This window comes from Juglans microcarpa x Juglans regia, chromosome 4S, assembly GCF_004785595.1.
Source record: "Juglans microcarpa x Juglans regia isolate MS1-56 chromosome 4S, Jm3101_v1.0, whole genome shotgun sequence".
Taxonomy (NCBI): domain Eukaryota; kingdom Viridiplantae; phylum Streptophyta; class Magnoliopsida; order Fagales; family Juglandaceae; genus Juglans; species Juglans microcarpa x Juglans regia.
In genome coordinates, this window is record NC_054601.1 from 5,599,105 (window position 1) to 5,653,351 (window position 54,247).

The following is a 54,247-nucleotide window of genomic DNA, read 5'->3' on the forward strand; positions in this document are numbered from 1 at the left end:
AGGTTCAACATCATTTGCATCAATGCAGCGCACAATTAAAAAGGTGGAGTGTAGCTACTGGGTCCAGTATAAGGAAGAAAATCAAGGATAAAACAACATTGTTGTCTTTTTGGTATGAGAATGGTGATGCTCATGGTGTGGAGGAAATGCAGCAGGCTCAAACAGACCTAGATACTCTTTTAGAACAAGAAGAGATAGCATGGAAACAGCGAGCAAAGCAGCATTGGTTAAAGGATGGGGATGGCAACACCATGTACTTTCATCAATGTGTTAACCAAAGAAGGAATGTTAACCATATAGGCTATGTGAAGGATGATTTTTCATATACCACTCAGACTGATATCAGTAAGGCTTTCATTGAACACTTCATATTTGTCTATGAAACTGCCAATCCTACAGGTATTGAGGACATTCTTCAGGATTTTAATATAAGGATTCCATCAGTTTCTCAAGGTGAATTGGAGAAAGCTTATACAGCTAATGAGGTCAAGAAAACACTTTTTCAAATAGATCCTTTAAATCCCCTTAGCCTGATGGTTTTTTAGCATGCTTATATCAAAAATATTGGCACATTGTTAGAGATCAGGTTAGTACAACTGTTATTAACCTTCTTGATGGGCAATGGTCATGGGAGAATATTAATGCTACAATTTTATGTATGATACCAAAGAAGAAAAACTATGTGAAGGTGGTAGATTATAGACTAATCAGTTTGTGTAATGTGTTATACAAGTTATGTTCTAAAGTGCTTGCAAACAGGCTGAAATCGATATTGCCTCATGTTTCTATATCAAAGTGCTTTTGTTGCTAATAGACTTGTATCAGATAATATATTAGTAGCTTACGAGACACTTCATTCTATGTCAACTAAGCTGAAAGGAAGGAAGGGTTACATGGTTTTGAAGTTGGATATGAGTAAGGCATGTGATAGAATGAAATGACCATTTACTGAAGCTGTTTTACTGAATATGGGTTTTCCTAGTAAATGGATAAGTGCAGTTATGATGTGCCTAAAATTTATTTCATACTTTGTGTTAGTAAATGGGATGCCAAGTAAGAAGTTTTTCCCTTCTAGAGAGAGGACTTCGACAATGGGATCCTATTTCTCCTTGTATATTCATCATTTGTGCTGAAGTTCTTAGTTATGCTTTGACCACTGTTAGACATCATGGTGATCTACATGGAGTTCCTAATGGAATATATGGTTTTAGAATGAATCATCTATTCTTTGTAGATGATAGTTTGATATTTTGTAGAGTTTCAATGAATGAACGGTGGTGTTTGCATACAATGTTAACTAAATATGAGTTGGCATTGGAACAAAAGCTAAATAAAGATAAGACATTACTTTTCTTTAGTAAGAATACTAGAGCAGAGGCAAAAAATTACTTGAACAGTGTTATTGGTGTGCCATCAGTTAAATGTTATGAGAAGTATTTGGGGTTGTCTGTCATGATAGGGAGGGGTAAAACACGATCCTTTAACTACATATTGGACAGAGTATGGCAAAGAGTGAGTAATTGGAAACTAAATTTTTTGTCACAAGCAGGTAATGAGGTGCTTATAAAAGTTGTTGTTCAAGCCATCCCTACATATTGTATGTCTGTGTTTTAAATCTAAAGAGGTATGTTGCAAGGCATAACTAAGATGATCAAGAATTGTTGGTGGAGTCATAAACAATAGGGTAAGAACATTCATTGTATAAATTGGTCAGTTTTAAGTAAGACAAAGGGGTTGGAGGTTTGGATTTTAGAGATTTAGAATGTTTTTATTAGACCCTCCTAACTGAACATGGATGAAGATTACTTCAGAATTCGACTTCCTTGTTGCAAAAGTTATGTAGATGAAGTATTATAGACATAAAGATTTCCTACAATCTAGTTTGGGATGTCAACCTTCATATGCTTGGAGATCAATTCCGAGGGCTAAGAGCTTATTACAAGAAGGGTTGACCTAGAAAATTGGTAATGGAAGATCAATGTTTATATGGAAGGAAAGATGGGTTCCTAAATCTTGGAGTTTTAAAATTTAGACTCCTCCTACTTAGTTGCTCATCTTAACAAAAGTTCATAAATTGATAGATATTGATAACTAGAGGTGGAATGAGACTATGGTAAAAGGTATTTTTATGCAAATGATGTTGAAACTATATTAAAGATCCCTCTGGGTATGATGTGTATAGAAGATAAGCAGATATGACAGTACACACAATCTAGATTTTTCTTTGTGAATAGTGCTTATCACTTACAGAAGATGATTAATGATAGAAGTACTGGTAAATCTTCCAACAACTCGAGTTGAGGCATGTTTTGGAAACAACTATGGAATCTACCTATTTCAAAGGCATTTCAAGTCTTTATTTGGAAAGCATGTTATAATAGTTTACCAACAAGAGCCAATTTAATGAAAAATATGGTGCTTACATCTAATCTGTGTTTAATATGTGGTTTGTATGCTGAAGATGTGACTCATGTCTTGTGGAATTGTGAGGCAGTAAGGGATGTTTGGAGTCTTGGTTGCATTAAGATACAGAATATGAGTACTTGGGGTTCGGATTTTCTATCCTTTATGAAACATATGTATGAGATTTTAGATCAACAAGAGTTTGCTAAAATGGCCATGATCTTGAGGAAGCTATGCCTTAGAAGAAATGTTGTAATATATGAGCAATCTTTCTTTCATCCTATAAGTCTTGTTTGACAATCTAGGGAGTAGTTACAATAGTATTAGAGAGCCAAGATAGAGACAACAATTGTAGACAAGCTGCACACCAAGGTTAGTTACCACTTGACAAGTCATGGGTTAAGGCAAATTGAGATGTTGCGATTGATAAAGTACATTATTGGGTAGGTATTGGGGTGGTAGTAAGAGATTTAAATGGGAAGATCTTGGCAGTCTTGCATGAACCTACTGTCTTTGGTGCTGACTCTACCTCAGTAGAGGCTATAGCTACATTGAGTGCATGTGTGTTGTGTTGTGAGATGGGATTTTATCAAGTGATGCTAGAAGGAGATGTTAAGTTAGTGGTTGATGCAATAAAGAAATCTCAGGAGAAATTCACCAAGTTTGGGCACATTGCGGAAGAAATCAAGCAAGTCCTAAATGGGTTAGATGACTGACAAATTTTCTATGTAAAGAGGGATTTTAATTAAATTGCTCGTGTATTTGCTAAGGATGTTTACTTTATCTGGCTAAGTGTGTAAATTTGGAGTCTGTGCCATAGTGTATTAGAGGATTTGTATTGTCTAATTTGGTATTAAGTTAATGAAAGTGGATGTGCTTTTATTAAAAAAAAAAAAAAAAAACTCCTCCTATGTCAACGGTAGGAAAATAAGAGAAATGATAATTATAGTCGTAATTACATAAGCGTTACATAATAACTTAAAAAAAATAATAAATATGTGATTTATATAAAAAAAATTAATATTTTAATAATAATTATCATATTTTTCAAAATGACTATATAACATTTCACACTGTAAAACTATATATAAGATTAGAAGGGAGTAATTCACGTTCGACGACAGAGAGAGAAATAAAAAACAAAAGGGTCAAAACATATTCACGTCACTGTCGGGGCCCTGGGGACAGTAGCATGAGCACTCGTGATGTAGACTGATAGGAAATTCACTTGTTCGTACCACAGTACAATCATATCCATGTCTGTCTGCCTTGTCTTGGTTAGATGTACGCCACGCGTCTGCATGTCTCGCTCTTACCCTGATACGGAAGTTCAAATTCTTTTAGTTATTTTTAATTTCCACATTTTTAGCAACTAAAGTAGACCGTTGAGTTAGTTTTTACGGTGTTAGTGTTTAATATGAGAAATTTTAAAGTTAAGATAAGTATTTATTTTTTAAAAAATATAAAAGATCTTGACCAGGATAACTATTATATATATTTAAAAAAAATATTTACAACTATAAATTATACAATCGTTATGTAATCATTTTGAAAAAAATAATAAAATTTAAAATTTAGATAATAAAAATTAATTTTTTAATAATAAATCTCACTATTTTTTAAAACGATTATACGATATTTATACACTTCATAGTTATATGTAGAATTATTATTTTTCTTTAAGTAATATTAGATACAATAATAAGTTGTATAAATACCATACATTTCTTTTGAAAAATAGTAAGTCATCATTAAAAAATTATGTGATACTTTAGCACTCTATGATTATAAATATAATTTCTTAATAGTCGTTTTGTTTTCACTGCTTTATCTATTCAACTCGTTTTTTAGATTGATAAATGTCTCTTGCTCATGGATCTTGAAAGCCAAACATATTTGGTTTTCAATGTATCGATCTATTGATAGATGGATAAAGAAAAATCGTTTCAGCATAAAAAATAATAAAAACTAAATTAAACTTATAATACTGAATTCAAAATTATAGCCAAACATTACCCATGGGTTCTACTTCGATTCAAAAGCAATCTTGATCAGGATGCCTATTAGATACTTCTTTTAGAGTATAAATGATTTGATGTTGTTATCCTACAGATCATAAAATGATTTTGCTGCATCTTTATCTCATAGTCTACTGTATTATTTTGATATGAAAAATTATATTAAGAAGATTACAAGGAAAAAAAATGTAGTGTGTAATGTGTAGAGATGATAAATAGTAAAACTATTTTGATATTGTATTGCATATCAACCTTAGTTCAATTTTTATTTTTTTTAAAATTAAAACTACTAAATAATGATAAAATAAAAATATAATATAGAACAGTTTTTATTTGAAAATTACTTTATAATTACTCTCGCAAAGGATCGGATCATCGGAGTGAGGAGATTACCGAGAATGCCCCCCTACGTTTTCCATCCAGCGCGAGTGGAAGGCTGCGAATTACGGATGACGTGTACAACTGCCGCATAGAAAGAGGGCCCGCTCTAAATGGGCTTTACTTGATCACCACGGGTTTCCGTTGGGGAATGAACATTCTTGTCTCAACGTAGCAGAGACAGAGAAAAAAGAGAGCGAAAAAGAAAGAGAGAGAAGCCGAGAGAGAGAGAGAGAGAGTCCGTGTTCCTCTTACCATCCCTTTCTCGTACCCCTCATACCACAACATCCAAACGCGCTCTTGTATGTATAATTTGTTTTTAGTCAATCATTTTGGCTTTTTAATTTTTTAATTTCGATTTTTAAGGCATGCTTGTTAATGCAATGCACGTTCCTGAACAGTAATTTTTTTTTTTTTTTTCAAATTTTCTATTTGCGGGAGTGTCTTTTACGGTTGCGGCAATTGTTTGATTAGGTTATTCATGGGAGGCTTTGTTGTTAGATTGTTGTTTTTTGGGAGGGTGTTTGCTTGTTTTGTGCTTGATCTTTGAATTGCATTACGAGTTTGATCGTTGTGGGTTTTCAAAGGTGGTGTTTGATCTAGCTTGCTGATTTTTCTGGGAGATGATTCTGTGATTCAGGATCAGACGATGACTACGCGAAATGCGGAATCGTCTCAGGTATGATATCGTTTCCATTTTTGAGGTAAACGTATTGAATTTCTTGCATGGACGAGGAGTTTGGTGGTATAAATTTATTTTCGTTTTGTGGTATAGGGAGATGGCGGCATTCCTCCTCCCCCTCCTCCACCGCCCGGTCCGCCTGATCATCTGTTTTCTCGTGGTGTCAATACGGTACTTGGAATTTTTATTTTTCTGCCCCTTTTTTCAATCGCGGACGTTGTCATTTAATGTTGCTTTTCGATATTTATGCTGCGCTAGACCATTTTTGTATGATGCTTGTTTTGTACTTGACCGATGTGAGCATATTGGTAACGTGTAATTACCATTCATAATTTAGCGTGCTCATAATCCATGACTATGCGCCTTTGCCCTTTTGGTGCTAGATAGTTCTTTGCTTGTCCTTGTAATGTGTACGTTTAAAAATTCATATGGGTTTTGATCGAAAATTTTGCACCAACATTTACTTGAGAGAAATATACCGAAGAAAGAGATTTCATGTTTTGTTTCTAGTGCGTCAAAGATAGCATTGTCTTTGTTCCGAAACGAAGAACCAAAAAATTGAGTAGTGAAGGCATAGAAATTATAGCCTTTTTATTGTTTGACATTGGAATGATTATCCATGGACCACTTTAATTAAAGACTTCGAGACATTTTTGCTCATCATGGTTAACTGAGATGCAAGAGGATGAACATATTTCTTTTGTTTTTTCATAAAATTTAAGGTTGGTGTTTAAAGTTTCTCCTGGTTCATCCAACTTTACTTTCATAACAATGGTTTATCTGACCCTAAAATGTGTTCTGAAGTATAATTGTCTTGCAGGTTTTCAAGAGTGGGACACTTTTTATATCATCCAAAGGTCTGTCCTACTTCATTGGTTTACATATATACATATACTCAATTAAAAAGTAGCATGGCATGGACTGTAAACACCTTAGGTGGTATTATACTGAATTTTTCTAAGGTTTCATGACTAACGTTGCTTTTTTCTTCCTCAGAACCTTACGATTTTTTCCAAGTCTGCCATTTTCTTCCTCTTTCTCTCTCTCTCTCTGGGTTTTTTTTTTTTCTTTTTTTTGGGGGGGGGGGGGGGGGAGTTAAGCACAACTTCTTTTTTAAAATGCACTCATTTGTGTGGATTTTTGAATTGAGAATGGTTCATCGTGTTGCCTATATTGCCGAACATAGGAAGTATACAAGACAGACATGTATCTAGAAGATTTTCGTTATTTAAATAGGATGGCTTTTTCTTACTTATCCAGTTGTTTGTGTTTATTTAACTAAAGAAGAGGTGATTTTTTCTTTGCTGAGGATAAGGTTTGCTGCTTCTAAAACAGGGTACTACTGGAATAAAATATCAAGTTTCCTGCAAATTGCAGTTCTCTGTCTCATGTTATTTCAGTGCTGATCTACCTTAAGTGTACATATTGGTTTTATTTTTACTTTTCTTAATCCCCCTAGTATGTCATAATTTTCACTGCTCTTGCTCATCTCAATTCAATTATTTCTCTCTCTCTCTCTCTACACATGTTTCATCAACTCGTATACATATGACTACAATGTTCTAACGTAAAATTATCTTTGTTGGAAGTATTTTGTGCTTGTCTGGAGTTATAATTATATATATGTTTTTAATGTAGGAATTGGATGGACGTCCTGGAAAAAAAGGTGGTTTATTTTGACACGCACTTCCCTGGTTTTCTTCAGAAGCGATCCAGTAAGTAGTTGTTTGGTTTTCTATACTCTGCAATCTTTGTGAATTCTGTTAAGCAGTTATCTTAAGAATGGAAATAATTGAATTAAGAAGTGCCACAGGGTGGCATCAGTTTTTCATTTTTACTTTTTTCTAGCATCCATGATCTAGCACTTATATACCATGATGGTCATTTAGTTTCACCCTTTTCACTTAAACCAGAAGTATCTTGTTTCAAATTTCATCTCCTTTCCATTCACGAGCTTGTGGTGGTTAGAATGTTTTTATTGAAGCATTAATTAGAAGTAGCTGTGTCTACTTGAAGCAGCTCCTTGAGCTACTGGCTATGGAGCTTGTAGATTGTCCTCACATGTGATCTTTTGTTTGATGAATGAGTGGGACTTTTTTATTGTGTTGGAAGGAATACAGTCAAATTCTACTTGAAAGCAACAACTTGTTGGCAGAGACAGATGAGCACCTTTTGCATAGTTACAATATACTACCCTTTTCTCTCCTTGGTATTCCGTGTTTCTGTGGTTCCGCTGTCTTTTCGACTAGTTATCTAATTTGACACTTATTGGTTAGACACCGCTGGAAATCTTCTTTCTGTTCTTTGTGGGCATAGAATTTTTGGTTTTGCTACTTTTTGGAGTATGGGTCTTTTTCCATGCACTTCATGGCAATGATTTAAATACCCATTTTGTTGTAGGATGACAAATGCAAAATAACTGCTTAACATTTTTCAACTTCAAAAGACCACCGATGAACAAATGTTTGATAATTTGACATATTTATGAAATCAAGGAAAGCAGTAACTTAATTAAATGGACCTACATATGCTTATGTACATTTTTATATGTTTGTATGTATGTATGTATGTATGGGGTGTGAGTTTGTACTTCATTAGTTTTTGGAAGGTTTCAAGTTCTATTGTTTTATTTTTTTCAGAGCACTGTTCCTCAAAAGGGGAGTGAAGTGAATTTGACCCTTGGTGGGATTGACCTCAACAATTCAGGCAGGTTAGTTTTATTTATTTATTTTTTATTTTTCAAATTTCCAGTTTTGTGTCTATTCAGTTTTCTGGCTCCCTTCTCACGGTTTTACCCATCTTGGAAATGAAAAACTTCACTCACATTTGCATACTTTATTTCAACAATTTATAGTGTGGAGGTCAAAGCAGATAAAAAACTCCTGACTGTGCTCTTTCCTGATGGACGTGACGGACGAGCATTCACACTTAAGGTGCTCCCCCCGGTGTTCTCTTGTATTTAGCTTCTCACTAAAAGGCTTCTCTTGCTTCAATGATTTGCTGTTTCTTAATTTTTCTTTGTCTATATCACCTTTTCTTTGCTCGACTTTTGTATCAAACTGCTCAACAACTGGGCCCAATTATGTCTTATCTAAACCATGACATCATCATCATCTCACTTTCATTCTAAAACCAACACACCCATAGATTTTATTGGCTTTTCTATCTATCGAATTTAAGTATGAAGCCATATGGTTGACATTTTAAACAAGATACTATGTTTGATATCATCTTGCTAAAGTAGGAAATTGGAAGCTGTTCCCCCCCCCAAATGGTGCCAGTTTATGAAATATATTTTCTACTTTTCCTAAGGATTTGATCTCCATGGGTCAAATCCACATGCTTGATGCAGAGTTTATATAGAACTCTTATTTGCTGATATGATACATGAAATATTTAGTAGGCATAAACTTTCTATACCATTTACATGATAATTTATTTTTTGATAAGTATTTACATGATAAACCAGGCAGCACATAAGTATTTACAGGAAACTCGCCTTGGATGGTTGCCTATATTGGACTGATACTTAATTTAATATGACCAAGATTCAATTTGAAATGATGCTAACTCATTTACCGGAAGGAACACGCTATGCACAAATTTCTCTAATCTGTTAACCACTGAGTGGGCATAAGCAAACTAATGGTAGGGGCCTAGGAAAATGTGGCACAAGGCTATACGTATTTGTGCAAGTATGCAATTTTTTATTTTTTGAATAAAAAAATTTAAGCATTATTACTTTTTGGATAAAAAAAATTGAACATGTCATATTTTGAGTATGAAAAAAGTTCGATTTCAGTTAAGTGGAAGGAAGATCTGTGATTAAAGGGATGGGTTTTATGGGTTAAAAATTTGTGAGTTATGCAGTGGAGGTTAACATATACAGTAAGACGAAGAAAGAGAAGAAAAAGAGATAGGGGTAAAAGCTGGAATCTCACTAAGACGTCCTAGGGTGTTTCATTATTTCTGTACTTATTAATGGAAGCATTTTGTAAGTTGAGTGCAAACTTTGCATAACTCTTCGAGTGTATCTAAAGGCCATTATTAAATGAAGAACCATGAGGCTCAGAATCAAGATTCAGAATGAAGAATTTGGGATTCATTTTTCAACAAGTATCGCCAAAAAATAAGCTCCTTATCATGTGGAACCTTTGGTGAAAACTGCATTTGGCAACGCAAAATTTCATGAATGCCATTTTCCTCAAGGGAAGCCTATCTTGCCAAAACTAGAGATACAGAAGGAAACACGAATTGTGCATCTTAGTGATAGCTTGGGGCATTTTGGATCATTTATTTGAGTGTGGAAAAAAGATGGAGAATAATTTTAGGACCAAGTCCAAAACCGCAGGGCAAAAGCAAGAATAGGGAGGGCTTATCTGGACTTTTTAACTGATGTTTTTCTCTGCTCTTGATGTATGCCTGACTTATGGCTTTTATATTGGTATTGCAGGCTGAAACCATGGAGGATTTATATGAGTGGAAGGCTGCACTTGAGAAAGCCTTGGTGCAAGCACCAAGTGCTGCTCATGTGATGGGGCAAAATGGTATCTTCAGGAATGATCAGAATGATTCAGTTGATAATTCTGTGGACCAGTGTATGCTCTTATTGTTGTCATGTTTTACATCTACTGTTAATTTGTTTAAATTGAAAAAAAAAAGTAGCTTCTGAATGAGAGTTATCAAAATCTACTCACTACCTTTGCTTCCATCGAGTCCAATCGTCTATGTGGTCTCAAATGTTTAGGTTGAGAATTTAATATTTGACAACATGATAAGAAGAGCTAAATATAGGAAAGATCTGGTTTAAACATATGGTTTCAAGTTGAAAATCTTTGGGCGGCAGATTAGATCTGCTGTAACTACTATTACAGAAAATACCTTACTTCTATGGTATGTTATTGATTCTTTCAGTATTTTCTCATCCTATTAGTTCTTTATTTGATTCTGCTTTGTCCTTGTCTTGGTAGTGTTTATCTATGGTTGATTTATTGAGCATGAGGTTCTCAAAAACATTTTATATCTGTATCTGGGACATTACTTCTTGTATCAACAGGGCATAGCTTTTGAACTTGGAACTTGGATATGTTGCTTGCTTCTCTTTGCTTACCAGTTTCTTAACAGATTTGATAGTTTCTTTATTTCTTTTTAGTGAAGGATAGACAACCTGCCAAATCTACAGTTATTGGAAGGCCAGTTTTGCTTGCTTTGGAAGATGTTGATGGAGCCCATCGTTTTTGGAAAAAGCCCTTAGGTTTATAGAAGAGTATGGTGGGTCTTGCTTTTTTCGTAATTGTTTAATATCTTATTTTTTTGGTACTTTAAAACGTGAATTTAGTGAAGTGAATTACTTTCTAGTGAATGTTCTATCTTCTGAATACTATAAATTGTGTTCTTGATTCTTCTAGTAGGATTTTTTTTTTTCTTTTTAAAATCTTGTGTTGGAGAGAATTTGTAGTGTGCATGCATCATCAGAGGCACCTTAATTGGTGAGTATTTTGCTGCCCCAGTGCTTATGGATATGCTAGTAGCTGATTTTAGTACTTTGGGAAGATTATAACCAATTGGAAGCTTTCACCATTCATTCCATACCTATCCACCTCCTTGACCCTAGTTTTGTATTCAAATTCCCCTGATGTTCTTACCCCCCTTTCTGTTTGTAGATTGTAGTTTTATCCAGAAAAAAAATCTGATTTTAATACTTATGTTGTAGTTTATAATGTATGTTCTTGCGATGTAGGATAGATATTAGTCATTCCAAATCTACTTATTCTTAATGGATGATGGAATACTATGATAAAAGAGGGAATAATTATATGTACGCAACGAGTGAATATTCTCATTTGTTTCTGGGCAGTATATTGATAAGTATTTCATGTTGGGATTTTATGAAACACAAATTTAGACGTCAAATATAGATGAGTTTCAAAGGCCTATTGCAGGCTGATTGGTGGGCTATGGAATCATTGATACATTTTCTAATATTCCATTATATACTACTTATAAAAAAAAAATATTACATTATATACTAGAACCTGTTACTGTATTCTTGTTTCACTACATATATTTAGCTTGTAAATAATTTCTTGTCTTTGTTTACCTATCGGCATCTTTGTGCAGGAATCATGCATATATGATTTGATTTTAGAAGGGTAGAGTAATTTATTTTCCACTTTGAGCCGGCAATGGCTTGCAACATCTAATAAGGATTGCAGCATATTATATTTTCACCTGCTACATTTAGTGTCACTAGTTTCTTAAAGTTAAAGATCTTTTGGGTCTTTTGTTAATTTAGCACATGTAAGTCTGCAGGACCTTTCTTTAGACATATATTTTTGTTTGTTACTTTGTTTATATGAATCTTATCAAAGAAATATCAGGAGTCAAAGTAGAAGGGATCTTGCGTCAAGCTGCGTACGTTGATGATGTTGAACATCGAGTTTGGGAATATGAACAAGGTGGGTTGTCACATATACGTGTTCTTGACTCACTTTTGTCATACGTTCACGACTAATATAAACGAGTAGAATGTGATTTTTGGTCAACATGTCTTGTGGACAAAGTTTTCTTCCAAATTGGGTTGGAGGAAAGGCAAATTCCTTTCCTCCAACCCAGTCTACTAAATTATTATGTGTCTTTTGAGCCTGTGAGAGGCACCTGTTTTTTTTAGTAGAATTAATGGCGTTGGTCCACGATTAAATCCTTCTCCTTACATTTAAAAATCCCTCTCCCAGTGTTCTCCTTGCTTTTCTAATAGGATGCATAATGTACATGCCATGCTGGTGAATTGGCAATTGTCTACCCAAGCAATGCTGGAATATAATTATAGTAACTAAGGATCTCTGTCTCAACATAAACTATTTTCTAAAAATATTTGCAACAGTTTGCAATGTTGGGTGCTCCTGAAAAATATTTGTCAACAGAAAATATTTATATGGTCAACCAAAAACACTCAAAATGGGAGAATGACTTGTACTCCGTAGTTAACAAAGACAGCACCCTCCATTTTCCCCCTCTTTTATGTCCCATTGTCACAAAAAAGCACCAATTCTGGTCATCAATGGGTTAATGCAGCCCTCCCAACCATTTGCCTGAGAGCCATAGCCTCACTAGTGATGAATCTTGCCAAGAAGTGATCAATATTAACAGCTCTGACTAGTGATGAATCTTGCCAAGAAGTGATCAATATTAACAGCTCTGACTGAATTGTTTTGGATTCTAAAACAAAATCCAAATTGACCCTCCCAGTCCTCAATATCCTACCTTAGTTTTTTTCAGGGGATCCCATACCTGAATCTAGTAGTTCTCCCAGAAAACATCAAGTTTACAGATTCAACTCAATGCATCAACTCCTCTGCATCTTTACCACCGGCACTTTACTCTCTTCACCCTGCCTCCTACCAGATCTCTTTAACTGCGATCATCTCCTAAACATGGGCCTGTTCAGATTAAATGTTGAGACTTTTGTGGGGAATTTATGGAGGTGAATGTGTCTTGAAATTTAGTGCGTATGGCCCTTTGTGTGTAGAGACCTGGACTTCTGAAATATGTTGCTCATGGTAATGGTTGGAATGTGGATCTGTTTTGGTATTGCTGCATCATGGGTATGATCATGGGGGTATTGGTATTGCCACAACCTATTTTGGGGGTAGGGGAGGGGTTCAAGAAGCCGTTAGTTTTAGGTGCTTTTGAATTTCTGGGTTTTTACATTAATTGTTTAAGTGAAACAAAAACATGTAGCTTGATTTTCAAGGTTTCAACCAAACAACTGAGAACAAATTTTTTCCTTGAAGAATTGTCTATTTACATTGCAACAACTGAAGCCAACTTTTCTAATTTTTTATCTTCTTCTTTTTTTTTTTTTTTAATTCATGCTTATTGAAAATGATCACTTCAATGAATATAAGGACAGTTTTATTAAAAATAAAAACTGAAATTTTTATGAACAATAAAAAAGAGAAAAAATAGTAAAATAAAAATTCTCTTTGCCTCCAGAGTACAATTTAGGAAACCAAAGCTGCATGGTAGTTTTGCATTAGAGATTCTTTTTTTCTATTTGGTTCAATGTTATTTCATCTATGAATGGTTTATTGCTTTAATTTAGGAAAATTTGAGTTTTCACCAGAGGAGGATCCACATGTCGTTGCCGATTGTGTCAAGGTATCTCTTTATAGTCATAGCAGGATTTGTTCATGTAGGGCACGGCACACATTAGAAGCTAAACTATTTTTATTTATTGTCTTCCATGCACTTATCCAGTATGTCCTCCGGGAGTTGCCATCATCTCCAGTTCCCGCATCTTGCTGCACTGCACTATTAGAAGCATTTCGTAAGTCTGTTAAATTGTTTGGTAATATCCTTTTTTTTTTTTTTGCTTTGTTATAATTCATAATAAATATTGTGCCATCAGGGAAAATATTATTTAAAATGAATTTAGTGCATAATTAAATCATTAGCATAAAAAAGGGGAGGTGGTGAGGACAGCTCCCCTCTTGACAGTACAATTTCTTCCTTTCTTATCACTTTAGGGGCACATAGTCAGTGTTGCTTTAAAAAGAAGAGTTTGAAAATGGGATGAGAAACTATCTTTTGTGCAGGATCTGCTTATTTAAACAACATTGTGTTTGTTATCCAGGAAAGTTTCATGCAACATTGTGTTTGTCACATTACATTTGGGTGTTCTACCATGTGTTTGGTATTATCATTAAACTTATGTTTTTTCTTACCTATAATCTTTGGACTACTTTACAATGAGTAGGAACTGATCGTGGTGTTAGAGTCAATGCTATGCGTGGAGCAATATGTGAAACATTTCCAGAGCCTAATCGCCGCTTATTGCAGAGGTAGTTGCTACATTTCTTTTATTGTTATTTCTATATTATTCATAATTATATTAAGGTATCCTTGTCTATATTTTATTAGACAGATCTCATTTTGGTATTCATAATTTAAATATGCTATATAGGTATATGTTTCTTGTTTCCAAACAGAAAGGCTTGTTTTTTTTTTTTAATTAAAAGTTTATTTGTCTTTTTCAGTTTCAATGTTCATTGTGATTAGGATTCTTAAGAAATTCGCACACGCACACACACAATTATGCAGACATGCACACTGTCACATATTGATATAATTTTATTTGTAACATTTTCCTCTTCTTTTCTCTTTCCTCCATTCAACAAGTATGCACTCAATAGCTTTACCTTTTGCATTTTTTGGCACATAGTTGCATTTTCTATATTTTGATTTGTTTATTTTGCACCCATTCAGAGTACTTGTGATGATGCTAACTGTGGCTTCTCACAAAGCTGAGAATCGAATGAGCACTTCAGCTGTTGCTGCTTGCATGGCACCCTTGCTTCTACGTCCCCTTTTGGCTGGAGACTGTGAAATTCAAAATGATTTTGATGTTGGCGGCGATGGTTCTGTGCAACTTCTGCAAGCAGCTGCTGCAGCTAACCATGCTCAAGCCATTGTTATAACTCTATTAGAGGAGTATGATAACATATTCGGGGTAATTTCTAGTATCTTTCTCGTTAGCAATTGCCTCTATGGTTTCCTATAGTTACTTTCTCACAGACTTAACACACCTACCCACCCATTCATATCTTGTGTTAGTAATGCTATATGGCTTTTCTTTCATTAACAGTTTTTGACTTATGAATTGTCCTAATTTTCTATGAATTCCATCGACGCTCTTTTTCTTGCTTATAGTCCTTTTAAATGTTATTTGAGATTGTTAAAAAATCCATATGAACTCTTTTCAAAAAAGGATCAGTGAAAAAGGACACCCTGTTACCAAACACATCAACTTTGATAGAAATCTTTAATTTTTCTCTTCTTTTTCCCATTTTTAAACTAGTTTGGATATGCCACCAATGAAGGTGAACTTTCTTCTCCTCTTTTTGAACTGCAGAGTATGAATCTTCTCTTGTTCTTTCTTCGTACTTTTAACCTGACAGAGTTTGATCCCAGTACTAGCAAATAGGGGAAGAGCTATGATTTTTTCTTTGGGGGAGACAGACTGATGGAACAAGACACTCACCTTCTATGATATTCATCCTCATGAAAATGGCCAAACGCGAAAGATTCACTAACAAAAGTCATCATATGGAACACAAGTACACTGCTTATTATTTGCTAGAAACCAACTTGACAAAAAAATGAGAAATAAAATAAATTCCATGACAATGATCATTAATTATATGCACCTATGTATGAGACTATATATATGTCATTTATGATCATGGAATTATCTAACTTGTTTGATTTAAAAATTTAAGCTCTTATTTAAAAAAAGAAAAAAGAAAAAGAGAGATGGAAGAAATAAAAAATAATCCATAGACCACAATAGTAAAGCTCCATAAGACAAAATATATTTGATATTCTTAAAAGTTCTAATTTTGTTTGGGCAAAAGGTTCATTTGACTTCAGATCTTTCTTTCAGCTGTCTCTTCTCTTGCTCATCTTTCTTCTTATCTTTGATTTTGGGAATTTTCTTCTTATTTTGTATATTTATTTTGTCTGTGAAGAATGAAAAACTTTTGGAGGGGTCTCTTAGAAAGTGTTATAAGGTGCAAAGACTAAAATGTTTTGCTTAGGGAAAAAAAAGCTGTGAATTTTTGGCACGAGAGGGGGGGGGGGGGGGGGGGGGGGGGGGGGGGGGGGGTGCGGGGGTGGTGGAGAGAACACTGGAAAGTGACATTCAGATTTTTTGGGGAGCCTTGCCTTGCTCGGTCCCCCTATCTCCAACCTTGCTAGTATAAGTTCCAAATGGCATTTTGCAGTGCAATAAAATAGGTAGTGAAAGGCCAGATTGGCTGTCTCAAATCAGATGGCGACCTCATTGGGAATTCATTTTTTATTTTTTCTTTGTGCTTTTGAGCTCCATGAATTAGTAGTGTGTGTGCAGGAAGAGTCCATGTCTCCTGAAATATACACTGACTCAGAAGAGAGTGGAAGTGGGAGTGAAGAGGCAACTGATGATGATGAGTCCTATGGAGATGATGAACATGGTGATGCAACACAGGAGTCTGATGCGGATGATGATCTTGAAAATGTCTCAAATGAATCCTGCAGCGAGAGTGGTGACTCTGGAGACGAATATTTCTGTGATGCTAAGGCTTGTCTCTATACTTTCTTACACGAGCATCTACATATATTTGTACACTCTGATGATGGTGCTTTGCACTTCTAGGTTGGATTAAATGGTGCTTTTGCATTTCTACATATATGCAACCTTCGAGCTGATGTCTTATGCTACATGTTTCGTTTGTGTTTCCCATTTTGGGTTCCTTTGGAACACCCGTTACTGTTTACTGTATTATCAGTTCTCATGTCTTCAAGTTCTCCCTTGAAGTTGTATCCAAACCTTGGGATTGAATTCATACTATAACAGATACTCATCCTTTTCTAGAGTTTAGATTCTTTCATCCAGAGTTTCTTAATCATAATTCCTGCCATTTTATAGATCAATAATGGTTCTATTTTGGAAATTTCAGTGTCAGTGTGCATCCAGGAAATAGATCTCCCGGTGCAGATTTCTCTTTTTCCTTATAGACTTCTTTACATTCTTTTTTTTTTTTTATATGTCTACAATTTTAGCACAAAGTTTAAAACTTCTTTGAGGAACTTATTTTCATTATTTGAAACAAACCTTTGTGCTAGTTACATCTCATAATGTCATTGCTAATCTTACTTCTTTCTAAACCAAAAACAAAAAAAAAAAAAAGAATCTCGCATCTATCTTGCTTATTCATTCAAGTTTATGATTTCATTGCAAATTTGCAAGAACTTCTACTAAGTGCAACGGTTGTTGCCATTTCTTTTCCTTACATAAATTATTGTCCTTCCAATTTCTAGTCATGTATCCATGAGCTGTCATATTATATGGTTCATCTGGTTATGTTCTAGACATCCTTATTTTGATTGGTACTAACTAAGGTGCTGGGTTCTGATGGTTTGAAGTTATACTGACCAGTTCAAAACTGCAGGATTCTGGTGCTTCAAATTCGGGCTCCAAGTCCCCTGACGCAGGTGGTGTTTCTGGAGCCAGTCAGAAGTTGTCATCAACTTCATTTGAAGCTTCACTGCCTCAACATTTTGTTCCCAAAATCGGGAGTCATTCGAACCAAAGCAATAATGGTTCAAAAATGCAGGCTATTGAATCTGCTGAACTACTAGGAGATGTTTCTAAAGAACCAATTTTGGTTCCTCCTCGTACTTGTCCTGTTCCAACATCATGCTTTAAAGTACCTACAGCCATATCTAATGTACCTGAACATAGTGCTAGGCATCAATCAATGTGGAGACGTACCTCTGTGAGTATATGTTTTATGAATTCATGACGTGCGCACTAGCTCTAGGTCTTAATTTCTTAACCATGTTTCTCTATTTACATTTTTTAAAATTTATTAAGTATAGCTTTTCGAAGAGAGGCTTTGAATCTTGACATTCATTAATTATGAATTGCTCAGCATTTTGCCTATGTTCCAAACCTTGTAGTTGTAGTAATTGAGTGTTTTTATTATTTTCTTCTTCCTTTTTTCTTTTGGCTTGCATGCAGGGAAGGAAGAACCTTTCCATGGAGTCCATTGATTATTCTGTAGAAGATGAGTAAGTGATGCATCTATCATCTGCGTACAGAAATTTTTTCTTATGTGAATTTTCATAATATATTTCTATAGTGCTTCTTTCATTGTATTATCATTGGTGCCTTGTGCTATATGCTTGACACTTTAATTGCAGGTGAAGTTAAATTGTTTTTAGCACTTAGATAAACATTTGTTTGAGACACTATTCTTGGCAGGTTAAATACAAGGTCTTTGATTCGTGTGTGCCTGCACATGTGCAAATGCATGTGTTGTGCGTGCGTGTGTGCGTGCGTGTGAGAGAGAGAGAGAGAGAGACTAGGTATAGTGCTCGCTCATCTCATACGAATGCACAAGGACCCACATGTTAGACCAAGTTCAATATGGGGGTAAGTGTGCTCATAGTGTCTAAAAATTACATGAATGAAAGAGAGAAGTATTTAAGCTTCTTAATGATGAGGTTAAGGAAGAAAGAGAATTCTCTTCTTCATATTAGCATAGAACTCTCTTCTTATAGGTTTCCTCTGAAAGCTTTTCCCTCTCTTTCTTCCTCAAACTTATGATTAACATGCTATCAGATCACTGATCCTAGGTTAGTGTTGTTATATTTTTATTTTCTTCTTCTATCCACTCTTAAACAGAAGTAAAATATTCTATGATAGCATTGTGAATTAAGGCCTCCCAATAGGATCATAGTTCATGGGTTTTTTCCAAATCAATATCGAGAAATTGTGGTTTTCCAAATGATTTTTTCTTTCTTTTTTAGGAAGTAGAAAAGGAAAGATAACTACCTTGTTTCTTAGAGAATCAACATATATTGAATGCGTCTTGGTATCAAAGGCACAATATATTTTACTTGTATGCTTGTTGCTCCAGAGATGAAACAAATGGAAATGAAAAAGATTTAAAATCCTGAACTATAAATCTAAGGTTGTGGCCATTGCCTTTGTCATTAGGATTAAGTGCTTATGACCTATATTTTTTAATCTTGAATCATTAACAGGAATTTTTTATTCAATATAGGAACTTCTTCTGTTGTTTTTTTTTTTTTCAAGTCATGTGGCTCAATCTCCAACTGTTCAACACATCTAATTTCCCTTTTCCGTTTGTGTAGAGTTGAAATCCAGAGGCTTGAAGCCTCTAAAACTGAATTGCAAAACAGAATTGCAGAAGAGGTAGAGACTTCAAAATTTTCCCTTTTAAGGTATCATTCTATGAAATGTATGGGGAGTTATCATGCAAATCAATTTTTCTCTTTGCAGGCTAAAGGAAACACAGTTCTGCAAGCAAGTCTGGAAAGAAGAAAGAAGGCCTTGCACGAGCGTCGTCTAGCTCTAGAGCAAGATGTACATTCAATATTAGAGATACTTTAGTTTCTTTTCCTTTTTTATGTTTTTTTCCTAGAAGAACATATGTATTCTGTTACATGCGATCTAAATGTTCTGAATGCATTTTTTTTCTTTTTGCTCTTTTTGCCTGTTGGTTTTAATTGAATATCATTACATAAGTAGATGGTCTCAATAAATTATTTGGTAGCTACCGATCTTGATGCAGAAGGCCTAATTGTGACAGTGTTAATTGTACCTTTAGGTCGCAAGACTTCAGGAACTGTTGCAAAAGGAAAGAGACCTGAGGGCAACTCTTGAAGCCGGAACTCAGACTTATCATGGGCGTTTACCTGGTTTAACCACTATTGATGAAAAGGTTTGTCTACCTCACATCCAACTGGTATTCTATAGATAGTTTTGATCAATTTTTAACTTGCACTTCTGCCAAAGACAAAGGCAGAGCTTGAGGAAATTGCTCAGGCAGAGGCAGATATTAACAATTTGAAGCAGCATGTTGATGACCTTGAAGCACAGCTTAATCAACATCGTGAACAAAACTATGGTTCTATGCATGCTTTGTATCAACCGCAACAAACTCCAAATCATCAAGTAAAACTGTAAGATTTTCTTTTACATAATGGTTGAATATCTTTTTGTGTTGCCTTCTGCTTGATGGTTGTTAAATAATGTTACCAAATTTTTTGTGACGCATTCAATACTTAGAAAATTATGTGACTTTACACTAGAGTTTTGTTTTAACAGTTTACGCACCCACATGTCTTCCCAGAAACTTTTGTTTGGGTGGGGGACGGTCATGATCAATCTTTATCCCATAGATGTATACCCAATATGGATTAAATCACAGACTTCCAGATCTAAAAAGAGGGAAGACATGACTAACCTACAAGACACCATACTGAATGATGTGATTAATATGTATGGTGCCCTTATTAATGTATGGATCATTATACACCAAGTGATGATATACAGTCTTTACATGAGGGAATGATTTCTGCAGATTAATATCAAGATTATTTTTTGTTTAGATGAAAACCATAAAAAAGCTATAAGAACATAATGTGTTAATATTTTGTAATGAATAAGCATTTACAGTACAAGTTTGGGCCAAGTACTATTTTTGGGGAAATTTCATTTTGCACCTTTGAACTACCACCAATTTTTCGAAGTGCACCCCAAATTAACAAAAACCTCAATTTGCACCCTAAACTACCACAGTTTTTAATTTGCACCCTTCATGTTCTAAAATGTCAATGCTTAAAACTTAAAAATTAATTTTAAAAAATCTTTTTTCAAAAAAATTAGTATTTATCTTTTTTTATCACTAATATTTATTTTGTTATTTATTATTATTGTTGTCTTATTATTTTTTTATTTTTTTATTTTATCATTATATTATTTATTATTATTTCTGGATTATTATATATTATTATTTTTTAATATTTTATTTTTAATATTTTTATTTTTGTAATGGGGGCATTTTAGACAATTTACTCGAAAAATCTAGTGTTCACTGTGCAGTGCAAATTTTTAAAAAAACGTGGTAGTTTGCACTTTGCTCACTCATATATGTACACAAGGCCTACGTATAAAAAAAAAAAATATATGTACACAAGGCCTGAGAATGCTTTGAAGAAGATAAAATGGGAGAAGTGTAGTTAGCCTTTGGTAATGTGCTTTTTTTTTTCAGTTCCTCATTATTTTTATTCATTTTAAAATTTGGTACAGAAAAGATAAACAGAAGGATACTGATGGCGCACCAACTGTACTTGTTGAAGGGTCAAGAAATAAGGTAAATCAATTTAGCATTTGAGATAATTCCTTGAGAAATAGTCTCAGTTTCGTATATGTAAATAATTCAGGTCAATGATAGAATCTGAGTTATAGATGGATCTGACTAATGAAGAATCTACAAATTTCTCTCTTATATTCAATCGCCCAACAAATAATGGTCATGTGAGTATAATGAGATCCATTGACAGTCTTACAAAAGAATTTACCAGTAGGTCCCTCTTAGTAGATCAAGCGTCACTCTACTACCCAATGAATGTGAATTTCATCTTTTGATGATGCTGGCTGGCTTGTTGGTCATCCGATTTTACTGGACTCGATTAGTGTTAAAGAATCATTTTCATTTTTGAGGAGTTGTTCTTGCAAATGTATCCCCAAGTACTTTTTTTTCATTTGTGAAGGGATGGCTTGTTTGGTTTGACACAAATATCGGTGAACAGATGACAAGGCAGGCTTCAGTAGTGAAAAGTTAATAGATTTCAAATATACTTTAGAATTTTTATAACAATACCACCATTATAAGAAATACTTTATTTGAGCTCACCCATCTGTTTTCAGATTATTTATCAACTTCAGCTTTGACAGATTGCTTTTTCCTAGGACTACCTTATATATATATATATGGGGTTTGAACTTTGAGATTTCAGTTGTCCTCATCACTCGTTAGAGATGAAAAATAAAAGAAGCTTTCATATGTCAGTGGATTGTCTATTTTGGAAAACTTGGTAATTATTTTTAAGGTCGAGGTGAGGCCAGGGTTTGCCATTTTGTTCGGATGCCATAACCAGTGCAGAGTAAGGAACGATGAAGCATAGCACCTCAGTGATTCTCCTCATTTTAAACATAAGCTAACACCTTCTCAAGAGAGGATAGAGGCTCTTTTTACTAAATCCGAACTTGAACATGAATCATACTCTGAATTTAAGCCAGCAAGGAATTGATAGATGTGTGCCTTTTCCATTATTTTTTGGAGTCTCGCTGCATCTGCTCCATAATTAGTCTGACAGATTTGCTAGCAGTTTAATTTCTGCCACAAACCACGAAGTCCATGGATGTCAGTTGCCACAAATAATTCACCCCAGGTTTTCCATAATTTGGCATTCAATTCACATACCTTTGCTACGTTCCCTACTTTTGACCAAGTATGAGCTGATCCCAAATCTCCTTTGATGATGGTGATGGGTATTCATGGTTTTTTAAGGACATTAGGATAATTTATTCCAAGTTATTAATAATAATGACAATATGACTTACTTATGTTGTTCTGTTGCTGTGGTGGTGGTTGTTGTGATGTTGATGCTGATGCTAACTTCTTTAGAAAATGTACATGGAGCGTTATTACATGTATGATAGCTTTCGAAATTATATGGAATACGAGCTTCTTAAATTTCTACTCAGACTCATGAGAGTCTACTTGATTATGCTTTTCAATTGCCAAACTGGTTAGTCAGCATCATATTCTGTTCTAGCAGGACAAGACTTGATGTACTGATGATAATACCTTTTACCTATGCGCACAGCAGGAAGCAAATCCAACAACTGCTGCACTCTCCAAGTTGACAATGAGGCTTAACTTTCTGAAGGAACGGCGTAGCCAGATAGCAAATGAACTCCATGTTATGGATAAAGGCCAAGGATCAGGTCAACTTGTCCAAAACCTGGACAAGAATCAAGGATTTGAAGTTCAATCTGTCCAAAATCCAGACATTGGTGAAGGATTGGACTATTGTACATTACCTGCCAACCCTCACAGAAAGGTGGGAACTGAAGGCCAATCAATTCAGAAAGGTTCAGAAAATCAGAAGGCCAATCTTTTCTTCCACCCAAGGACAAATTCTAGATGATACCAGGTCTTATACCATCACTCGGTGATTGTTTTGTGCATTTCATGTTGCTTTTGTAGTCTAACAATCTGATTCATGGAAGTTGTTGGATAGAATTGACACAAGGTTGAGTTTGATACCAATATCAAGCTCGAGTCTCTACACCCCCAAGCCTAATGATGTACAGGTCATCCACTTCCATGACGTAAGCTTATATGTAATCATGATTCCTGATTTTTGCTGGATCAAAGACAAAGCATGGGTTTTCTTTTAATGAATCACATCTGTAATCTTGTTGTATCGGTAAATTGAATATCTAATCTTATTGGAGTTGCTTGGTGTAAATGGGCTAAACCTGGGGGAGAAAATCCCAGGTTCAAGCCTCCCATTTTGAAGGGGTTTTCTTTTCATTGGATGGGGGGATGGATAGATTAAGTTAACAATGACTTGTGTGTATGGGAGGTGGTGTATTTAACTGTATATATGATTTGCATTTTCTTTCTCTTTCTTCTCTACAATAAAATTATTATTATCAAATTATTTTAAAAATTCATCCTAAACTGTATGGACTGAATCGATATTTATGCATATATTAAAAACCAATATTAAGTAAATGAAACATGGCCTTTTCGCCATAAATTTAGGCCTTTAAGATCAATCTGATTTCAGGTGAAGTTCCATTTTTCTTTCTTATTTTTTTTTTCTTTTCCTTCCAAGTCTTAGAAATAAATGATATTTGCAGGTATAGAGTAGGCTAGTAAATCTGGAATCTACATTAAAAAAAAATCAATTTTTAAGACCATCTAGCAGTAGCATTACTCTTTTATGTTATGGTCATTATAATTTCCACACGATGGGTCCTCCCCAAAGTATCCGGTCAATGAGTGAATTCCTCTGCTACGATAAAAAAAATATATTAAAAACAACATTCAACAAAAAGTTATTCAATTTCATAGTATTCTGAAGTGACCAAAATTGCAAATCAGCATCTTCGTCCTCAACCTATAGAACTCTTTAAGAATCTTCCTGACTTGCTCAAGGGTAACAAACAGTACAACAGTGAAAGGTCCCTGCCTAGAAACAGTTGGTATAAACCCTTTGTACAGAGCGATGGGCCCTCAGCCCTTATAGTCTTTAGAGCGCAGTCAAGGGCCCCATTGTAAGGTGGGGTCCCCCTGGCTCCACCTTCATGTTCATCACCCGAGTCTTGATCACGCCCACCGGGTTCAACGCCACCATCGCAACAAACCCCGTCGTGAAACTAGCAGTCACATGGGTTTCGAGCTCATCTTTCATCAATTGCCTCTCCAAGATCATCTCCTTGAACCGGTCGTATGACGCCAGCTGCAACACAGCCACTATCATAGTGCGGGGCCACGCCACAGGCTGGCCACACCCTCCTTCTTCGATATGCACATGATCGCGTCCACCATGCCTGCATAGTTGTGTCTTTGAGCCACTAGGAGCTGCCCGTCAACTTGCATTCAGACCATGGCCATGTCTGCTGAGTCCCCAACGGTAGTGTCAATAGCGTCAGCGATCAAATTGGCTTTGCACACCAATGGAAATGGACCAACCCACATGTGTTTGAGAACAATGTACAGGCCCATGCGAGTGGTGGAATAGAGTGTTTGACAGAATAGTGGCAGAGACCCTAGAAAATAGGGCGGGAACGCCTTCAGTCTAGAAAATCCTTTCGCCGACAAAGATGGGTCCACCCAGGCGAAGTAAGGGGTCTGGTTGTAGTGGGACATGGAGGGTGGTGGCGCCTACGATGGCTGAGGGATGGTGAAAAACGAATGTCGAGCTGAGATTGTGAACTGACTGTGGGTTTGGAGCCTGAACTTTCTTACCCTAAAGTTGCATGCGAACTTTGATCAGATCCAGAGGGTGAGTGGAACAACCATTGACAATGGAAGCAATACCACCTTAGACAAAACCTTTGAGACCCATCTCTTTTCGGATAATGGTATGAAGGTTATAATTCAATTACGGGATTCTCTACTCTTGGTGGTGGAGACCCAACCATGTAGAGAAATAGGGAGGAAGGGGAAGAGTATATTTGACTAAGACTAGTTGGGGTTAGAGTTCATCTCACTGGAAACTAGGAGATGGGAATGGAGGCCGAAGGCGACAGATGAGGAGTGAGGGACGCAAAGTCTCTGAGACATTTACTTGCTAAGGTGAATTGATCGATGAAAAGAAAGTGTTTTGTGGTTTGGAGGCTAGAGAGGCTAAAATATTCATCATTCCAATTTCCATCATCTTATGATATGACATTAGGTGATTGAAAATTATTTATTATATTTTACTCGTGAACCTATCATCTAATGTCCTATCATTTTGATGGGAGTTGGGATGATTAATAGATTTTCTCAAAATTTATAGTGGTTTTTTCTAAGGTTCGGGGAGAACATAGAGGCGAATGAGAGGAAAAGATAAGCACTACCCAAGCTGGGTCTTGGAACTTAAGTATGACGCGGTTGATGATCGGGTCCTTCTGGATGGAGTGTCCACTTCAGTGGTCATGCAACTGCAAAGAAAGGACTTGAGTTTGATATTGAGGGCCATTAAGGCATAGCTCCGAGCCTAACAAACTATCTCATGTAAAAGGGGTTCGACCCATAACTCAAATAGATGATTGATGTAAGGATTCTATAATTGGTGAGATTTGGCCACTTGGAGCCTAACTACTCACCCAAAGGCCCATTGGGTTTTTAGCCCTGTATTCCTTCCAAGCTCCCCAAATGAGATAATGGGCTTGTGCCACGTGTTGACCCAGAGAATCAACCCTCCCAATAACTGACAACCCAAAGACTCCACCTGTCTAATGAATTGTTACTAAACCAATATTAGAAAATGTTCGTTTTCTACTGTTTATAGCTCAATCTAAATTCTCAAGTCTAATGAATTGTTACTAAGCCGAAATGATTCAAATTTCAAACTATTTTTACAACGTAAACAGCTCGAGTCTCTCCAAAAATTTTGAAGACAAGGAAAAAAAAATATATATATATATATATATATATATATCTCTCTCTTTAGTCGAGCAATGCCAACCCAGAGACGCTGTATATATGCATTGTGGCAAATGCATAGCCCTTTCATAAGAGAGTTCCACTCCATGCACTCGAATATGAAATCAAAGAGAATCTACAAAATATAAATATCAAAACATCCATCAATGGATATGGCCAAACCATTCCTCGTGGAACCAATCATTGCCATTGATGTTTACGTTTGATCCCTAAAACCAATTTAGTACCGTTTAAAGCTAATCTCCCTTCTTTCTATATCTCTCTGTCCCATCCATTCCTCTATCCTGATCAATCTCCTTAACCTTAAAAAGACATTAAACAAAATTTAAAAGCGAGATCAGAAAACTTCAAAACCACTCACTCCTGTCTTTCCCTCTGTGATCGGTGGTGACGTGAAATTTCAAAGCTTGATCCCAAATGTGTTGCTAACTTGATTGATGTTGGAGGTCCAGAAATGAAGGTGCAATGAGACAGTTGATGTTGTTGTGGCCTAGGGTGCAAAGTACATGCATGGTCCTTGTGGGTGGAAATCACACTGCCGCTAGGTTTTGCACTCACTAAGTTCTTCATTCTTCTTCTTTTTCTTCTTCGCTCTCCCCCTATCTCTCCAACCTCTAAGTCTCTTCTAGCATCTACCATCTTCTTTAATTTCTTTCTTTTCTTATTTTTGGCTTTCCTTACTATAGATCTTTTTCCCGCCCCTCGCCGCTTCTATAAATGCCCCATCACCAATTCGCGCTTCTCACAACCCCATAGCCAAGCTAGTTCATGTACGTAGTTTGCTATAAACAAGAATTTGTGAATATGGGCATCAACATTGCTCGTGGTTTCTGCACCAAACACTACAATAAATACAAGCACTTTCCTAGAGGTAGGCTTGGATTGTACCATTTTGACGCTCCATATTTGATAATCAGGTATCCCGACTCCTCCAAGGTTTTGAAGCTTCTCGTCTACTCCATGCTTTTAGCATTGCTCGTTGTTTCTTTCCCATTGATAAGATACACCATTAGAGGATTCTCAGCCTCTTCGCCAGCCATTATTTTGGATGCTAAAGTTATTGTTGATCTAGTCAATCCCGAAGTTTTGCCATTGATCTTTCGTGATTTGACGAATGAAAGCCTCCTGGAAGTGGGAGAGAAAGTTGTTTTCCTAAGCAATGGGGAGGAGGAAACCATATACAGCTCGCTTCAGATTTTAAGGGAAATGAAATGGACCTCATCTTCGTCACGGATTTGAAGCGACATAACTCAATTCTAAGCAAAACGTTTGACTTTGCCTGGGCATCTAACTTCCTTACCACCGCAGATTTCATTGACCATACTCTCAAGATTGATGACATTATCACCATTGAACTCGGTAAAAATCCATCGGTTCCATTCTCCAGATCATCCTACTATAAAATCGTCTACCTTAGGTGGTTGGACTCGACTGTCATCGTCATGAAGAAAACCAGTCTTGCTATTGCCAAGAAGGCAACACTCAAGAACCTCGAAGACGTGCTCCTTGAGTCACCATGAGTGGCTTCAGGCAAATCAAGCCACTATTTAAAACGAACCTAATACTTTCCCGATTTAATGGGTGATAGCCTGAAGGGCTACCCATGACGTGTGTTCATAGACCTTGACGGAGAAGGAAGGTGGCAGCGAAACCAACTGATTCGAGAGGCATTGCCCGACTAGGAATAAAGACTTCAAGATGTACAAGACAGAGATAGTGACAGAGGAGTCTTCAGGGAAGGAGGTAACACGGGTTGGGATGTTGGGGTGGTTGAAGAGAATGTGATGGAAGAGGAGTACGTGGTGATGAAGGCGGAGGTGGTGGAAGAGATGGTGAAGAGCAAGGTGATAAAATTGGAGGACAATATTTTCTTGGAATGCAAACCGTAGGGGAACGAAGTTCATGGAGGCTAGATAGGGAATAATAACAATTAAAGGAGCTAAAGGGCTTATGGGGAGTGCTTTGCATTGTACTAACGACTAAGGGATGAAGGTGTTGAAGTGCACTAGTGGTGGGGTTGACGATCGACAGGAATCAAGATAACAAACATCTTCTGAGAATAATTGATTGTGTGTTTTGCATTGCAATACTAAATGTTACAGATATGCATATATATGTTGTCGCTGGAAATTTGGTTGGATTCTTCTTAATTTCCTTCAATTTCTTAGTTCGATCTCTAGCTTAGTTCTTGTTCATTGTTGGGGGGAGTAGTCATGATCAGGAAGTTTTCCAATGTTCTTGATTACATTTAATTGCTATGAAGTGCATGGTTGTTAATCCTATATATGGTTATGTATTGTTGTTGTGCATGCATGCATGTGTTTTGAATATGCTCGTGAATGAATAACAATACACAAGATGATATACATGATGAATGTTTGGGAGGAAGAAGATAATCCATCTAATATCTTTATCTGAATTTAAATAAAATGGATGGAAGGAACGCAGATAAATAAATTAAGTATTGCGCTCATATTTATTGGTGAAATTCATGAGTTTTTTTAATAACATTAAATACTTAATAAATACTTTATGGTCACACCTTAATCACTTATTTAAAAGTTAATGATGAACCTCTCCTTCCATCATAAGGATACACAATCTATGAAATCTTCAATCTACATATGAAACCTTGGACTGTCCATCTTATGACACCAGTAAAAGAGCAGAGCTTAAACTTGCATTATCAAACTTCGCATAAGTCTAGGGCTTGGGCCGTCGTTTGCATATTATTCCAAGAGAATCTGTCTGTACAGTCTCGGGCCTCGGCTCCAGTTGTGCTGGGCCGAGTTTATCCGTTGAATTAATTCATAAATAAAGTATAATAAATAATTTTATAATAATTAAATATTATATAATAAAATGAATGATAATTCAAATAATGATGAGTAACATTACGATATCCAAATATAAAATAAAAACTAGCTTACATCGTTGTTCATAGACAAGTATGAAAAAGTCTCGGAATTGATATGATCATACTAGATGTTCTCCATCAATAATATCAAGTCTTATAAATGCTTCGGTCTCATTTAGATATAGAAACGGTTTCATCTCATCTTATTATTATATTTTCTTTAATTTCTTCATAAAATATAATAAATAATTTAACTTTTTTAAATACTAAAATAATAATAATATTAAAAAATAGTATATTAATAATATTTTATTTAATTTTTATTTAAAATCATCTCATCTCATCTTACTATCTAATTGAGACCTTTATCGATAACAAAAAAAAATACATATGAACCTCTAACGTATAAAAAAAATGAGATTAATTTAATTACCCGTCACGCTTGATCATAGATATTGTAATTAAAATGTTAAAAATGCTGCAAATATGATTTCTCAAATTCAGCCTCGGCGTAGTTATGATTTTGGACGCAAATTAGAGGGAAAGAAATGAACGAATAGTAAAGAAAAAGAAACAAGCATTATGGTCAAAAGTGGTCATGAAGGTCGCACACGCAAGCAGCTATGTAAATTAAAACCAAACACCTACGCAAACGAGAATTGAGAAAATGCAGAGAAAAATAAATTATGCAGCCACCGACCTTGACTCACGCTCACACGATCAACAAAATCCTCCTCGTGCTTTCTCATTAGCTAATGATGCTTTAGTCCAGTCATTTTTTTCCACCTAAATTTCTCCAACAACATCATTACCCATTTCTTTTTTTCAAGCATCTATTTACATTAGAAGATATTTTATTTTATTTTATTTTATTTTTATTTTTATTTTATACGTTTTATGAATACCCTAAAAGAATTCTTTTCGTTTTATTTTTTAATTAAAGAGAGAAAGAAGGATAGAAAAAGAAAATGACAATGAGCCATCCTAATTAATGAAATGATATATTAGAGTGTGTAAGCCTCGTGCACTCTTTAAAAAAAATAATAAATAAAAAATTTATATAAAAAATTAAATTTTTAATAATTTATTTTAAAAAAAATATGCAACACTTAGTAGAAATTATAATTGTATCTACTATCTGACATTAATCGTCTTATTAGACTTGTTCTGTCCCACCTAATCAAGTACGTACAGACCGTCCGATCCCATATAGACGTCCCCACTGACCCCACAATCAATCACATCAGGCAAGCAGGAGGAATGGAATCAATCCATGGAGCCGGTTTAGCTCCCGGTTTGAACTGGGTCCGTCGTCAAGTTGGACCGAATATTTAATGACCGAAGAATTCAGTGATTCACGCCTCTCCAGAGCATGAAAACAATAGATATTCCTTTCCCCGATCGTTAAAAATTACAATAGAAGTGTTTTAATAAAATAAAAATTAATAATATTATTAAATAATTAGTTCAGCTTATTTTCTAGGTCAGATAACCTTGTTATTATTATTTTTTAAAATTTTTATAGAAAATATATTAAATATTTTATTTTTTTTTAAATTTTTAAATAATAATAATATTAAAAAATAATATTATAATCATGTGAATCGAATTTTTCTTACCTTTTTCTCGTGTCCGATTTCCGAATCAACCGTTTCTCCTCACTCTCACTCTCACTTCCCTCGTCTGAAATTTCCTTGTCCAAGAATTTGACACTGACATTCTCTTTCTTGCCTATACGTTTTAGTTTTCGAAATCCCCACCGTCTTTCGGCTCCGATAGGTTGATATCCTGCATGCTTAACCTCCGGCGTCGTAGGCCACAACACAGCCGTGACCGGCGAATCTATATGTGCGGTGGCGGTTTTGGGGTTTCTTTGATTTGGTTTTTCTGGATGCGTGTTGGGTGCGGGGTAAATGCGTGATACCGGGTTTTTGTTAGGGTTTCCGAGCCTGGTGCTTGTTGCGTGCGTGCTTGCTCCGGTGATCGGGTTCGTAATTCGGCGAAAATGGCGGCTCGCCGTGGCGAGAAAGGAGGAGATCAAGCGGTTGTTAGTACTGGCCGCCGAAGAAGCCGCAAGAGCTGAGCTCGAGGTGTCGTCCGGGTACGGTGTAGGTGCCCTTGCCGCATGTGAGGTTCCGATTTCGACGAGTTATCATGAATGCGCCGTGTGTTATTCCCCTACCACTACTCGTTGTGCCCGATGCAAGGTCGTCCGATACTGGTACGAGTTTATTTCTCTTTGATGATCTTTTTGATTGGTATGGTAGTTTGGTTTCAGAATCGGTATAATTGTTCAATTTGGGGATAATTCTTCGGAATTGGTATAATTATCTTACACATTATCATGTTACTATATGTTCTAAAACTTTAAGAGCAACTGTCTGTTATCTTATGAAATTGCGTACTGGCCCCGAACCCGCATTTGGACTATGAATGGCACATGTTAGGAAGAACAGGGAGGTGATCTTCTATGAGCTCCATGAGGCTGTGACAGAGCAACACGTGCTCATTGCAATCACTGCTGAATATTATGGCTGCCGGTTTCAAAATTTTGACAGCGTATGGAATGTACTCTTTGTGACTGGAAGAGTTCGGTACCGTGAACTCCAATGAGTATATCCTTCTATATAAATTGAAGGTTGGCACCTTTTTTTAAATAGATGGTATCGTGCTAGTGGAGAAAAGAACATCCAGTACATTCTAATTGGACTATGTGTTCTTTGCGACAACATCATAGAGAACTATTGTTTCCCCACCATGTATCATGTGTTGACTTAGTTATAAAAAGAGTGTAGACCACCTCGTTTTGGTCAAGTAAAGTTTTAATTGCTTGCTATTTTCTGTTTATGCACTCAAAATATGTTAAACTGGTTTCTTGTATACTTCATGTGTACTTGGGCATTGCCTATTTACGTGGATCAATAAAACTTCTTACTTATTAAAAAAAAAAAAAATGTTAAACTGGTATACTTCAAGTTAGTGACATAAGAATTTGAATTTTGTAGCTCCGGCAAATGCCAGATAATCCACTGGAGACAAGGTCACAAGGAGGGATGTTATCCTCCTGGTACCACTCAGCGGATTATTGATGTGGGAAGCAAGGTGACAGTTCAAGATGACCATAAAACTAGTGGTAGCAGTTTTGAGACTGAAGGTAGGTTTTGCGCAAATCCAAGCGAAAGATTTCCTGGGGAACCTGTTTATTCCAGTCCTGGCTTGTCTCCTGATTCTCCATCTGAGAAGATTGATGATAAGAAATCTGAGTTCCTGCAAGATAGTAAAGGAACTAGTTCTGATTCTGAAACATCAAGTATGTCATTTTCAGGACTTTCTACTTCCACTAGCAGTGGCAAAGTATCTGATGATGTTTCCGAGGGTGAGAGCACAGACTCAAATGAGTCCCAGGGATCAGATGTACATCTGCCTGTTAATAATCCCCTCGACATTCATGACACCATTTCTAGTGTTAAGCACATAAATCAAAGCCAGGCATTGTCGCCAAAGTTTGCTAGTTTAGTCTATTCTGTAGATAGCCTTACCAAAGCTAATAAATTAAATCAGACCAAACCCAATCGTAGAGATGGAGAAAGTGTTTGTGCTTCAACTAGTTCTTTGGGTTTGGGAAGTAATTGCATGCTCAAGGATTCAATTGCTGAACCCCGTACGGTGTCAGCTGGTTTCTGGGGGACAACTCTTGACTCCATTGGGTCCAAAATTGATACCTCTGATAATTATGTTTTGTCAAATTCTCATGGAGTTGGTGACAGCAAATTATCTGACTCTGGGTCTGTCTTAAGTTTTTCATTCAGCTTGTCTGAAACAACACCTTTGCATGCACAAGATGCTAAGGTAAAAGGCATTGTATCAGATGATGCTTTTCCCTGTGCTTTGCGTATCACTAAGTCTGTTCATGGGGCAGCAGTGTCAGAAAATATTTGTGCTGATGTTCCAAACAAAAACTCTTCATCCCTGAATGAAGGGTCTACCCATACGGATAATGATGCTAGCTGTGATTCACATTCGTTGAAGTGCATTAAAGTCGAATCTATGTCCTCTTCCTCTTCATATGTTCATCTATCTTCAAACGCTCTTCGAGATTCAATAAGTTCAGATGCTTCAAATGTCATTAACTTGCCATCCTCGAGCTCTGAAAGGTTGAAGCATGACACCGATGACCCTGAAAGTACTTCACATATTTTGAAGTCCAGAGGAGTCAGATGTTTATCATCCAGTGCTTTTGATGTTCGTGTAGCCTCTAGTGCTCAGGGACAGTCAGTTCCTGTGGATAAATCAGGAAAGGTTGATGGTGTTCAGGCTAGTGCTGCTATATCCTCTTGCGTTAGGAGTGGCTTGAAAACATCTGTACAGGAGGTTGCTGACCAGTTCAGAGGATCTAAATTATCAAAACACTGCATGGTAGGCGATGGATGTGAGGTTTCTGCAAGATACACGGACAAGGTTTTACTTCAATTGTTGTGTTTGTATCTATAAATTTTAATTTTTGAATGCATTAGAATTTTTTTTTTTTTGTTGACTTTGTGTTTTGTTTTTTGCAGGGGATTTTTCCATACGAATTGTTTGTCAAGCTCAATAATTGGAATACAATAGAATTTCGTCCTTGTGGTCTTATAAATTGTGGGAACAGGTAATGTAAGTGGTTGCTGTTTATGGGAAGCTTGTACTCGAAATTTGCTCTGGCTCTATCCACAAATATTTTTGCATGCACACAGATGCCCTACTATTTGCTAGTGTCAGAAAACGTCTATCTCCTAGTGTCTGTTTTGCTAGTAAGCTGTCGAATGAGTCTCAACTTGTTAAGATGGTTTGCTTTTGTCTTGGTAAATATGTTCTGTCTATGCATGGTATAGCTCCATCTTGTGTTGTGAGATCCTACTGTTATGTGTAGAAGAGGTAGCTTCTTTCTCCATTTCTGTATGTCAAGATGGACTAAATTTTTCAGATTTTGTTTTCTTTTCTGCCTTTTCATTGTGTTGGTATCCTCTTTCTAAAGGAAAGGAATGCTCTCATACTGCTATATCCCATTTTCCCCTTGCAGCTGTTATGCTAATGCTGTGCTCCAGTGCTTGGCATTTACACCTCCTTTGACTGCTTATTTTCTTCAAGGGCTTCATTCGAAATCATGTATGTTTATGGTGATAGGCTCCATTATGAATTCATCAAGTGGTGACTATTGTGTAAATATCAAACGCGACATTTGTATAGGATCCAAATCTATTTATTATTCGTTTCTTATTTTCTATGTCAGGCGTAAAGAAAGAGGGGTGTTTCACCTGTGAGTTTGAAAGTTTAATATTGAAAGCAAGGGAGGGGAATTCTCCACTCTCTCCTATTGGGATACTTGGGAAACTTCAAAATATTGGCAATCAGCTTGGTAATGGGAGGGAAGAGGACGCCCATGAGTTTTTGAGGTGTGCTTTTAAATTTCTGGCCAAAGTAAATGATTTTATGCCTTTGCCATGTTTTTTATGGATCACTTTTAAAATTAACTGAAGATTTTAAATAACAGGTATGCTATTGATACAATGCAATCTGTTTGCCTTAAGGAAGCTAGGCTAGATGCGTCAGGGCCCTTGGAAGAAGAAACCACTCTAATAGGCCTCACATTTGGTGGTTACCTTCGTTCAAAGGTATTTGGTGGTCTTTATGATGATATATGTCCAACCATTGCACTTTATCCATCTTGCGTGAGAATTGTATCTTTGTTGGCCAGATCTATCTTAAAGAAGGACGTGTATTATCTGTCCTAAACCTTTTCTCTCTGTACACTTTCACAAAAAAAAAAAAAAAAATTAATAATAATAATAATAATAATAAATAAGTTTTGTGTGCTTCATGATGATACACTAATTTTTGTGATAGGATTCAAAAGAGAGATTGTGATAGAGTCAAAACTCTTTAGGTATCGTTTGGATTCAAAGATGAGTTGAGATGGGTTGTGAATAGTAGTGAGATTTGTAAGTTAAAGTTGATGAATAGTAATGAATAGTAGTGAGATGAGTTGAGATGAGTTGAAATGAGTTGAAATGGGTTGTGAATACAAACCGGGCCTTAGTCTTGTGCAAGAGGCTGCTTTGTTATGTATCACAGAGAAAGGATGGAAAGGGGAGAGTTCTTTATTGCTGGAACCAAGGATAGTGCAATGGCTTGGAGGTACACTGGAGGAATGCTTGAATGGGGAAAAGTAGAAGTTTTATTCGGCAATTAGGGAAGGCTACTGAAGTTTAGTAGCATAGAAGTGCTTGAATGGTAAAAGGGCGATATATGATGGTGGCAGCATATGGTGAGGGAGGAAGGGGGAGTTTTTTGTTCATTCCTGAGGGTGAAGGAGGGAGGGGATGGAGGAGACTGAGGGAGGCTTTGGTGGTAACTGGAAAGGAGAAACAGGGGTGGTTTCCATGGTGGCTCTCGGTTATACGAGGATGCTCTAGTGCAGGTGGTGCCACCCCTGGTACAAGGAGGTGGAGATGGTGGTGTGAGGCCTAAGGACCGAAAGCTGCATTGAGCCCCTCCGTTTGTACGTAATGCAGGCTATGGTAGGGAGGCTGACGGCAAAAGTGCAGGAGATGTGTGGCGTGCTCTAATGGACATGCAAAGGCAATCGAGGCACTTGCAGCAAAAAATGGATGAAGTGTTAAGGAATGTTGGGACTAAAAAGGAAAAAGAAAGGGGAGAGGATAAGGGAAAGGGGCCGGCATCTGTGGAAAGAATTGGGCCTCACGCTTAAGCCTTTGGGCTGGACTAGGCCATCAAAGGCTTCCAGGCCTTCGGGATCAAGGGCTGGGCGTCACTATGGGCCCCAGCCCAAAATGTACCGCAGGAAGGCCAGCCCGAGAAACCTTCCCAGCTACGAGAGTGCTGCCCGCGCACCAGCCACCACGCCGTTGGTGGGGGTGCAGCCGCCAGTGACACAGAATGTGCCGGCAACTCAGAAGGTGCCGCTGACGTAGGTGGGGTTCTTCGATGACAGCCAGCAGCGGCTGGTTTTGCAGAAAAAGCCCAATGAACCTGTTTTGGTTTCCCATAAACAATCCGGAGATGGTGGTGGTGGTCTGAAGGTGACGGTGGCGACCCAGAATATGCCGGAGACGATGGTGGTGGCCTCCGATGAAGGCCAGAAGGTGTCGAATGGACACAACATGATTGGCGAGCTCAAATCTGCATCCGCGACACTTGCGGAGTGGCAGCGTTTGCGATAAGCTTAGTGGGTGAAAGCCCCACATACGTGAACCCACCTACACACTTTTCTGATGAATCTGAGATGGATGAAACAGTTGAAGAGGATTGGTGGAGGTGATCCAGTCCCTTTGAGCTTCATGATGCCAGTGCATTATAATGTCTCAGATTGGGTATTTCAAATGGTAAAAGAACTACAAAAAGTTGTGGGACTAAAGTGTGAGGGATATGAAGATCAATTTATGGCTTTGCTTATAGCCATTGAAGCGGGGCATCAAAGTCATAGAAAAGCTGGATCAAAAAAACAACGTGAGCTAAACAGATTGACTTGGTCTAAGAATTCCGAGGGTAGCTCCAGCAAGGATAGGTCAAAAGGGAAGGGGCTGACTTTCTCTAAATGAAACCCAAGATAGTATTGTGGAATGTTCGTGGACTCAATGAGGCTAATAAACATTTTCAAGTAAGAAATATGCTTCGTGAGGTGGAAGGCGGACATTGTTTATTTACAAGAGACAGAGATGAAAATGATTGATGGGAAAATTGTGCGAAGTTTATGGAGTTGTGTTCACGTGGATTGGGTGTATATGGCTTCTATTAGGGCCTCAAGAGGTATGTTGTTGATGTGGGATAGACGGGTGGTGGAGAAAATAGAGGATGTTGTAGGATCCTACTCGGTGGCATGTTCCTTCAAGAGTGTATCAGATGATTTTTTGTGGGCTTTTGCAGGTGTCTATAGTTCAAACTTGGATAACAATAGAAGAGCATTGTGGGAAGAAATAGTTGGAGTATGCAGCTGGTAGGATCTTCCTTGGTGTATTGGGAGAGACTTTAACGTTATAAGATTTCCAAGCGAGTGTTTGGGGAATTGAAAGAGTAAGTTCAGCAATGACTGAGTTCTTGGAATGCATATTTGATTTGAATTTGGTGGATTTGCTTCTTGTAGGGGGCTCAGCCACGTGGTCAAACAATCAGTCTTGGTCTCGTTTGGATCGTTTCTTAATATCACCAGAATGGGAAAGTCCTTTTTCGGATGTATGGCAGAAAAGAATGCCTCGTCTTTGCTTGGATCATTGGCCTATCATGCTTGATTGTGGTGGTATCCGAAGAAAGCGAAGGCATTTCAAATTTGAAAACATTTGGCTGAAGTCAGAAGGCTTTGTAGAGAGAGTGAGACAATGGTGGTCCTCGTATCAGTTTCAGGGTACCCTTAGCTTCATCCTAGCGGGTAAATTGAAGGTGCTAAAAAAAAGATTTGATGCTTTGGAATATACCTACTTTTGGAGATATAGGGGAGCGCAAGAAAAGCAAGGTGATGGAAATCCAAGAGCTTGAGAGATTACAAGAGATGCGGCCTCTTACACAGGACAAGCTAGCACAAATGACAATGTTGGTTGCGGAACTTGAAAGGATTATCTTTCTAGAAGAGACATCATGGCGTCAAAAATCGAGAGTCTTCTGATTGAGGGAAGGAGATCGAAGTACCAAATATTTCCATAGAATTGCAAACTCCCATCGGAGAAACAACAACATTGAGTTACTGAAAATTGATGGTGTTGAATGCAAGGAAGAGCAAGTTATTGAAGAACATGTAGTAGGTGTCTTTGCGCAGCTCCTAACTGAGCATGAGGGATGGCGACCTACACTTGATGGCCTTGCTTTAGACGTCATTGAGATGAATGATGTATCTCAGATGGAGAGGGCCTTTAAGGAGGCGGAGGTTTATGATGTAGTGAGGAAAATAGCTAAAGACAAGGCACCGGGGCCTGATGGTTTTTCTATGGGTTTCTTTCAAACTTGTTGAGAAGTGATAAAAGAAGATCTCATGCGGGTGTTCCAGGAGCTTTTCTTGGTGGGAAAATTCGAGAAAGCCTTAACACCACTTTTCTTACATTGATACCAAAAAAGGTGGGGGCCATGGAGGTTGAAGTGTTTTGGCCCATAAGCTTAGTGAATGGTGTTTATAAAATAATTTCCAAAGTGCTGGCGAAACGTCTAAGTGAGGTGTTGGGGAAGATCATTACAAAACCTCAAAATGCTTTTGTAAAGGGCAGACAAATTCTTGATGCAGTTCTTATTGCCAATAAATATCTAGATAGTAGGTTAAAGGCTGGCAAAACAGGGATCATCTGCAAGCTAGATATGGAGAAGGCGTATGATCACGTTAACTGGGAGTTCCTTCTCTACCTTCTTGGGAGGTGTGGCTTTGGGGAGAGGTGGCAGACTTGGATCCATTGGTGCATATCAATGGCGAAATTCTCAGTGTTGATAAATGGCAGTCCGGCTGGTTTTTTTCATAGCACACGAGGCCTAAGACAAGGAGATCCGTTGTCGCCTTTGTTGTTTGTTATTGTGATAGAGGCGCTTAGTAGGATGACTTCGACATTGACTAATAATGGTTTCGTGGATGGTTTTTCGATCAGATCCCCTGAGACGAGAACCGTTAACATATCTCATCTTATCTTTTGTGAGGCGGATCAAAATCAGATTCAAGCATTGAAGGCTTTGCTCCTATGTTTTGAAGCACTATCCAGTTTGAAGGTGAACTTCGACAAATCAGAGATGGTGCCCATTGGAGGTTTTCTTAACCCACAATAGCTGGCCAACACGTTGGGGTGCAAGATAGCCTCACTCCCCATGACTTATCTGGGCCTTCCATTAGGGGCTCCTTCGAGAGCGTCCTCTATATGGGACACAGTGGTTGAGAAAGTAGAACGGAGGTTGGTGGGATGGAAAATGATATATTTGTCAAAAGGTGGTAGGATGACGTTGATAAAAAGTACTCTATCTAACTTACCAACATATATTTTATCATTGTTTCCTTTACCTTAAGTGTGGCGTTTCGAATTGAGAAAGTCCAACGTGATTTCTTGTGGAGTGGAGTGGGGGAGGAGTTCAAGTTTCACCTAGTTAAGTGGGAGACGATATGCCACCCTATTTCTAATGGTGGTTTGGGCATTAGAAGTATGAGGATCTTTAATCGGGCTTTAATTGGCAAATGGTTGTGGAAATATCGTAAGGAACCAAAATCCCTGTGGAAACTGGTGATTGAGAGCAAATTTGAGGATTTATGTCCGGGGGGGGGGGGGGGGGGGGGTGCACTAACGAAGTAAGGGGGGGCGTATGGAGTGGGTTTGTGGAAACACATTAGAAGAGGTTGGGAGGCCTTGAGTAGACATACTAGACTTCTTCTGGGAGAGGGCTCTAGGATCAAATTCTGAAGAGATATATGGGGTGGTAATAGTACTCTATAAGAGATATTTCCCTCACTGTTCAATATCGCTAGTGCTAAAGATGTATCAGTGGTGGAAGTTATTGAGATATCTGGTGAGCAAATCCGTTGGAACATCACCTTTAGTAGAGCGGCACAAGATTGGGAAATGAGCAGCTTTGCAAATTTTTACAGCCTTCTGTACTCTATATTACCAAGCACTCAGCGGGAAGATTTAGTGTGGTGGATACCAGATGGTAAAGTATCTTCGGTTCGCTCTTTTTACAAGGCTCTCACACAAGAACTCCAAACTTAGTTTCCATAGAGAAGGCTTTGGAGACATAAGGCGCCTCTCAAAGCAGCGTTTTTTGTATGGACAGTTTCGTTGGGGAAGATTCTCACAATCAACAACTTGAGGAAACAAAGGGTAATCATTGTAAATTGGTGTTGCATGTGTAGAGAAGGGGAGAGTCTGTAAAGCATCTACTACATTGTAAGACCGCTTGGGTATTATGGAATGAGGTGTTCAGTAGATTAGACTTGTCTTGGTTGTCTTGGGTTATGCCGGAGACAATGGTGGCTAGACCAATCTAAGAGGCATGCAACAAATCAAAGCCATATGGAAGATGATCCTGATATGCATTATGTGGTGTATATGGTAGGAATAGAATGAGAGGACATTTGAAGACAATGAGAGATTGCAGGAGGAGTTGAAAGTTTTTTTCTTTAGAACACTTTGTACTTGATTTTCTTGTCTATAATGTGCCTACATAGCTTAAGGCATTTTTTCTGTTTTAGACCTATGTATATGGCTTTGCCAATTCTTTGATCAATAAAATTTGTTTACTTATAAAAAAAAATATATATATATATATTTAGAAGTGTTCGAAATCCGATCCTACTGGCATGCTGTGATAAGCTTTTTCCTCCAAAATATCAGTAATGTGGATAAATGTGATACTGTTGCCTGTAGATAAAATGCACCAAGTGCCAAGGCAAGTCTGAGCGGCAGGAAAGGATGATGGATCTTACCGTGGGGATTGAAGGGGATATAGAAACCTTGGAAGAGGCCCTTCATCAATTTACAGATACTGAGATTTTGGACGGTGAAAACAAGTATCGATGTAGCAGGTTGGTTTGCATTACAGTTTTATGATTCTCTTGCTATATTATTTTTGCTTTATGATTTTCAGATAATTCTTATTCTGAAACACAGTTAAATCATTTTATTTGTTAGCCTTGTGGCTTTTGCACTTCAGTGGATATTAGATATTAACTTATTGTATTCCGTTTCTTGATCTCATGGCTATGAATTTTAGCAAAACCGAGTTCAGTTGAAGTGTGCTTAGAATTCAGGTTCTACCCATATAAATAATTTAGTGTAAACCTTCTATTGAATTGTGCCATCTCAGCTGTTTGCTATGAAATAAATTTTCCCGATGATGGTACAACTTCATTACCACAAGGTCAATCCGTAGAGTCATAACTAATACCTCTATAGTTGTCTGCCCCAGATGGATCTGTTCAACCACATGCAAAACATCTATATAGAAGTGGACGTAAATCACATAGTGTCATTGATTATTCCTGGATGATTAAGTGCATTCCAGGGATCAGGTTCTATGTAGATGGGTTGGGAAAGCCCTATCGTAGGCTATGCTTATACCTTTGCTTCTATAGGACTATGAAGTTTTGTTTTATTGCTTTTAATATATTAAAATATTCAACCTATGTTTTCCATATAATTGTTATTGTAGGAAAAGGTAGTTGGAAGGGGTGCAGGTGTGCTGGTCTATGAAATTTATTTCCCAATTATAAAATTGCACAATTTGTAGCCTCTCGTATTAGCTTATTTGAAGCAGTATTATTTCTTACCTGCCCTTGGACAATGGCTCATTGATCTATCCTTTGGCATAATTAGTACTCCTTTACGAAATTCTCTATTTTCTTTGGAAAGAATGGCTTTATAAGTGATGGTCACTTTTAGTAGTTATCTTTCTTCCTAAATAGGTGTTTTCTCTTGTATGCACCCTGTATACTTGGGCTATATGCCTATTCATATTAATATATTATAATCGTTTACCTATCAAAAAAAAAAAACTTAGGAGTTATCTACTATCTTTGTTTTAATCAGATGCAAATCTTATGAGAGGGCCAAAAAGAAACTGACAATAACAGAAGCTCCAAATATCCTTACAATAGCATTGAAACGATTCCAGGTAATTCTTAGGGCACTTCAATCATTAATGGCATTTTGCTCATGGCATTGCAAATTCATACTGTCTTATTTAATAATGATGCTTTTACAGTCAGGTAAATTTGGGAAGCTTAATAAACCAATTCAATTTCCGGAGATACTGGACTTGGCACCCTTTATTAGTGGGACAAGTGATAAGTCACCTATATATAGGCTTTATGGAGTGGTGGTCCATTTAGACGTCATGAATGCATCCTTTTCTGGTCATTATGTATGCTATGTTAAGAATGTCCAAAACAAGTGGTTCAAGATTGATGACAGCACTGTAAGTTCTCAAATTCCATTAACCTTCATTTCTTTAGCAAGTTTCATACATGTTGCAGCATTAGAGGGTATCTTGTTTTGTTTTGCGCAGTAGAGGGATCTTGAACAAAGAAATAGATTCCAGAAGCAAAATAAGAAGGTTTCCTGGGGAATTTTAATAATTGGGTTCACTGATATTTAGGGCACCTTTACTGTTTCTCTTATCTGTAATTATTAGAAAAAATTGTTGCATTTGGTTGAGTGTGTCTGATTGCTGATTCATGAAGGATCTGTTTGGTGTTCTAGATCTAGGTAAAAAAGCGCAAGATTGACATATATAATATTCTAACCTTCTGTTTTATCAATATTGTATGCTACATATACATTCAATTCTATTTTGTGAAAAATTCCTGAATTTTGTAACAATCATTTTGACTGTGTAGGTAACGCCCGTGGAACTTAAAGGGGTCTTGACAAAAGGGGCATACATGCTTCTATATGCCAGGTAATAGATTTCAGTTCCTGAATTATTCTTCTTCTTTTTATTTAAATTTAAGATTATTGTAGTCTTATTGAATTTGACCAATGACTAATTCAACTGCCGTATAGATCCTCACCAAGGGTTCCATGCTTGATTAGAAACAAAATAATTTCTTGGGACCCCAGAAATAAAGCCATCCCTTCCTGGATCAGCGGAAAGAATACCATATCCAAATCAAATGCTGACCAAAGTTTTCAGGTTTCAATTCCTCCAGACAGTTCTGCCAGCTTTGAATCTTTTAACACCAGGTCTCTCCAGCTGCAAAGGATACCAGAAGAGGACTCTTCGAGTGATAGTTCTTCCCTTCTCAGCAACTCTGATGAAGGCTCCTGCGGCACCGATAGTACCCGCGATTCTACCAGTACCGATGAATTATCTGACTTTATATTTGGTGAATCGGGACAGAGTTGGAACAGTCCATCAAGGAGTCCCGATTCGAATACTTCATCTTCCTCTTCCTCTCCCTGTCCCTCAAGGCATTCACCCACTTCTTATTCGGAGCCGGATGCTTTGGATTTCACCGGAACAAGTAGGTCTCAAGCTGAGGGAAGTGTTCCGTTTTTGCATCCTGACACAACCCGACATTGTAGAAAGTTAGTGACTAGTAGTAGTTGTAGGGAAACTGAGTCACAGAGATTAGGATCTAACCCCTCTCACGATGTAAACTCTGGCATATCTTTTAAAAAATCAATGAGGGAAAGAAGAGATTAAACATTTGGTAATAATACATATAGTTAATGAGTGGTAAATAACAGTTAAAAGAGGGTCTGGCATGCTATATATTCTCGTCACTCGGTGGCCTGGCGTCGTCTAGCCATTGAACTTAGTCGCTTGGTGGGGAGAAAATAATAAGAATAAAAACCCGTCCAGAATAGATAAAATTGAAAGAGTACTGTTATATTTACAAAGAAATTATATCAAAACAATCTTATAAATTGATGTAATTTTATCTGATTTGTTAAATTTATTTTATAATAAAAATAATTTTATAATCTGATAAATAACATTAAATTACATTAATTTAAGAAATTATCTTTATGTAATTAGAATATTTCTCAAATGGAAAAATCACGACGAATTGGGATCCCAAAGGGGTTGGTCACCTACCCAATTTGTAGCTAGCTCGATCCAGTACTGAGCTTGGATCAAATCTATTGGTTGGCTCTCTTTGGGTCTCAATCAAAGTTTTGAATATCGTTTGATAAATTAATTATATATGATAAATTATATATTAAAATAACATTAATGCAAATCTTAAAAAATTAAAATATATATTTATAAAACTTAATAATACTTTTAAGTTCTCAATCTAACTATTAAAAAAAATAATCACTCATCTTCATCATGAAAAAGAAAGTAAAGATTTGATTTTTAATTCTCGAGAAAATGAGATTAAAAAAAATTAAGAAGATATCTTCAGATGTAATAATTATAGTGAAAATTGCGAAAAAGTCGGGATTTTTATATTAATTACAAAAATATCACAACCATGCCCATAGTTTTCACTTCTCGAACCGGAATATGAATTTCGGCTTATACATCAAAAACTGATTAGTATTGACCGAAATGTATCGAAAAATCTGTATTTAACTCAATACGAAACACTTATCTCCCGTGTCGGTTACTCTTCCGATATGATAAATTATAATTACGGTAAATTTTGACCGGTACAGTACTATATTCAAAACATTGGTCTCAATAGCCATTACCATATCATATTTAAATGGGTGTATTTATTTAAATGTTTTGATCAATTTGAAAAGTCGATGAAGCATAATAAATAGTATACATCTGGTGTTTTGCTTAACCATCCCACTTGAGCATGGTTTCTGTAGATTTGATCTAAGTTGCAGCAGCTTTGTTCACGAGCCTGAACTCACGTACATCGATTATCCATTCCCTAGGGTTGGGTTTTGATACTTTGTCGGGAACTATTTCATATAACCTCCTACTGCATCTTTTCACCGGTAAAAAATGAAGATGCTTTGTCTCCTGGATCGGCAAGCGATCGTCCAATAAGATTGACAACGATGAAAGGAATAGTGAAACAAGACAGAAGCAAAAGAGGACACGACCACGTGGGAGGGGGAAGGAGGTCTGGTCCACCCATTTACTCAAAATGGGGGCCACACACAGAACAACTATCCCATACCCATCTTGGAAAGGAAGCTCCATTTCATCTCTTCCAATTGTTAGGGACGGTGTCCGGATAAGGGTTGAGAAAAAAAAAAAAAAAAAAAATTAGACGTTTTGGAAGGGCCCCGTATTATGTCACCGGATAGAGCGTTTGTACTTTTGTCACTTCAAACCGAACTGGGACAATTTGCGACGTGGACGTAACTATCTTCGTGATGGACCTGACTTGATCCCCCACTCCCTCCCTTCATATATTCCTTTTCTTTTCTTTTTTTAGCTTAAATTGTTTGTTGGAAATTAAGGATAATAAAATAAGTATATTTATGAAGAATTTTAAAAATATAAATTAAAATAATTGAAAAAACTGGTTTTTGTCACCCATTCCTAATATGTCATGGGCTCCCTTGTGTTATTATTAAAAAAAAAAAAAAGCCCCATGTAGGTCATGTTTAGATATAAAAATGGTTTTAGCTCTTTTCATTATTATAATTTTTTTAAATTTTTATATAAAATATAATAAATAATTTAATTTTTTCAAATTTTAAAATAATAATTTTTTAATAATATTTTATTCAATTTATTTAAAACCATTTCATTTTACTGTCTAAACATATTACGGATCTTCTCATAATTTTCATAGATCCATAGTTTATCCCTCATAAATGTGGATAACACATAGAATCAACGCAGCCCTAGTTTTCTCTTGGATTGACCAAAACAAAAGCTTTAAATGAAAACCGCGGTGGGCTAGCGTTACTCCTGGATATGGTGGAAAACAATGTCGATACCAGAAAAGCCTGTCAAAGTAGTGTTAATGGGGTTCACAGCTTCACAGCCGTACGCAATTAAACCGTTTCTTAAGACCAATTCAGCATCAGCCCGCCATTGTTGATCTCATACACAGCCGATGCATGCATATATATATAATATATATATATATATATATGTATGGGACATTGGGCCTTAGGGAGGGACCCTCGTTCTAGTGCTTACAGAGGACGGCTTTTAAAAGCAATAAACAATCAAAAGTTGAATCCAGCTGCCTTTTGGTTTCTCTCTCTCTCTCTCTCTCTCTCTCAAACTATTTCCCCTTGCAACCTCAAACTTTTCAGGGTTTTGCACTTCACACCTCCAAATTCAAAAAACTGGCACATTAATTTGCAATTTTAAGTTTCATTTGCAAATCATACTTCAAGATTTCGTGCCTTCTTCGTATCTAGCTAAGATTCTAAGTTCTAGAAGAAGCATGGTTGCTTTTTCAGTACTCATGCATTAATTAACTCAGAACAAGCATGCATATATATATATATATATATATATATATGAGTAGCTTTCCCATCTATACATTAAACTAACTACAAGCATGAAAATAGTCATATATACTGTCTGGGCGATGTTGAACAAAGCAGCAAACAAGTGACGACCAGTAGGGTTAACCCAAATCTCTAGAAATTAAATCCTTTATTACTCATCAATGGTACATGATTTTTTTGGCTAAAAGCAAGGGGTGATGAATAGTGACGGATGAGAAAAAATTTTAGTTTTTAAACATCCAGGTTTGAAGCACTTCTGCAAGCATGATATGTTTCCACTCGAATCAAGTCATTATTAGATGTTGATCAATTATATATGCTTAGAGGATAATTTCACTTCAACATGCAATTAGCCTGTCTATTTTTTGTGTCTAATCATTAATGTGATCTGGTTTTTTAGCCTAAAACATTGTCAATATGGTTGGCAGGCAGCTTGTATGCTTAAAACTCAAATACCTTTGAAATTAATGTTAAAATTGTCCATTTCAGGAAACTTTAATGGCACTAATCTCTTCCACCATTTGTTGAGGGTGTGGTGGATTAATATAAGTTATGTCAATATAGGTCAGAATCAACTCATGAGACTTCTTGTACTTTTGTGTCAACAAATCCATGATTAACTCATGTCTTTTCATGCATAGAAATTAAAAGTACTGGTACTTCATATTACCCATTATTAATATATGGATGAAGTTGATCCTGTAAACCTCATTGGATATACCTAGCACAACGTTTATCCATTTAATATATGGATGACATATTATTTCCTCATTAAAAATGGATATTATGGCATTTATTTAGTGGACATTACAGAAACGCCCAATATTAATTAGCCAAGTCGGACTATTAATTAACTCTTATTTATTCTTTTGGGAAGAGAAACTATAAGCCAGGGACTATATATATATACACACACTTTATTATAATAAGTGATTATCTAACTGTAAATAGTAACTTTTATTTTTTTCGTTAACTTTTATTATTTTTCTGTTAAGTCCTGTTTTATCAAAATACCTTTAAAACTCTTAACCATTTGACATGTAGCTCCCTTGTAGAATTTAATGAAGGATCATGTTTTATCAAAAGGTCCTTAAGACCCTTAACTATTTAACGAGTAACTCCTTTGTAAAATTTAATAAATGATCATATTTTACCAAAAGACTCTTAATAGCCTGCACACATGAATTGACGTCTCTTCTTCTTATTCTGACAGTGTACTCATTTTCCTTTCTTTTTGTTTCAATTTTTTTAAAATAAAAAACTTAAAATGACTTTACTCTTTAGAACAGAAGCGCTTTAGAGCATTCTCATTGTAAAATTCAACTTTAAGTAAATTTAACTAATAAAATACTTAAAACACTCAATATATAATATTAATTATTAATTTAATTAGAATATAATTATTATTTATATTAATATTTAATATTATTAATTTGATTAAAATATAATTATTATTAACAATTTAATTAGTAGAACTATAAAATGTGATAAAAATAAATATTAAAAAATTATTAAATTAATAATATTTTATTATTATACAGACAGTAAATAGATAATCTAATATAGATGCAGATCAATGCTCATATTTTGCTGAAGTTTAAATTTTTTTTTAATTTTGATTTTTTATCTTTCTTTAACTTTGTATTTTCTTTTTCCAGACAAATAAATTATTGACTTTTTTATTTTTTATTTATTTAAATCATTATGTAAAATGCACTCCAGACCTAACGCACCCAGAACCGTTACTATGTATGTATGTATATATATATATATATATATATATATATATATATATATATATATATACACAAACTAATTGTGGGCGTGTCCTCAAATAATATTGGTGGTTTCGCAGCCATCCGTCCATGCTATTACTCAAGAAAAACGACGTTGTTTCCTGTCCCATTATTGCAGCTGCCATTTCACTCACTCACACACACACACACATACATATATATATATATGTATATGTATATATATGTATATGTATATATATATATATGTATATGTATGCCCCGAGAATGCCTATAACGACACTACAATTCATGCAAAACAAACTAAACCTAGCGTGCATGCACGTAGACTGGAAGAGAGATCGAGAGGAACAACATCTTTCTCTTCTAAGCAATTGGGTCGACATGTTAAAGCCAAACCCTCTAATATTTTAAAATAATTTTATTTGAAAATCTTTACACCACACATTATTCATGTAATATAATTTAATTTATAAAATTCAAATTTTATACTCTCTCAATAAAGAGTTTCTCACAAATACACATCAGATAATTCAAGAGAATACTACTAATCCTATCGGATAGCTCATAAAAATTGTTTACACCTAAAAATCCTAGCAGAAACATATCCCTAAACCTACTACTTTTAGCACTTGAGTTAACCGGTTAGGGTTCATATACATGCATCCAAATTACCAGTCACAAGGACAAGGACGTACCTTTATTTGTAAAAATAGAAGCAGTTTGTTTAATAATTTATGGGTAGATAGAGGCACTAAAAGGGGGAGATATTTAGAATTAAATCATGAATAAACAATATGACTATGCTCTCGAATATCTATATTGATGTCTGCAGCAGATGTTGCATAGTACTTCCATAGTCAACCATACCTGTATTTTAACAACTCAAGCTTATAGTTAACATTTTTATATAACCATGCAAGCACATAAAACGACATGCACTCTGGGATTCGAAATTTTGAATCCAATAATTTATGTCCTATTTAGATAATAAAAATATCTCATCTCATCTCATCTTAATAGTATAATTTTTTTAAATTATTATATAAAATATAATAAATAATTTAATATTTTTTAATTCTTAAAATTAATAATATTAAAAAATAATATCTTAATAATATTTTATTTAATTTAAAATTTTCATCTCCATTCATTATCCGAAGAACACCTAAATCCGGCTACTTAAACCCGTGAAGGACAAGGTTTCATAATTTTCTCTATCTTCAACTCTAGAAAAGTAAAAAGCATAGACAAACAAGACTTTAGGGTAGCATGCACATGTCTATATAATTAAGTAATTAATTAATTAACTGAGAACAGAACTTTAATAAATAAGTGCATTTTAATCAAAGCATATCTGATAAAGATTGAACTTTCCAATAAAATAAAATAAAATAAAATCTATCCGAAAATCACGTCACAAAGTGGACGAAGGAATTTTAAATAAAATCTAGGCTAAAAAGGCAATGTCTAGGAAACAGCTAGGCAGCCGCCAGATTAAGAAAAATCTTGTCGGGCATGCCAACTAGACGGTGAGCTGACTCACTGACTATAACTATATATATGTATATATATGGCGTAATTTACAATTGTTTTTGGAGAAATTTCACTTTTTTTTCCCCGGATTACGGCATCAACTCCCCCAGCTTACGGTGATAACAGGATTACACTTACATGAATTGAATTGGTAAAATATTATTTATTTATTATTATTATTATTATTTTAAAATTTAAAAAAATTAAATTATTTATTATATTTTATATTAAAATTTAAAAAAATTATAATGATGAATTGAAATAAATTATAATTCTCTTAAAACATGTAACAAACTGAGATATATTCATATCATTTTGGGACCAATTATTATGTATAAATGCAAAAGAAGGTGCAAGTCCATGCAAAATATTTAGACGAAATATATTATTAAAAATATTTTATTAGATAAATTTTAAATTTATCAACACACTATAAACTTATTTAAAAATAATCTCATCTCATTTTATTTCATTTTATCTTTTTTTTAAATATAATTTAAATACAAAATTTTTAAACTAATCATTATAACTTTTTTAAAATTTTAAATAAAAAATAATTCAACTTTTTTAAATTTTTAAATAAAAATAATATTATAAAATAATATTTTAATAACATTTTAATTTTTATAATATTTTTTATTCAATTTTTTCTCTCCATTTTCAAAACTCAAAAAAAATTTAACTTAAATTATCTCATTATTATTTATAAATTATCTTATTAAGAAGTCCAAACACTCTAATTTCATTCTTACAACTAATTAAGAATAATACTATACCTCTCTTATGATGAGATAGTATATAGAATTTTCCAATAATAAATACTGTATAACAGCTTTAATTACTCTAGGCTCCCAAGCATATAGTGTGCAGCAGCCCAAAAGAGAGAAGATTAAAAAAAAAAATTTTAAAAAAAGGGGTAAAATTGTGAAGCTGGCTAGCTAGCTAGCGGTGGAGAGAACTCCAACTTTAGCTTTCAGCTGCTGCTGCTCGTCTTGGGGTTTCTTTTTCTTTTCTTTTTTAGATATTTAATCAGAAAGAGGGTGGGGGGAAATCGAAAGTGCAGACCAATCTTATATCCGATAGAAAGCAGGTTTGGTTGGAGAAATAAAGTTGGGTTTCTCACTTCTCAGAACTTTCAAGAAGAGAGCTGCTTGGATATTAATCCCAGCCAAAAAGGTTTGTATTTATTATCGATCAAGCTTCCTTTCAATTCATCTCATTATTATTTATTAATTTTAACTCACAAATTTTATTATTATTCAGAATTCATCTCAGTTCGAATCCAAACGACACGTAAAACAAAACAAATCTCTCTCTCTGGCTACTACGGGGCTACGGCTGCTGGCTGGCACTGAAAAGGAGCTGGGAAGTAGAACCCTAGCCACGTTTTCTTCTGCCATACACTATTTCCAAATCAAGAGAAGCTCTGTACACGTAAGTAAATCATATCAATCCAATCCGGCATTATCTTTTAATGCAGTGGCGCAGCTGTTCTAGCAGCAGCCAGCACCGCGTGGCAATTATGCTCAGAGTGATCAGTCTCAAACTCCAACGCAACCACCTCCCCACCAAAGACCCCGCAGAAACAGAAGCCACACACAATAGATTCGGACAAGCCAATTCCAGAAAGCTAAATACTAACTACAACTGAGATAAGAGTATTGGAGAGATGTGAATGCCCGAGGAAATAGTTTGAGAGAGAGAGAAAGAGAGAGATGGTTGATTGACTTATGACTGTCATCCACCATTAAAGAATGAAAAGACCAGTCCATGAGTTTCCTTTTGATCAAAGAGATAGAAAATTTGAACCCATTTCCTGGTCTTCCATTCTCAGCAAACTAACTACGCGCTAAAATAACATCAACATCAGGATTAAATGGAAGTTAACCGACGGGCACAAACCGAAAGAACCCAAAAAAAAAAAACCAATACAAACCCTAAGATCAAGAGTACGTACCCAGATTAACAAAAGAAATAAAGCACCAAATAATTTATGGTAAAACTTATTAGTAAGGTGGTGGCTGAGGCGGTGGTTGTCTAGCACTTGGAGCCCAAATGACCTCAGAGGGCAAGTGACAGCTGTACATGGAAACCCCACACGATTCCTCCGGCGCGTGCCCACTTTCTCCACCACCCGAAACGGCCGGCGAGTGCCCGTCACCGCCCCCTCCTGACTCTGAATTTCGAGCATCGTCATCTACCGGAAGCCGGTTGTAAGAAGGGTTGTTGAACGACGCTGCGATGACGTAGACGACCCCAGCTGAAACGAGGGCTCCGGCGACCAATCCACCAACGACCTGGCCCTGCGGACCAGCCAGCGAGATTGTGAAGCCGTTAGGGACGGGGAACGACGTCATACAGGGAAGGAACGTAGCGGAGATCGAGAGGATGTCAAAGCGGCCATGGAAAGTGACGGTCGCTCCGGGAGTCGTGGAGGGTTGACGTAAGGTGACATTGGCGACGGTTCCGGATCCGGTGAGGACGCAGAGCCCCATGTTCTTCCGTCGACAGAAGCGGGATATGGCTTCAACGACATCGCTTCCACCGGGGACCTCGAGAATGTAGGGAGTCATGACAGGTTCAGGCTCCCTGGTAATGAAGACCGGGGGCTTGGGCTTATTTTTGGAGCCGGGCGGGCGGCCCCTGGGCCGCCTGACCACTTCGATGGTGGCTCCGTCGCCGGTATTCGGTTTGGAGGAGGTTTGCGACTTTTGGGCTTGAGCTTGATCTTGGGGAGTGGCAGTGATAGGGCCACCGCTGCTACGGCTGTCGTCGTCTTCAGAGGTCTGTTGCGGGCATTCGCGCGGGGTGGCGGCGGAGACGTGGTGGAAGGGAAGGGAAAATGGGAAGTTATGCTGCTGTTGCTGTTGCTGTTGTTGTGGGTGTGGATATTGGTGTTGGTGGTGAAGCTTTGAGAACATGCTGCTTGGAGTAGTTTCAGTCTTAGCTTCTATATATTCACCTTTCATAGTGTTGGAAGTAGTAGTTCTCTCCTCTTTGTACATCAATTTTATCAGAACTAAAGGCCTCTATGATTGGAAGGATATTCGCGGGTCTGTAATAAAATAAGAGAAACGAGAAGCTGTTGGTCTGGGAGCAGAGACGGAGAGGGAGAGCGTGCAAAGAAGATGAATGGGTTGGGTTTGGATTAGTTTATAGCAATAAAATGGGATGAGAGAGAGAGAGAGAGCCTTTAAAGAGAGGGAAGGGGGGGGGTATACGTAGGACTTAGGGGAGGTTGGGAGAGATCGAGAAGGCTCCAAAACCAAGCAAAAGGGGGCGCCGCTGGTTGGATCTAAACTAGGTTGGGAGTCCTGCTTTTTTTTTTTTTTTTTTTTCTTTTGCCCTTTTTTTCTTTTGTAGTTTGAGAGTGTATTTGATTAGTTTTCAGAGTTTAAAATCTTATTTATAACGAATACAAAATAAAACATTCATATATATATTTTTTTATATTAATTGATGTCAAAAGTTTCTATATCAATAATTTGTTAAGTATCACTAATTAAGCAAGCTTTTAACTAGTTTCTTTAGGGTTTGCAGTGAACAATTTGAGTCTACCTAATGCATCTACAATTACTAGTTAGTGTGAAAAGTTATATTTGCAAGCTATTGAATTGACGTAATTTGATTAGAGCACTTTTATTGAATTAGTTAAAGTTAAAGGATATTTTTTATAAATATAAAAGAAATTAAACTTTTAACTATTCTATTCATATAAATCTCTACATTAGAATAGCTATTTTTTTATTATATAATAATAAAATAATATAAGATAAATTTAGTTTTAGTCATTCACATCAAATCTTCACATTAGATTATACATTTATTCATTATATAGTAATGAATAATTAATAATTTCAAAAATATTTAATTTTTTTAATTATTAATTTATTTTATTTTATCATATTTTATTATTCTACCTATTATATATTAATTAATAATCATATTCTTATTAATTAATATATCACTAACTCAAATTAATATATCAATTGTGATAAAATATGTAATAGAAAGAAAGTGAGAGATAAATAATTAATAAAATATATATTTGATGTATGTACAGTAACCTTTATATTTGAAAAAAATTTTGAAAGTCATTGTAATAAAATTTTAAATATTTAGAATTTGACTAATTCAATATGAGCATATTTTGATCTCTAATAGTGAAATACTCATTGGATTTAGCTCTTAGCTAATCCAATGAGAGTGCTCTTAGTAAAAGAATTTTAAAGATTAGTTTTTTTACAAATCAAATATCGTCATGCAAGTTATGCAAAAAGGTATATCATTCACACTCGTATATAAATAGAATAATTTTAATTAGAGTAATACATTCTTATATGTGCAAGTTCAGTACATTTATTTAAAATAAAAATTAAGTCTATTACTAAAATAATTTTTTTATGTAAATCTTAAATTTATCTACTTTTTAAGAAAATATATATATAATTCACGCACTTTAAAACTATAAAAAATCATTTATTAAAATAAGATATAATACCATCTATATTCCAAAAGCTCAATAACTGAGGCCCTTCCCAACCGAATGGATTGAAAATGAGTGTGCATTTGATGTTCCCCTTCATGGGTTAGAGGGGATGCATTTCATGACTTCTCTCTAGATCTCTCTCTCTACCATTGATCACTCTTGTGTTGGAGAGAGAGAGAGAGCCCTTCCTAGCCCTAGTGGCCTGCCTTCTCATACATTTCAAAATTAGTTACGCTTACTTACTTTGACGAGAAATTCATCACTTTCTTCATGTGCTAAAATCTGGCTTTTTAAAAGTCTGGCTTTTTCCCATTTTAGTCTTTGATGAAAATTGGGTTTTAGAGACTTCAAACCTTGTAATCATTTTGCTTGCCCAACACGTCTTGATATCTGCTTATCAGTGTCTTTTTACCATTCAAATACTAAACTAAAATAATATTGAGACGACATGTTTTAAAGTAAATATCAATGTGGGCCCAAACATATCCAATTAACTAATCCAGGGGAGTTTATTATTTATTTGGCATTTTTTTTAAAAAAAGTGTGTTAAAGTGACAAAAGATATAATAAAAATAAATTTAAAAATTAATACATTATTTAACGTAGTATGTTAGATTTATTTTATTATAAAATTAACTTTACAATCTAACGCT

General features: G+C 36.0%; 4 protein-coding genes and 1 pseudogene across 4 annotated transcripts; 3 read left to right on the top strand and 2 right to left on the bottom strand.

The window, feature by feature from the left end:
- Positions 1-5,120: 5,120 nt before the first annotated feature.
- LOC121262830 (rho GTPase-activating protein REN1-like) lies at positions 5,121-23,530 on the top strand. Its single transcript, XM_041165463.1, is given in 23 exon segments — positions 5,121-5,478; positions 5,575-5,652; positions 6,302-6,338; positions 7,120-7,196; positions 8,121-8,191; positions 8,336-8,414; positions 9,935-10,079; positions 10,634-10,705; positions 10,708-10,752; positions 11,862-11,939; positions 13,586-13,641; positions 13,741-13,810; positions 14,240-14,324; positions 14,749-14,992; positions 16,391-16,600; positions 17,472-17,798; positions 18,044-18,093; positions 19,183-19,243; positions 19,331-19,414; positions 19,659-19,772; positions 19,847-20,013; positions 21,143-21,206; positions 22,726-23,530. Coding segments are annotated over 23 exon segments (2,568 nt in total). The 5' UTR covers positions 5,121-5,448; the 3' UTR covers positions 23,050-23,530.
- Positions 23,531-23,978: 448 nt separating this feature from the next.
- LOC121262754 lies at positions 23,979-24,981 on the bottom strand (annotated as a pseudogene).
- A 1,889-nt stretch (positions 24,982-26,870) lies between these two features.
- LOC121262755 lies at positions 26,871-27,586 on the top strand. The gene is made up of 2 exons (XM_041165348.1): positions 26,871-27,122; positions 27,188-27,586. The coding sequence occupies exons 1-2, from the start codon at positions 26,871-26,873 to the stop codon at positions 27,584-27,586; spliced, it is 651 nt and encodes a 216-aa protein (XP_041021282.1).
- A 2,950-nt stretch (positions 27,587-30,536) lies between these two features.
- LOC121262808 (ubiquitin carboxyl-terminal hydrolase 16-like) lies at positions 30,537-43,115 on the top strand. Its single transcript, XM_041165418.1, has 11 exons — positions 30,537-31,144; positions 31,929-33,381; positions 33,480-33,568; positions 33,980-34,065; positions 34,190-34,352; positions 34,451-34,571; positions 40,299-40,456; positions 41,460-41,544; positions 41,635-41,847; positions 42,269-42,330; positions 42,435-43,115. The coding sequence occupies exons 1-11, from the start codon at positions 30,837-30,839 to the stop codon at positions 43,075-43,077; spliced, it is 3,381 nt and encodes a 1,126-aa protein (XP_041021352.1). The 5' UTR covers positions 30,537-30,836; the 3' UTR covers positions 43,078-43,115.
- A 7,585-nt stretch (positions 43,116-50,700) lies between these two features.
- Positions 50,701-52,367, bottom strand: LOC121263029 (AT-hook motif nuclear-localized protein 17-like). Its single transcript, XM_041165800.1, has one exon. The coding sequence runs from the start codon at positions 52,108-52,110 to the stop codon at positions 51,112-51,114; it is 999 nt and encodes a 332-aa protein (XP_041021734.1). The 5' UTR covers positions 52,111-52,367; the 3' UTR covers positions 50,701-51,111.
- Positions 52,368-54,247: the final 1,880 nt, after the last annotated feature.

Excerpts from the sequence above, each read along its gene's own strand:
- LOC121262755 (XM_041165348.1), top strand. The coding sequence starts at position 26,871 with ATGGGCATCAACATTGCTCGTGGTTTCTGCACCAAACACTACAATAAA. Across the intron at positions 27,123-27,187 it reads CCATTATTTTGGATGCTAAA|CCTCCTGGAAGTGGGAGAGA; the intron begins GTTATTGTTGAT and ends GACGAATGAAAG.
- LOC121262808 (XM_041165418.1), top strand. The coding sequence starts at position 30,837 with ATGCGTGATACCGGGTTTTTGTTAGGGTTTCCGAGCCTGGTGCTTGTT. Across the intron at positions 33,569-33,979 it reads CTTATAAATTGTGGGAACAG|CTGTTATGCTAATGCTGTGC; the intron begins GTAATGTAAGTG and ends TTCCCCTTGCAG. Across the intron at positions 34,066-34,189 it reads AGGGCTTCATTCGAAATCAT|GCGTAAAGAAAGAGGGGTGT; the intron begins GTATGTTTATGG and ends TTTCTATGTCAG.
- LOC121263029 (XM_041165800.1), bottom strand. The coding sequence starts at position 52,110 with ATGTACAAAGAGGAGAGAACTACTACTTCCAACACTATGAAAGGTGAA.